The sequence below is a fragment of the Apteryx rowi genome, unplaced genomic scaffold (genome assembly GCF_003343035.1).
Source record: "Apteryx rowi isolate R43461 unplaced genomic scaffold, aptRow1 scaffold_12, whole genome shotgun sequence".
In the NCBI taxonomy this organism is placed as follows: Eukaryota; Metazoa; Chordata; class Aves; order Apterygiformes; family Apterygidae; genus Apteryx; species Apteryx rowi.
Genome location: NW_020447419.1, coordinates 862495 through 932896, shown reverse-complemented (window position 1 = coordinate 932896; position 70402 = coordinate 862495). Strand labels below are relative to the sequence as shown.

The window sequence follows — 70402 nt, the reverse complement described above, 5'->3', positions numbered from 1 at the left end:
AGACCGCGGCAGTGGCCCGGGAAAGATGCTTGCAAAGGACCGTGCAGGACTCGGGGACGCGAAAGCGCCACCCGGGCTTGCGCTGGGAAGGGGGCCCTCTCCTCCGCTTCCACTCCCGAGGCCGGGGGCATTGCAGCTCGCCTCTCCCGAGCCTTTTAAGGAAGCGCGTTACGCCCCTGGCCCCCGTTCAGCGGCCGCGCTCGGGGTTACACATGGAAGCAATCTGCAGCTGGGAGCGCATCTGCCAACGTGGCCGCGGGACCGGACCAAAAGTAAAAATAACTCAGCCCGTCAGAGCCCTGTGCAGCAGCGCTCCAGGCCCGTCTGCAGCTAGTTAGCGGGAAATTCGGTGTGCAGGCGGTCCCGGCTGGTCCCGGAGCTGCCTCTGCCGTCTCCAGCCTTCATTTATTAGCCCCCCCRTGCTGTTTTTCCGGCTGCTGCCCCCCTGATTGCTGAGTCCCCTGTGTTAGGGGAGGGGGATTTTTGCCAGTATTTGGGTCCCGCATCTCTGTTACGAGGCTTTTACGATTCCTGCTCTTCTGGTCAGCTGTACCCATGAGCACGGGACCGAACAACGCGGGAATGTAAAATCTAGCCTAAAAATCAAGATCCTAAAGGAGCGACTAAAAAGAAATTCTGAAGTGGAAAAGTTCCCGGAAAGAAATTGTTCTCTAGGATTCAAAATCAGGTGTGATCTGGGGAGAAAGTAAAGTTTTTATGATTTTTTTTCATGACTGGAGAAACATGAATTTTGCACGGAACGGCTGATCAGCCTCATCRAGACACCCCTCACCCCAGAAGGCAGGAGAGCCCCTCCAGCCTGCAGCCAGCCCAGGGGAGGCGCACGGGGGAAAAGCTGGGGTGAGAGCGGTGCTGCTGCCCCAAATCATCTACCCGGCAGGAACGGCCTCGTCTCGGGACTAACTCGCTGGCATTTCCTCTGTCCCGTGTTGCTGTCTGGCTGGTTTCTTGTCACACGCTTCCTGCTCACAGCCACTCCATAAAAACACACCCTTCGCTTCTCTCCTTTTATTGTCTTTCCAGGAAAAAATAAAACACTTCTCTAAAATCTGCATTCGCTGGTTCCCTACTTGCAAATTCGATCCCAGTTAAATGTTCCCATTCCCTCATTGGCYGGACACCACGTTTACATCATCCCTGTTCACCAGTAAAGTGGTGGCTTGCACGACTTGCCTGATCCCCTCTTGGTCCTTATGAGATCTAGGTCCTGTGTTTCACCAAGTAATTCCCAAATCAGGTCAACATTTGATGGAGAACCTAGAAGAATATGTCTTGGGAAGAAAAACCAGCCTTGCTTCAGGGGCTTCGAGCAAAGGACAAGGTCCGCCCCACCTCTGGTGAAACAGTTCCTGTTCCTTCATGAAACTACTGCTTTGCAGCATCTTAAAAAAAAAAAAAGTAGACGCTGTGTTGGTGAACTCAACACAGAAGTGATGGATATAGGAAACAGAAGGTGCTGTACTCCAGAGGAGACAGTACTTTAAGCTGAACTTCATTAGCAGATGGCCTATCTAAACCACCACCATCAAAAATTTATATCCTGAGCAGCTATTAATTTCCTAATTTTTTGATTCCTGGGTTCAAAGGGCAGCCTTCTACCTTCAATCTCAAAAGCTGCAGGCATTATCAGATGACGCACTGCTTTGCTGTGAAAAGCACCCCTGCTTTGATAATGAGACAACGAAAGTAAATATCAAGCTGAGCTCCAACCCAGCGTTTCCCAAAAGCTGAGGCCACGTTGTGAAGTAAAAAGAGCTTCACTGGAAGCAAAGTCTCTTGGTGAAGAGCTGTTCTGTGATCTCAAAACCATTTGGAAAGTCTCTTGGCAAGTGTCAGAAGCTCTGCGGTGAYGCGGAGCCCTGAGCGAGCTGCTGGAGGACGTGCCCGAAGGTTGGGCTGCTGAGCTCAGACCCCCGCTTGGCTCGAAGACGGACTTGCATGCCCGAAAGCCGTGCTTTCTGGAGGTATGGCAGGCTCATAAAAGGTATTATCACTCCCTGTAAACTGTCTCTCTCCCATTGTCAGACCATAACAGCTACATCACTTCTTCTACTAATTGCTGAAGCATCTTGTAAAAAAGTTCAGTTTCAGCAGAGAATGTGTCCTGGTAACCTTGTCCTACTCCGACCTGCTCACATCTTTTGGACAGGCTATTAACACGGGACATTTGGCCGCTTAAGCAAAATCCTCCAACTCCCACTGTGGACAAATGGACCCCTCCTATGGAGCAGGGACTTGTCATAAGTAATTTAGCCCCGTCCAGACAGACTGGTTTGTGAAGGCGAAGCTACAGCTTTGAGGCATAAAGACTGGTAACATTCGCCATGAGTTCTCCCAGACAAACTCAAAAAACAACAACAACAACAAAAAATTATCTGCTGTACTTCCCAGGAACAATTCATTTTCTGATTTGGACACTGAAATACTTCCATGACAGGAGGAAGCTGTTTGAATTGCTTTTCTGATTTGGTCCAGTAGATCTTTTCCACAGCTTTTCAGTTTTAACCTAACTAGCCTGTGGGACTCATGCCATGAGACAGGCCCAAAGCAATGCTAGGAAGGTCTGAGCATTTGTATAGACTATATGGGTGAGATCCAGTTGCCTACGCATAGGTGTCGTGTGCCGTTTCAGAAACCCTACAGCAGCAGTTATGCAGTGTGTGTGTCCTCCATAACCCACATCACATCTTCCAACCCCCCCACAGGTATTTCTGACCACCCTTGGTGTCCTGACTCACGCTCAGGACACTTGGATCCTGTTCCTGCATGGAGGGGCGGACACAGGAGCGCTTCTGTCTGGGACAGAATTAGCATTAGCACTTGAAAACAAGGCATGAAATCCAAGACTTGCTTAGACTCTTCATGCTGGTCTCCAAGGCAGGGTCATCCTATATGAATCCTGGCAAAAGTTTGTCCAGCCTGTTTGCAGGAAACTCAAAAGACACCAGTTCTACAACTGCCCTGAACAGTAAAAGCAGACAGTCCTTGGGACAAACTACTACCTGGCATTTGTAAGAGCCAATCTCAAATCTCCTTTGCTGTAATTTAACCCCAGAAGGATGTGGATGAAGGCCCTACCCTCAGAAGGAAATGAGCTGCGAGTCTGCTGGTGAGAATCACAAGGCTCAACACCAGAACAGACAATCTTTGGTGATACTGGTGGTATCATAAAAACGGAGAGTAGCATGTAGCAGAGTTAACCACTGAGGCCATACCCTTAACTTTGTGAAGACACCAACTTTCAAATGCTTGGTTAAGTTTTCTTAATGCTGTAGTTGTGCATTTAATTCTATCCATCTTGGGAAATCTTTACGAGGAGAAGCAAAGTGCCTCTGAAATATTTTATCAGCCAGTATTAAGTTTATTACATTAGTAAAAGAGGCCAGTCTAAGCATATAAACACRTGTGTTTATATATAAGCATGTGTATAGGTATGCATGTTTGTATATACAACATATGTATGCATATACACCCATACACATACATAATCCCTTTCAATTAAAGCGGGTTTTCCAGCARTATGCCATATACTGTAAATGTTGACATCCGAAGGTCAAGAGTTTGAGAAAACGGGTGCCTTCCATGCAGAGCGTTACTGCAAATCAGGGCTGTATCTAGGACATTCACTATAGATGCAGATAACCGTGAAGCTGCTGATCTTGGAGAAAAGGATGTTCAGATAATTAAGACATCAACCTGGGGGTTTCCTCTGCCACTGATTTTCCACATGGTCCCTGCCCTATCCCTTGTCCCCCTTGCCTCAGTTTCCTGCCTGTGCAATGGAAATAATGCATCTCCTGACCACTTGCAAAACGGCAGGAGGCAGCTCCCTTGGAAGCACTTTCTCAAAAGCGAAATACCCGGCTCAGTTGGACGTAGTGCGGTAAACAACCCCAGCAATTAGCCAGGACTGCGCTCCAGCTGCGGGGTGATTTATGCGGCGGCAGGAGCGGGTCTTTCCTTCGGTTAAACAGAGCAGATCCAAAACAGATGTCTAACCTTTATCTCGATCGCTGCAGAGACGGAGGAGCAGACAGGGGAGAGAGAGAAAGACGTTGGAGTTTCCATTAGCTGCCGCTTCGCTGTCTTCCAAAGTCAGCTCATAAAGAAAAATGAACGCCATCGGCCAGGAAACTTTGCTTGGGTGAACTATATGTTTTGTTTTGACAATTGCCACTATAGCAACCACGCCGAAATAAAAGCGCAGCCGGCTGCGATGACCTCACTGTATGACTCTATTAAAATCCGATATTAAAAGGATATCGCTCGGGAAGATCATTGCCTGAAGATTTGCACACAGGCACGTCTTTCGCTGTGGTCTCCTGGAAAGGGTGGCTGGGGAAGGGCAGGTGAAGGGGAGCTCGGGGCAGGAAGGCAAGGCTGCGAGAACGGGCAGTGGGACGGATGCACATGAGCAGGTTGCAACCAAGTTGAGGGCCAAAGCCATAGAGGAGAGCAAGACGCTACATAGGTGCCCATATGAGGAAACCGTCCCCCCGCCACCCACCTCTGAGACCCCAGGCCACGGGTAGCAGAGTAGAGAGGACCGGCGACTGCAAGGATTCAGATCAGCATAACGATGGGCACATCACAACGGAGAGCCCACGAGGGCTCAACGTGCAGCAAGAGCTTCGTTGGATGCTGAGTCAACCCGGGCGGCTCCGCGAGCCTGAATCAGACCCCCCAAATCCACACTTCCTATTTTTAGAAGCTTGAATCACAGCAGGGATTTACATCTTTTTGGAAATTCCCATACCACCCATGGAGAGAGGGGCCGTGGGAGAGAGACATGTGTTACCTATTGCCAGCTCCTCCCTAATTTCCCAGGAAGAGCTGATTTCTGGCCACCGGTATGAAATGCTTTCAAGAAGGCCTTGCCAAGAGGTGACCCGCACTTATCTCGAGTGGTTTCACAGCCCAGGGCGAGTAGTGGGGAGTTTCCGAAATGAAAACCCAAAGCACACATCCTCCAAGCTCAGACAGGCAGCAAAATATGCTGGAGGTGTGATCCCGCTCCTTCAGTCACTGATTATATTAGCCGGAACAGCTAAGCGCAACCCATCGCCGCCAACTGTCTCCTCTCCATCCCTTGATTTCCTTGGAACACACAATTTGCCATTTTAGAAATCTTATCTGAGACATAGGTGACTCCATTTTAGGATATCCCAGCTGGCAAAGCCCAAACAAATTGTCACTCTTGAAAAAAGCACAAAATCATGTAAGTGTGTATGTATTCAATACAGATCATACAGTCAAGAAACGGGATCTGCAAAACTGGGCGCACGGTTAATGAACTGAAGTGGAAGGAGAAGCCTGAAAGGCCTGAAATAAAAGCAAGTTGCTAGAGAGGAAGGCAGTAGTTTGCTATTTCTAAAATATCCGTCTACTTTTCCAGCAGTGATTAATTCTGCAGATGGCGAGGTTGTGTTGGAGGTTAACGAAAAAAATGAGCACTGCATTAGATCGACTGGAATATCGCAGAGGGCACGACACAGTCTGCTTTTGAAACAGCCCGGTTGCTGCTGCCTTCCTCCCGCGCGCGCTTTTCAGCCTCGCTTTGCAACGCAGCAGCTTGCCCTGCTTACTGCCGCTTCCAGCCACGAACCCCGATAGGGATCTGAAGCCTCCCTACGCTTCCTGACGGTTTTACTGCGGCGCGTGTAAATCTTGGCTGATGGTATTATCGCTTCCCATATATCAACAAAAAGTTTAAGCAAGGGGCATTTGAAAAGCAAAGTCAAAAAATAAAACGCTTGCTCACACCTTTTTCCCCGCAAATCTGGTGATTTTTTGCAGCGAGAACAGCTTCTAAGGAAAAGATGATGAATGTTTGAAAAGAGAGGTTTAGCTGCATGAAGATGCAACGCAAGATGCTGCAAATTTAAGCAGAGGGAGCCTGACATTTCCCGGTACCCGGCAGCTCTGCTAGTCTCAGGGCATTACGCTCCGGTTTGCCCCAGTTCATTTGCAAAGGCAGCAAGAGGGCCGTTCCGCAGCGCCTCTTCCTTGCAAAGGGTCGCGCAGTTATTACGCCCAAACATTCATGCCAAAAGCTGTCAGGAGAAACGTGAAGGCCAGCTGAGCTGGTGAGGAGATCCAGGTCGCGATTAGTCCTGCACGAGCTTCGGCAGCGCTCGGTCCCACCCCAGCAATGACCGTGGGCATCTCCCCCGGGGAGGGGCTCCGAAGCGGCACCTTTTCTTTGCACCCACGAAGGGCTAAACCACCGGCTTCCTAATTAACTGGGACGCAGAGCAGCGAGCTGTTGGCAGGTGTGCGCCTAGACCTAGAAGTAGCAAACTGTCCAAAAACTAGCAAACTGCCTAAAAATGCAAGCGTTGCCCAGGGCCATCCTTCTGTGGACAAGCACGGAAGGTCTCTGAGGACAGTTGCAGCTCGTTACACACTGAAATAACATGAACGAAGTGTAGAGAGGGAAGCTTGAAGCTCACGGTAGCTTTCTGCATTAGGTGCTATTGCGTATGGACCATAATCTTTGGAAAAATGATACAAGAACATAAGCATCAAAGCCAACTTCATCCTGAAAAGGGGAGGCAAGCGAGAAAGTCGCGCGCCACATCCACCTGGACATGGAGATGGCGTTTTTCCCTTAGCAGCCTTTTTTGCTTGCAACCGGGAGGCTGAGCGGCTAGACTCGGAAAAGCTGGTTTCTCCTGTTGGTTTTAAACCTGCCACTCGACCGTTTTGGTTGATATCCTGAAGTCTTGCACGGCAAGAAATTGTGGCTGATTCGTCCCTCCTAAACCACCTCCCTATTGCTCACAACTTTGTCCTCCATGGTCATCTCTCTTTTCCGGGCTGAAAAGTCCTGGTCCGTTTAACCCCTCCATTTGAAGCCCCCATTTGGAGACCTCAGCGTTGCTCAAAGGCATTTCAACACCGCTGGGTTTGGAAGTGGCCTTCTGAAAACGGCGGCGGGTTTCTATGCGTCTCCTCCTCCTCCTGCTGCTCCCACAGCCAGCCACTGGAATGGCCCCGTTTTTTAGAAGGAAAATAGGAAAAAAAGACATTTTTGTTTGGAGTCCAGATCCAAAGCGGTTGCGAAAGCGCAAGCTGCACGCTGGTCAGGTCTGCACATCGGCAGCACAGCTGTGTTCCATTTCGGGACTGTCTGAGGTTGGCAATCACGTAAAAATTGGGACGAGAACATCCCCCTTCCGAGTTTCCTTTGACAGCTCGTCCCCGTAAAGGGTGCTCAGCACTGTAAGCTGGGCTGTGGCTGGAAATCACGGCTCCCGTCTAACAGCCAGGCTCTACAAACAACACCTCGGTGCCAATAAGCTACATAATACAATGTCTACATTTTTCAATCTCTCTAATCTGCGGTGTGAAGCCCGAAACCTGGAGGAAGAGGTCTCCAGCGTGGGACCCCGGCGCCACCTCGGCCTCCCACCTCTCCGGCAGGTAGAGGCAAAGCACCTCCAGTCGCGCCAGACCGTGGCGCGGGGGCAAGGGAGGTGACGTCCCGCCAGCCACAGCAGATATTTTGGCTCTGGACTAAAACATCCCTTTGGACCGTTACTCAGTGGAGAGAGCTCAGCCCTTCCTCCAAGGCTCAAAAAGAAATGGGAGTCAAAGCAAAACCCCTTTGCAAAGCAACCTTTCTGTTGGGGTGCTGCATCAAAAAACGCCCGTTTTTTGCCCGATTGCATTGCTCGTGCCACATCCCCGGCAGCTACAAAACTGCCCCGCTCCGCAGAAGAACATGGAGCTGTGCTGTGGACGAGGGCAAAAAAACCCGGAGAACAGAGGGAGATACCAAGCATGCATAAAAACTCAAAGTCTCACATATTCAGAGAGCTGTAATCATTCCGAGCATGGAAATATCCCTTAATGCCTTTTCCTCATGAAGCCGTGATTCAGGTGAGCTCCGTCACGTGGCCCCAATGGCTGAAGAAAGTGCCATGTTATGGGCAATCGCTTTAGGACAGCAGCAGGTGAGCTCTGGGAAAGCGATATCGGAGCTGGTGTCCCGTCCCTCGGGGCACTGCAGAATGCAGCGCGTTTCCAACATACAAAAATTAAAACCGAGTCCAATCACATGCACAGAAAATCCAGATCGGGAATGGTATTTCCCAGCCAATTCGGTGGCGGGGAGAGGGGGGAGAAGCATGAAACAAAAAAAAACCCAAAGCTTTCGCGCAACTGTGTTTGAGAAACAGCCATTTCTGGGAAGGCTCCTTCCCATGGAAAGGGACTTTTTCCAGCAGATGGATAACGCCAGGGTGAGACCCGCAAGCATCTAGGGACGGACTCAACTTCGTATTATCTGTTGCCAGACTGAAGCCTCCCGTGGCCGTTCCTGCCGGCATTTCTTGCTTTCTGGGGGAAATTACTCATAGATAAGGACAACTGCCCATGCAGCAACACGCACACCAGAGGCCACAGCCTCTGCCACCAGTCCGGTCCCTCCTTCTCCACTGGCAGAACATCTGCTAGGACATCTGCATCACTCAAACGACTTGTTGCTCAAAACTATGCGGAAACGCAGAGTTTTGACCTTTATTTCTTGGCTAGCTTGGCAGACCCGAGGTGTTCCCGTGTGCGAGCGGATCTGTCGCGGCTGCCTGCGACGGGTTGTCAAAAGCACAGCACGGCTTTCCAGCCTCAGCCGGGCAGGTGCAGAATGCCCTCGGCACTGCCAAAATCCGCTATTTATGCCCTTGAGCTCAAAACAAGCTTTCTTCGTGCATTTGCCGGCAGGGAGATGGCCGAGACCCATTCGCAAGCGAGCCCGCGGCGCGTCAGAGACACAAAAGCGGTTACGAAAACCCAGGGTAGGGGCAAGCGCTTGAACGCATCTGAGAAACAGGGACACGCGCTGCCAGCTTTGTTCTAGCCACGTTTCGCAGCCCAAGTGGGAAGCACGTTGCTTCCACGGCTGCAGACTGTAGCGGATGAGCAGAAAGCACTTATTTTTGACAAAAACCTGTCTTCCAAACAGCTCCTTCCTCCTCCCTCTGCCCAAGCTCAGGACGTGTCTGTCTGGACCAGAGATCCCAAGAATTTCCACTGCACCGCTCTCAGGAAACCGCTGCATTTTTCGCAGCTGCGAAGGGACACCCATTGCACAAGCAGCAGCTCTGCAAGACGGTCTGCACGCTGGGGAGGGGAGAGACCTAAAAAAACCCCAAAAGCAAAAAAACCCAAAAAACCCCTCGCCCCAAGCAACTGCGGTTGGAAAAAGCCATCGGAAGCTGGAGGCAGCTCCAGACCGCAGCTCTGGAAATCAGGCTGACAAATCTGGTGACATCAGGCTCCCTCGGCAGAAGGCTGCGATTTCCCAGCTGCGGAGCCCTGCGAAAGCCGCCGGCGGCCCCCGGGGGACTTCGGCAGCGCGGGCAAGACCCCGCCGAGGTGCCCGAATTGCCTCGCGCCGCGAGATTTGCGTTGAACACCCAGGTAGGGCTCTGGCAGTCCAGCCTGGAGAGCGCAAAACACAAGTGACGTGACACCATTTGTTAATGTGCAGGGTTAAAACCTGGAAGTTTAGCATACGCAGGGCTGCACAGAGAAGAAAGGGGTCTTTTTTATTTAGGCATTTTTGTGCATCGCTAAATCGACACCGGCGGAAACCCCCCTCTTGCTCGGAGGAGCACAGCGGGGACCTATGTTGCAAGGAAACGCTCCGGCACGGAGACCGGCTGTCCGGCTCCTGTCTGTGCCGGTGACGAGCGCAGGCCACCAGCTGCCCCCTTGCACCACAAATTCACCCCGATTTGGCCCCAGCCGAGAGCCCTGGCAGGAGCCTTTGACCCGGGGGAATAACAGGGACAACTCCGGGCACCTGACTGGCAGGCAAGGCATAAGAAGATTTGTTTAAGAAGATAAATGTTTGGACACGCTTATTCTAAGAGACAAAAGTTTACTTTTTTGGTTTTCATCACCGGATTCAAACCCCTTCTCTCCTCAAAGCCTGCCATCGCACAAGCTCTGCTTGGCAGATTAATCTCGAGTTGCAATTTATGGTACGTGCCAGTGGGTTATTCGCTGGAACAAATACCTGCGCCGGGTCTCCCTAGCTCACCAGGGAAGACTGCCCACCTGAACGAAAGCCTTTCTTGCCTTTCCTCCCTCGAGGGATGCTGCTCCTGCAAGAAAGGGCTGCTAACGAGACGAAGCGGCTGCTATTTTAAAATAGCAGCAAGCAGGAAAAGATGCAGAGAGCGCGACTGGGTGATTATAGGAACAAGTGATGAAAAAAAATCAAAGCCCCCCACTTTTCTCTCTGGTGACTGAAAGCCACTTGCAGATGCGTTTTGATGCTCAGCCCAAAGGGAGACAGTGCGATCCCCAAAAACGCCCTTGACGGCATCCTCGAGGAATAACACTGAAGCACGGTCTGCCGGCTCTGGCACGGAGACCAAGGTCGGAAGCAGAGATGGAAACCGGAGCACGGGCTGGCAGCAGCGGGCCCTGCAGCCCGCTGGATATGACACGGATCCGAACGATGGGTATGACACGGGTGTGAATGATAGGATGGATATGGAGGAAAGAGCAATATGCTTTTTTTTTCCGCTGAGCTTGATTTTTCAATTTTTGGTGAGGCTAGGGCTGTTTGCTCGCAAAATTAAAGGAGAGACCCAACGTTCAGATCCAAACCTGGATTTTGCAACCCGTTCCCAGCCCCGCAAGGAAAACGAGCGCTTCCCTGCCTGCGTTCGCCCCTAGACAACGGCAGGCGATAGCCGGGGCTCGCCGGGGCCGGAGCCCGCTAGCAGCCGGCCCCGGCCCTCGGCAGAGCCCTCGTCTTCGCTGCCTCCCACGCAGATCCGGCAGCCAGACACAGCCGCGTTAGGTAATCGCTGGTGAGCGGCCAGCGCTGCAGAGGAGGGCCGAGAAAGAGAGAAAAGGCAACGCGAGGAGAAGGAGGACCAAAGGAAAAAAAAAGAAAGAAAAAAGAAAAACCAACCTCCCCGGCACAGCTTGAGGCCAGGTCTGGATGGGTTCTCCACCATSCCCAGCGAAACACCCTAACTGTCAAAACCAGAGGCAGGGGGGGAAAAAAAAGAAAAAAAGAATCACATTTGCTTCCGTTCAAACACCTTTTGAGTCAATATAAAAAGTCTGCAGTATATATCTAACGTTATATCCACACAAAACGGGCTCTTGCGCTCAGGGCAGGGCGGCGCATGGGCTGCTGCTCCCCGAGGCCACYGGGAACGCGGAGCTGCTCTGGGTGCTCAGAGAGGGGCCCGCGGGGCGGCCAGGGCCACGGCCCCCTCCACGATTTTGGGGATCTCTTTCCTAATCAGAAAGCTTGTGGGAGGGGGGAAACATTGCAGTACACGGTCAGGGAGCAAGGGATCCCTATAAGTAACACGCCTTTTGGAAAAGAAAGCGCTTTTAAAGGCCCTGCGTGGCCGGTGTCTCCTCTAAACCAGCTCAGGCAGCAGGACGATTTGTGGCCGCGAAGCTCCGCGCGGTATTCGGAGGACGTCCCCGGTTTACGCTACGGCTGCCGTCTGCCCAAAGAGGCCCACGCGGCCCCCTCCGTCGCCCGCCGCGGCACCAGCATCCGAGGCACCGGCGGTTCTTCCTGCGCCGCGGGTGCCTGTCCCGGAGCCTCGCTCCCGGCACGTTATTTATGAATATTTGCTTAAGCCGTCTGCAGACGCACTCGCTCGCCTTTAAGTTATAGCTCCGAGGCGAAGGGCCGGCCGCCCCCCCGCTACGGTGCCGCTGGGATTTCTGCGCGCGAAGCCTCTTTGGGAAGAGGCGGGGGGAGAGGGAACGCGGGCGGCGGGGGCCGATCCAACCCTTCCCGCGCGGGAAAGCCGCCCGTGCGAGCGCCGCGGCTCTCGCGCGACCCCGCAGACGCGCTCGGGCCGCGCTGGAGCCAGCGGTGCGGCTGCAAAGCCAAGGTCTAGCGTTCACCCTAGCAAAATTTTATAGCCTCCCTGCTTTTAAACAGCGAGATGCCTCCGACTGTGCGATCGCTCCTCGGCGTGAGCTTTGCTGGGCGAGCGATTTAAAACGGGCTTATCCGGAGCAGCCCTGCGGGAGGACAATTTGGCTCAGCGCGGGCTTCACTTCCAAAATACCCCGCGCTCCTTGCTGCCTTATTCGTGCACAACAGCTCTTCCTCTCCTTCTGCCTTACTACGACAAGTTTTACGCCTTGCCCTCGTCCCGCGGCGACCCGCTGCGGCGAGCGCCGGTTATTCCAGCCCGGCGTGCGGCAGCCGTGCCGCGGCTTAGGCCACCGTTCCTCCTCGCCGCGGGCGACGGAGCGCTCCTCGGTCTCTTAACCGCCCCCGGGGGACCGTGCAAATAACACCGGCGCAGCCAGGCCGCGGAAGTCAAGCTACCGTACAGCCGCAGGCAGCTCACTGGCACCGCGCTGTTTTTGGAAGGGGTTTTATTAAGGAAGCAAAGCCAGGCACCTCGTCACCGCCACCCGAAGCCCCTCCGGTTTATCAGCATTTGGGCCAGGAGGAGCCAAACTGGGTGCGTGGAGAAGGGTCAAGGCAGGACACCCCCAAGAACAGACAGGAGAGGGCAAGCACAAAAGAGGGAGTGGAGTTAATATATTCTGGAAGAGCTAGAGGAGGAATTAAGAGGCAAAATATTAAGAACGTGAGCCAGCTATCAAGGAAGGGAGACGTACAACCAGATCTACAGGCCTGTTTGCAATCAGCACGGACATGGTAGCAGCCCAGCYGCCTGGGAGGCGTAAAACTATTTGGAAATCCAGTAGAAATGGGCTGCGGGGGAAATCTCGCCCTGACACAGAAAAGCGCTCGATGACCTCACGGAGCTTTTCCAGCTCTAGGTTTTATGGCTCCAGCGCACGTTTCCTATTAAAAACCTAACCTTAATCCTCGCAACGATGAGCACCAGGTATTGCGACCCGGGGAAGTATCACGTTTACTGCTCCGCTCGCCCCCACCCTGGCTTGCAGGAGTTCAAACAACAACAAAAAAGTTCTCACGYCTCAAAAGCGAGGACAAAAAGCCCAAAGAGCGGGGAAACGCCTTTCCTCCCGCGTATTCCCTGTCCGTACGTAAAACCACAGGATTACTCTCAGCATAGCAGCAGGCACATCCCCCACTTCCCAACGAGCATAAGCCTAACGCCTTCCTCGAAACACAAATGGTGGGGTGGCAATGTCTCCAGCCTCATAGCTACACCCACCGACACCGGCAGGGTAAACRAGGAAAGCTCCAGTGACCTCTCCTCCAGGACAGGATGGTCACAAACTGCTGTCTAGCTTTCGCTGGTAAGGAAAAATAATGAGGTTAATTAAATTGCRATGGGGAGTCTTCAGGAAAGGAGAGGCACTGGAGAAGATGAGGAGCCCCATYGCTGGAAGGCTTTAAGAAGAGGTTAGACAGAAGTAGGCTTGATCCTGCTGTAGGGACGAATGCATGAGCCTTCCCCACCATGGCTCAGCGATGGGTGTCCCCAACCAGCTTGCTGGCTGGGTTTTTCCAGAGTTTGCCATCATACAAGCAGTCCCACATTATATGATCCCTTTCACCAAGGGATCGCACTCCGTCTTTGCTGGATTGTCCTCGTTGGGATCCCACCCTACCCCACCATCGGGCTCCACAGATGCCGCGCTTCCCTCTTGGGGTTCAAACGCAGTGCAAAGGGCCGCCACACGCTGTACGTACGGATATATGAGAGCGCCCTATGGCTCATCTTTCATTTGAGCCACAGGACATTTCTCATAGATCCGGGCTAGGCCTTTTATGAACTTGCTTTCCATGCAGGAAAAGCAAGGAGAGCCAAACCACATATTTAGGATAACAAGTTGACGAGGGCTGGATTAGCATCTCTTAAATCTTTCACAGCACCGAGCAGGAGGAACTTCTAACGCAGGCAAATCCCTCAGGCTCAGACTACAATGAAGGTCGTGTGAACTGGCCAAGGTTTTATGCTGCACTTGAGTTTTGGAGCCCATCAGAACAAAATAAGCCTGCGAACTTAAAACAATTTCTTTCTCTGTTTGGTAGTGAGTGGCGGGAGGAGGGCGAGCTCGTGTTTCTTGAAGCAAACCCCGAGGGACCACGCCGGACAGGGAATCCCCTTTTCCTTGGTGAGGAATCCTTCCCATGACAGATTAGCAGTAATGCAATGCAATTAGCAGCAATTAGCTGTTTTTTCCTTCCAAGCCATGGCCATTCCCAGTCAGTTGTGCTTTGGGGAGCTATTCTGCTTGCCCAAATACTCGGAGCAGGATGTTTGTACTGCGAGTCTCCATGCCAGCTGCAACACTTCCTTTGCTGATGGGATTCACTTCCCTTTTTGAACTCCCTTCTGCTGCTAGCTTATTTGTGCGCTCAGATGTCCTGGGGTTGGAGAACTAATAAAAGAAGAAAAAAAAAGGAAAGAAAAAAAGGAAAAAAAGGCTATTCTACTACAGAGATGAAACCAGAACCTGAGAGCAAAACTGATCTGATCCCAACTGATGCTGACCGTTATATCATCTTTGGCCAACACCTTTCAGAACACAAGCCCAAGATGAATGATGCCTTTTTTGTCCCATTTTCACCATTTTCAGGGAGAGAATTGCACTGCAGTTCAGCTCATTTCCAGCATAGTGGCTTTAGGTTTTGAGACCTTTCTATCCCTAAACTCCTGTATTGACTAGAGGCCAAATTCTTCCAAAGCAGCAGGTTTGGGCCTCACTGAATCCCCTATGTGTGGATATCTAGTAGTAGGAGTGCCACCTGCTGACGCTGGGGATTATATAGCATTGCCTATATATTAATCCCTTCCTCTGCTGAGGCCACCTCAGCCATCCAGAGGCGTTAGCGGTGCCCGTGCCCGGCCGGGGATGGAGACACTCACATCCCCGGCGCTTCAATCCCAAAGACAAGTCAAAACGCACTTCAGCTGGAGCTGGATGGTTTTGAGCACGTGCCAGTCACCATCTGCTGGATCAGAGTCAAAAAGCAGAGGGGGGACGAGTTAAGTGCTGGGGATGGGGGGTGGGAAGGGAATAAGAGAAGGAAGTCTCCGTTTAAAATGGAAAATATTTCATGAACCCGTCTTCCAAGGCCAGCATCCTCTTGCATGCTCACTGCACAAACCCTTGTTGTCTTCTTATAGCTTTTATAGATTGACCTTCTGAAGGGAAAAGGGCAGCAATAAAACTCCAGCCCGTTTCGGCCGAGACCTCAATCTGGACTTCGCAGCGCTCTTGGCAGCCGGGGCCATTCCTTGGTGTTCAAATGCTGGGAAAGGGCCAAGCGACGGGGAGGGAGCGCTGGCCGGGGGAGGAAACCTCCCTGCAGCCCAGCGAGCGGCCGACACGCAGCAACCGAAGAAGCCCGGCGCTGATTTATCCTCCTATAAATCACCAGACGCGAGACCCTCCCTGTCCGGCACGCTACGAACACCCGGCAGATGCACCTTTTCCACAAAATCTACTCTTTGAGAAGAGAAAAATACATGACATTTTTTTCCTCCCCCTGAGTGACTCAGACGAGAACTACTTATTTTATCCAGTAGTCTTCTTTTCCTGGCTACAAACAGCTTTCAGGAAGCTGTTTGTAAAAATGACAGTTTCTTTCTTTTTTTTTTTTTTTTTTTTACTGCTTTTACTCGCAGTACATTCGTACCATCTGAATCATTAACCAAGCCAACTAACTAGGTTTGATACAGTTACAAAGCGACGTCTGTCCCAGCCCTACCAACGTGGCCAATTCATAGGAAACGATAAAAATAAGCCAATAAATAATCCAGCACTCGGAGCTCTTCGGCCGTGTCATTTCCCAGAAACTCAAGGATTGTTAACGGCTGATCCAAGCCTTGTCCTAGGCAGAATTTCGAGTAATTTCCACCGATTATTACCTTTTTCCTTCACTTCATTTACAACATTTTCTGCAGAAAAGCCCTACCGCAGCAGGCAGGTTTTCACGTTTTGCAGAGCGTGCAGGGGGATGTTCATGCACGCGCCGCTCCAAGGATGGCCACTCAAAGGGTCGGATTTAACCATTTCGGTCCCAATTCAGAGCATCTTCCAGATGGTGGTTGTAGCAAGGCAGGGATGTATTTTCAGTCCGAGCACTGCAGATACAGGTTATTTAAGTTCTGTTAAAATTATCGCTTCTACTAAAGACTTTGAACTAGCTAGAGAACATTCCCCGAATACCCAGCACAGCCACTGTCTCCTCAAAATCACTTATTAAAACCCTCCGGCTCTGCTCTCACACCTCCTTCCAACCTTCTTTCCATTTGCTAAAGTTACAATCGGTTGCATTTCCAGATTAAAAAAAAAACATTTTTCAAACATGAAGAAAGTTAAATTAAAAAAAAAAAATCGGCGATATCTATTCAAAACCACAGCCCAGGCTGCATGTCTAATCGTTTGCAAACAGCATGTACAGAGCATCTGTAGCCAGGCTAAGTGCACAGAGCTATTTCAGATTATACTTCTGGTGCACAGAAGGGAAAAGCTGAGCTTTGCTTCGCCCTCYTTGAATTCCCGGGAACTCTGGCTGGGGACTTCGCCTTTAGCTGAGATACAGCAGAGGCCTCGGCTCCTCCGAAATCCCCTTCCCACCTCTCTGCAGCCTGGGTTTCACTGCTGCCCAAAAAACCTGCCTGCTCAAATAACGCTCTTTTGCTTAAAAACGCCAGGCCTGAAGGCTCCCCGAGCCGGCAGCTCTGCCCTGCTCTCTGCCTCTAACGCCGGCTTCCTCGCTGCGGGGATTTTTGCTGAAATACTGCCATTTTCTTAGCTGCCACCTAGCAGTGTTGCTGTTGAAGGGTGGAGCGATACGGGTGCCTGGCTCGTACCTAATGGGCAGGCAAATTAACGTTTTTCACCCCCATACGCTCAACAGCTGCTCCACCGTCCCCAGCGCCTTCTCTCGCAGGTTTTATTACCACCATGGATCTCGGAGCCTAGAAGAGCCCCAAAACCCTCCGCAAAGTGCCACAAGGAGACTTTGCCGAGAGCCGCAGTTGCGCTTCGTTAGGGAAGGGCTAACGGAGAAACACGGCGCCCCACGCAGAGGCTGGGTTCAGGCTGCACTGCCAGCCAAGGCCAGGTTGCTGAGCAGAGGAGTCACGTCCCAAGAAGCTACTGTTTTCCTAACTTTTGCAAAATTCAGGCGCACATTAAAAAAAACCGCCCACACTGGGGCATCCATCGCCTCGGTACGACTCACTGAATCCATGTGTTTTTTTTTTTATACAGGGCAYGGCTACACCCTTGCTGGACTGACTCATGGCTTTCAGCAGCGCCGGCATCAGCAAAGGCACCGTGGAGCCGTGCCTGCTGGAGCRCGGGGGCATCGCCCCAAAGCGGCCTTCGTCCCCCGGTGCAGGGGTCCGTGACACCTGGTGCCAGCTTGGCGTGACCACCACGTGTTGGCAATGCATTGCGGGAACGGGGGGAAGAACCCCAAATGCACCCGGCTCTCCCTTGTGCTCCCCAGGCATGGGAGAGGCTAGAGCGGTGCACATTGCTCAGCGGTGTGGGACCACGGGTGGCCCTGGCCACCCAGCCTTTTTGCAAGATTTTGCAAAATCTGCAAGTCTTATTAATCCCTACAGAGCAAAACTCGACTGCAGGCTGAATCCACCACGGGGGAGATACCACAGGGGGAGAAGAGCCATTTAACCAGAGAGCTGGCACATGAGCAAAAGGCAATAAAACGAATGTGGTTGGGAAGTTGAGAGATTCACAAGCGTGAGAGCAGCCAGCTTGCTGAGAGCTCCTGCAGCATGCAAACAYGCGCGGCAGCTTGGAGACGCAGCTTGTTTAGGAAAGAGCATGTCCAATAACCAGGGCTGTGCCGGGGGACTGCAAGGGCGCTTCAAAAGGCATGGCTGGAAATCCTCCCCTGTAGGCATGTTGCCTTGGGGATTAAACATGACCCTAAAGACCCAGCTCCCTTCCCACCCATACAGAAGAGCCCACAAAGCTCACTTTGCGTTCCCTGGTCTCGGTAGAGGCTTACGCTCCCTGAGCCCCAGGGACTTTCCCATCCAAGAAGCTTCAGGGCTTCAAATTAACAGCAGAAGCAGTGAGCGCTTTCCAGGCATGGCAGCGAGAGGCGTGGACATGGCCAAGGTTTCCTGCAGGGACACGGCCTACTGCAGGGAGAGGGGACAGATTAGGCGACCTCTCATTTTCTGCAACTCTGTTGGGTTTGGTGCCTCCATTTCTGGGGTCCCATGTGAGATATCATCAGCGGTGGGTTCTCGGGAGGCGATAAATGTCAGTGGCCCTTGAGAAGAGCAACGTCACTTTGGATAACCACCCCAGCTGTTCAGGCTACGTCAGCTACATGTGATGGCCCACGGAGGCCAGTGAGAAAGGAGCACAAGGGTATTTCTCCGGGCAGGACTATGAAGCCAACACCGAAACCTTCATCTCCCCCACAGTACAGCCTTTCAATAGCCAAACACTCGCCAGCTTCACTATCGTATCTGCATATGACAGAGTCCAACACAGTCCTGCAAAGTTCTTTAAAATTCATTATTTATAAGCGGCAATTCCCAATGGGTATTTTTGCTCTCCTGGATTAGTGCAGCTGCTAAAATCTCACCTGGACCTGCCTCTTCATCTCCTCAGTTTTGCACCTCTGGGGAGCCCCGTGGATGCTGCTCTGCTGGGTGCTTTGCTGTGCATGTACCAAGCGRTAGCTAACAAACATCACTGAAATGCTTCGAGCTTTGACCCAAAACCCCAACAAGAGCAGTAGAAGTCCTTCTCCCAACTCCTCTGCCTGGTCCCCTTTTTATCATCCCCATTTCCTGTACATCCAGCAGCAGCTCCTTCATCTTCACTTACATTATCATCAAATGGCAGCAATGATAAGTTCTTTACAGAGCCTGAATGTATTCTGGCAAGGGGGAAAGCACTAGGAAAATTAAAAAAGAGATACCATTCACAACTGCAATTGCTTGCGGAGGCAGTCAGGTAAAGCAGGCACCCAGACACTCTGGAAAAAAATCACTCCTTGCCCTTGTGTCCCACTAAAACGTGTAGCCAGGCAGATCACCGAAAAACCAGCTGACTGTTTGCTGCGTGTTTGTGTTACTTAAAGAAGTAGCTGGTCCCCGGCCCAGCGAGAAGCTGGCAATAGGCCAAGGAGCGAAGCCTGCAGAGGAAAAGGTCTAATTCTTTAACGCAGTTCTTTAAGGCTCTGCAAATCAGCAAGGGCTGCCAAATAAAACAGGAGACGTAAAACACTGGCACAAACGGGAGGGAAAAAATTAGGTGAACTTTTGATTTATGTGCTGGATGAGAACTTCTCCCTCGAGATGCCTTTCATCTAAGGCTTTTAACAATTTGTCTCATCAAGTGAAGACAATAAAAATGGCGCTTGCAATTTTTTTTTTTTTTTTTTTTGGTTTCTCTTTGCCTTCCTGCTGGCAGACAACTCTGCAAACTTTGCTCATGCCAGCTGGCCAAGACGCCGCCAGCTACACTTTGTATCTGGAGCTCGAAGTGTCCCCGTGTCCCTCTCCCAGTGATTCTGTTCCTCCGTGAAACCCGCACACCTTACTGAAAGAGAACAAAATCAAACAGGCAACAACTTGGTCGTGGCGAGGACCCAGCATCACCAGGCCATATTAGTCGACTACACAAATCCTGATGCAACTAACAGCTGAAGCACAACCTAACTTGGTGCATCCTTGGGGGCTGGAGCCATTGCTCCAGGTGCGATAAGGACAGGATACTGCGCCATGACAGCCACAGAGGAGGACRAGGGATGGATAGGTGAGAAGAAAGGACAGCAAGCAGTTTGCCCTGGGAAAGCTATAGGAATTTTGAACAAAAAACAGGTATATATCTGAAGAAAAACCGAAGCATACGAAACGGATGGAGAGGTGGACCACCTGCACACTGATGTCTGGGGAAGGAGCAGGACTGTTTTGCTCATRGCAGAGGTTGGAGGTTGCAAACTCACAGTCACCAATGCCCAAATCGCACCCTCCATGCAAGCTCCTGCGCTACCCCCTTTCCCGCAGGGCCCCTGACCCTCTGCAAGAACACGTTGCGCTCTGCCTCCACTGCCAGGATAAGCACCTCACAGGCTCYCTGCTCTTGTGCAGACCCAGACAGGCTTGCTTTAATACCTAACCACAACCGATGGCATGACAACCATTGAAGCAAGGCAAGAAACCTCCCCCATTTCAGGGTCTGTGATTTAGGGGGCTGGTAGCAGAAAGCAAGCGGCTCAGTAACGCAGGGCACAAGCCTGGAGTTGGGCAACATGGATTTTCTTGGTCCCTTGTTGGGACTCGCTTACCAGACCAAGATGCAAGGCAGAGACGCTTGGCCCCTTGCAAGCCGCTTTTGCCTCTTCTTTCAGCAAAGCTGGGGAGCTTTCTGCAGTGTTTCAGCGGTGGCTGTTTGCTGCGGCCTGAGTTTGGAGCTGAGCTCAGCTGGAGCCAAACCACTGGAAGAAGGGGAGATATGAACTGGTTTAAAAAAAAGCCCCGAGATGGCATTTTTACAAGCATTTCATCAGGAGATTTTGTAGGAAAACATGAAGAGAAGGCAGAGAGGACTGACAACACGCCCTGGGCCAGAGTCAGGGATTGCTAGCATGTACCACACGTTCTGCTAGCCATTTCCAACAGGATTTTGGAAAAGCTCAGGAGACTGCTGTCCTAAGGCGGCCAAAGGAGTGTTGCATGCAAGTGAGGACACGCTTGCCTCAGTGCCTTGACATTTTCTAATGTCCTTTCTCAGGGCACAGGGAGAGAGGACTGTTTCTCCAGGATATCCTAACTCACCAGGGTACATCACCAGGGAGAAAGGACTGGAGGGCCTTTTTTCCCCCCCCCCCCTCTTTTTTTTCTTCAAAGCTGAGCTAGTCCATCACAAGGGTACAAGCACTGATTTAAACCAAAGGTTTTTTGGAGCAGAACTGTCTTTTTGCCCTTCCAGTATTTAACACATGGGTTTCTGCACTGGGTCTGAGGTGCTCCAGTACTGCCGCCCAAACAGCAGCTCTCCGTTCCTTTCCTGGGACAGAGCCACGTGCAATGACTGAAGTTACACCCAAGGCCAAATACAGCTCCATTAAGAAAAGCACAAAGCAGAAATCAGCTTTGCTGACAGCTTTCAGACACTTTCCTTTGCTAATTACAGTACAGGGGAGCAACTAGTGCCTCTAGAACAGTTTGGTTTCCGAGAACAGCGTGTGGAAGTGCCACATTTAAGATACATATAGCAGCCTGGCCAGTTATTTTTGCATTAGTGACTCTAGAGATAAGGGACCTCAGTTTTTTTATCTCTATGATTGCACTATCAGTAGCAGTCTTATCTTAGTTTTGAGGAAGTTGCTTAGGTCTCCCAAGCCTGCACTGTCTTAGAAAGCAGCTGGAACTTTCTGGGCTAGGCAGAGGCTTTTGGACACAGCTTGCAGAGCTCGTTAGGAAGCTCTGAGCTAACACCCAACCCACCTAAGCAATTTAGAAATAACAGGCATTTTGCTGAGCCCAGGCAGCCCTGCAGAGCCTGCCCATCACTGTCTCAAAGAGGAAACCTTGCACCTGCATTGCATGGGGTGCTGCCACATGAAGGGCCCCGACCTCCTGGCAGCAGCTCAGCGTAAAGCTTTGCTTTTGGCTGAAGCCGCTTGCCCATGCGGCCCACGAGGCTGGTGGGTTACAGCAGAGGTTTCTGCGCCAGCACAGGAGAAAGGCTTGCAAAGGGCAGGCATCGCTGCCATCTGAAAGGAGCCCCCAGCCCAGAGAAAAAGCCTGGCTTTAGAAAGCAATGGTTAAGTTAAAGACAGCCTGTACAGCCAACCCAAGGTCATAGCAAAGATATCACTTCTCCCCTTGATCAAGAGCAAGTTTCTCCCTTTCTTCCTGAACTGAGCTAGCTCTGCCTAGAAGAAAGTTTCTCTGATGACAGCAGCCTCCCAGCTGCCCTACCAAAAGAGAGAGAAAGAGCCCTCTCTAGTTCAAATCATCCTCAAAAAGGCCCCCAGAGCAGCAGAGAAAACCCTCTCCATACCTTCACAGCAGAAGCCTAAGCCCACCACCTTCCTGCCCTTACATACCCCAGCACCCAGACGCGAGCAGGCAAGCCAGGCCACCCCCATCACCTCGTTACCCCCGGGTAACGACCCAGAGGGCTTGCAGCTGCGGGAGGGCAGATTTCAATGCCCAGCCATGTTGCTGAGATACATCCCCCTAAGCCCTTCTATGCTTTGGTCCCACCTGCTTATCTGCAAGTCTGACAGCCGCTGCGAGCGCGTCCCAGGTTTATCTGGTTTTTTTGGCAACACATGACTGCCGTGGGGTTTTGGGGGGGTTGTTTCATTTTTCTCCTTAGCAAGATGCCCTAAACCTTCAAAGCTACCAGTGAGCAGCAATTCTATGTTGTCCGGCGTGGGGCTCTTTGCAGCACGTCTGCTCTCCCCTGTACTGGCAGGCAGGCAAACACGGAAACGAGCTTTTGAGTGCTCAGAGACGCATCAAGCTAAGGGGTTTCCTACAGATCAAATACTCAACCCAGATTTTGCAGACGTCCCAGGACAAATCTCTTTTTCGTCTTAGCAGTTTGGCCTTGAATGTCGCACTGCTATTTCTGAACCATGCTGGAAGACACTGGATGTTTTTTGGCTTGCTTACAAGAAAGAGCCTTTGTCTGAATTTCACCTAAATTTGCCCGTTCTCCTCTGCAGCCTGATGTGCAAAAAGCTGGAGATCTCCTTTTTCAGATGTGATTCTTCAGCATTTTCTTTCGCCTCTGAACCTCTCACATGATTGTGCTGGCACGGCAGCCAGAAAAGTTTAGTCACGGCGTGGGTCCCTCCTGCGCCAAGGAGGACAGCAATGAAAACAACCAAATCCAGAGCTAGGCGACGGAGTAAACCCTGGCCCAGAGCTAACGAGCTAGAGAGGCATGGCAGAAGGGGGAATTTAGGCAAAGGGTCCAGGCAAGCAGGAATTAGCTGCAGGGCTGTCTCCTCAGTTAAACAAAAAGAACCTCCATTTCCAAAAAAACTTCAGTTTTCTGGCCAGCAAGCAAATCGGAAAAATCCCACCCAGTGAGCGCGCATCCACTGAAGCTGGGGCTCGGCCTTTGGAAAGAAGTGTGGGCCTTATCGAGTGTTTTCCCAAAACACGTGAAAGCTGAGCTCTGCCTCAAGGAAATGGAAACGAGCCTTCCCTTCCCACACCGGCCGCCTGTGCCCACGCTGGACACCTCGTCCCTCGCCGCGCGCCCTCCCCAGCCTTGCCACCGCCCCTCGGGAAGCCGTGCTTCAGCCCCTGGCCCTTCCAAAAAGATGAGTCAAGCCTCAGGAAAATCCTGCTGTTACCGTAAAAAGGCACATTTTTTAAAAGAAAAATGGGTATTGCCTTTTTCTCACTCATTCCTGTGGTTTTTAGAGGGTTTGTGTTCAAGCTTTCCTGTGAAACCAGGCGGACCGGAGACTTCCCGAGCCTCAGTGAGCTGGGATTTCAGGGCAGACCTCGGGACTGCCAGCTGTATGCTAAAACTGGGCAGTTCTGCAATCCTAGTGACTTCTAAGGCTTTCACTCCCTTTTTTCCTGTTCTTGAAAGAAAAGAAAGAAAAAGAAAAGCAAAAGAAAAACTATGCGATGCTTCCCTTGGATTTAAAGCAGAAATTCTGGTTAGACTGATGATGCCATTTGAGCCATTTTCTCCAAGGAGCTACAGTTAGGGCTCATGAAAGGTGCTGGAGCGAAGCCCGCTGTCGAGCAAAGGCAGCCGAAATTCAGGCCTCCCGACACTAAACCTCACTCCTCCACCCTTGCAGAGGAAGGGGGATCTGCAAACACCCTGGCAGTGACGTAGGACCCCCCCATCTGGCTGGGATAGCCCCCCAAGTCCCTACGTTGCAATCTTAACGGCCCCCCTCTATTAGGACCTCACCCAATGACCTGAGAAATCAGTGGAAAAGCTCTCATTGATTTTTAATGGATAACGTCTATCAGAGTTCATGGGAAGGCTCCTCAGCAACTCAGACGAGCTTTTGGGGCAGGCCCATCCTTCAGCCAGTGGCATGCACAACCCCGTAGCGCAGTGCTGTCCTTGGCCGGGGCGCTGTGCTGGAGGACACGGCTGCAAATGCCCATTGCGTGGCTCAGGGCAAGATTTCATCCCTTCCTTCTGCTGAAGAGAAACCCTGTATCTATACATACTCGCATATATATGCGTTCATCCATAGACTCCAGTAATCAGGGTCAGATATGAATGGATGACTGCATTCACTATTTTGGGAACAAACGTCCCCGTTCATGATCCTTAGTACTAAAACAAAGAAGTGTCACAATAATGTCAAAGCAGCCGTGTTCTTCCTATTTCTCCTGACATCTCCTGACACTGCCACAGCTCCTTCTCTTTTCCCCTCCTAGCAGCAGCCTGACCTGGAAGTGAGCAGAGAACAGGCGTTTCACCAAAAACCACCAAGACGTGGCGAGAGCTGTATATTGCTCATCCTCATTCATTCTCCAGCTCATTTTCATGCATGCCTTCTTCATGGCAGCTAGGCAAGGCTTTCCATGTGAGCTTTCCAAGGTTTTCTCAAAACAGGCACAGAATAAGACAGAGATACCCAGGGCTTGAGCGAACATTTTCATTTAGCACAAAAAAGGCTGAAGTAATAGGTAAGAAACTCTTCCCTGGCTTGTGTGTGTGTGTGCTGGTGTACCTGGAGGCATGCGGATGTGGGGGGCGGAAGTGGGGTCTTATGTCAGCTCCTGAATATAGGGGCTTTGGCTTGTTTTTCTTTTCCAAAGATGCCTGTCCCTCCAGGCCCAGTGCTACCAGTTAGTGCATGGTGCTGGCACACCATCCCAGGTCCTACACAGTGTTTGAGTTACGCTGGTGTTAAGACACAGCCACGCGCTCCATCTGCAGTGATAGCTGCAGACAACGCTCCACCAAAAGCCTCTGCGGTCGCTTGCGTTAGCTTGGACCAATCACCCAAATCAAGGTTGGATCAGTTCACTGTGTCACTGCCTTGAGTTACAATGATACACTTGAGCTTATTGATTTTATGCTCCTGCCACTCCCAGGCTCATGAGAGAAGCTGGAGGACACCCACAGCTGTAGCTACACGTTTTTCTTAGCCAAGCTTCCCATACCACGGTTGTAAGTCCAAGGGGTGAAATCTATTGCTCTTAAAAGGAGTCACTATTCTGCCTTGTAGTATCAGGTATCTGGTTCACAGCAGCAGAGAAGCATGGTAGGGCTCAGACGAAATGCAGGACACACAAATGGCAGGCAATGGAGAAGCGCTCATAAGAAACAGGAACCCTGTGGCAAGGCACATAAGGAACAATATAAACCATGTGAGCAAAGAAGAGGGAATAAATCCACTCCAGCGAACTACGATCCAAAATGATGGGCAGCAAGACACAACAGCTCTGCAGACACAGTGCAGAGCAAGAGGTGGAGAGTGGTGGCAGCATGAATAAAATCTGGTCTCCACAGGCCTTGGCTGTTGCCAGTAATAAGATTGCAGTGAGCTGCTTCTTTTGAAGATCTCCACTGAGCCGTGGACCACAGAGGGTGAAATTCCAGAAGAAGTAAGAGGTGGCTGAGACAAAGCAAGCCTTGGCAAGGCTGAGAGCTGGTGTGGTGAACAAATATAAAACACCGTGCTGAGCTAGACAGCAGGAACAAACAGTAAAACTCCACATGATGCATCACCTAAGAGAAGAGTTCTGTGGAAGGCCCTGTGAAGGCCAAGACAACAGGTTGGCACATACTGTCAAGGAGGTTTGGGGAAGAAAATGTGTGGGAGAAAGAAACGTCTGGAGAGGTGAGGGCAAAGTCTTAATGGTGGAATGAATGTGGAGATAAGACAACAAAATAAGAGCTTGGATAGGTCAAATGGTTAAACTGTGGGGAATTTCATAAGGAAGGACAAGGAATTCAAGTCCCTACTCCTTAAATGGATAAAAATGCTCAGATTCATTGGAATCAACACTGGGACAAATGTCCCCCATGGGCTCTGGCAAGGCAGACAGCAGCATGACTGATAGATGGCTGTGGACAAGATGCTCCGCCAACTTCAAGGATATCTGCAAGGAACTAGCCTCTAGAGCTACTGCTAACCAAACACAGTATCTAGCTCAACATCATATCTGTAAACACCCTCATAACATCCTGCCTCAATCAGCTAAGGAAAAAATAAGAGATCAAAATTGTGGTAGCAGAACATGACAGGCACCTCAGGCTTCAGGTAGGTAAGGCTGCCCAAAAACCTCAGAGAAAAGGTAAAAATGGCCAGAGTGGTTAAAGCAAAACATAAAAACATCTGCAATCTCGGCACCCCGAGGAGAGAGGAAAGTCAGCTTCTCTGAGCTGCTGCTCTGGCCTTGATGGACTACTTGCAGGGTGAGAAGTCCCACGGTACATTTAGTTTTCCTCCACTGTCACCCATCAACCATTTTCCCCACATAGCAGAGATGGCTCCTCGTCTGTTCTCCATGATTTAAGAAGAGATGTTATCTAGGGCACGCTGTTAAATTGCGCAAATAAGCTCCCAGTACGTGACTTTCCAAGTTCCCACTTCAAATGTCTCCTCACGAGTGCGAGAGGCCGCAGCTCACAAGCTGCGCAGTTGCATCCTCCGGAGGGTTTAGACAGGCCTGAAGGTGAGGATCTAAGCACAGGAGTGCTAAAAACACGACAGATACATTTGTTAAGCCCTAGGGAGTACCAGAGCAACGTGAGCAGCGGCTGTCTAATGGGCTGAGGTCGGATGCTAGAGAACAGTAGCTTCTTTTCAAGAAAGATACACTATTTAGGTTGAGGTCTATTTACTGGCAGTTAGAGTTAAATCAAGGGAATTTTATAGGGTGTAAGGTCCCTGGTTATTTGCCATGAGATCATGAGGTCATGGGATCTACGGCAAATAGCGTTCCTCTCCTTCCCTCGAGCATTACGGAGGCCTGCAGTGGTGAGGGGCACACTGCAGATGCTACTGTCTGCTTCTTGATTTTTCCCCTGAGATAGTCCTGTGCTGGGAACAATGTTTTGGGATATTTCCACTTTCAGAAATGAGCTGGCATTTTGCTTTTCTGCAACGCCTTCTGCTGTCCACGGTACTTTTAATCTTCAGCAGATCTTGCTGTCTCCTTTGCAGTCAGTGATGGTTGCTCAGAGGACAGCCTGTTGAAACATTTTAAATGGGGGTCAAATTCCAGCGAGTGTCTATGTATCATGATGGGGCTTTTTCAACAGAAAATTCTGGGGTATGACTCCACAGCCTCCTCCTCCACACCAGACACTATGCAATCACATCCTGTAGACTTGTAATCAGTGCTAGAGGAGTAGCCAGGCTGGGTTCCATTATGTGGCAAATACTGTTTATTTGAACAATAAGAGACAGCCTTTGCCTTTGCCTTCAACCTAAATAGAGAAAAGACATTAGTGAAGCACGATTCTTCCCACTTGGAATATGTAAAGCAGGCATGGGAAGAGGAGAGAAGAAAAGCAAGGCCATGCAGATCCTTAGAATTAGCTTTATAATCATGCCTACTCAGCACCTACCCTGTAGCAACCATCCACCTCATGCCTAAAAAACATTAGCTGAGCTCCCGGGTATGAATTCAGCTCTCCCCACCCAGTCCTTGATTCTCTCTGCTCTGTGTTCGGAGCTTAGCAGAGCATGTTCGTCACAACACCACCGCAACTCTCCATTCCCAAATTAGGTGCTCTCACGCTCACCTTTTTCTTTCTATTGCCTGTAAGTAGAGGCAAGCCTGGAATGTGGCATAAACCCTTTGGAGAAAGGCTGCACTTTGGATGAGGAACTTGAGCTACGTTTCAGTCCTGTTCCAGACAAATGAAATCCTGCGCTGGACTGCTTTGGTCCAAGTCATCTCAAGGTCTCTCTTAACCCTCCGTGTTGATATACACCAAAAAGTCCCTGGCAAAACCAGGGATCAAATTTGCACTGTTGCTCTCCTCAACCAGTTTTTCTTCCCTCGGAGTTGGCTGGTTTCAATGTTAATGTTTCTGCAGTTTTTGGCTTTCAATTATCTCCACTGAATTCAAATATTTTCAAAAGAGAATCATCAAGCAATAAAGCGAATGCTGACAATCTTGTAACTGAACCTAAAAATCACTTGAATTCCATGAAATGGAATCCTATACGCATGAGTAATGCTGCATTTTATCACTTTTCACTTCAGTATTTTTTTCCAAACTGCTTTGTTTCTTTGCCTCAAATCAAGTTCTTGCCACTGAAGTCAATGGAAAGAACGGTTCAAAGCTGTTGGAGGAAAAACTGTATGAGGACAAGGTATCTGAGTACTCACAGAAATGCAGAATACATATGCTTCCAAAAACATCATCTTACTTTTTCTGCCTGACATTCCATTTTCCCTTCTTTGCTGGAGATCAAAGCTGGCAGGAACAGTCTCCAGGCAAAAGCTGCTTTTAGAGTGTTCCTGCATCAGTCCTTACACCTGCCATTCTGTTTATAATTATTTTCTTCATAGTTAGGGTGAGCAATTATTGCCAATGTGTGTGAAATACTGCTTTGCATCACTTATTAGCTATTCAGTTACATGGCTTTGTTTTTAGCTGGATAACAGATATCATTTAAGTGATCAATCGCAGAACACAGGGTTTATACAGACAGAACTGGTCTGCAGACAAGGACACAGACAAAAACCCATCCCACTGAAGTCTGAGGGACAGCAAATAACACAAGAGTGGGGATGTGTTTGATTGACTACTGCAGCAACTCACAGTGCAAACAGAGATGTATGAACCAGGTAAACCACATGCGCAAAGCCACCAGTCCAGGCCAGCGCAGCCCAGCCCCTTACAGCTTTACTTCACCTAGGACACAGCCAGATCATTTTTGCTAGCTGTTCAGTTCATTACTCTTCTGCTTTGCTTTAAAATACTTCTGCAGTGATGCTACTGCAGGGCTGAGACAGAAGCGCCCAACCTTGCAGAGCCCCCAGCCGGCTATCAAGACCGAAGGCGCTGCAGCAGAAGGTCCCACTCATCTCTGCAGTCCCAACCCCGTGCAGAGTTTCATCACGAAAAGGAGGAAAGGGGGTCTGTGGCAAGGGTTTCCATCTACAGACGTGACTCACCACAACCTGGCTTCGATGCTAACGGCAGGGCCCAGCTAGTGTTAGACCAATAAACCAACCCCAAGGAGCATTATGTCTGGCAGTCCTTTCCTCTTGCATTGGATTAATTGCCACCCAGGGCTGCCCCAATGCCGTTGGCACTTGGCCACCTGCTGACATAGGCCTCCAAAGGACACACTTCCACGGAGAGCAGGAAAGCCTCAGAGAAGTGCTGCTTTTCTTCCTCTCAATAGGGAAGGAAAAATCACTGCATCACCGGAAACTGTCCAGCAGAGGATGTGGCTTCCAGGCCAGTGGGACTGTAAAGCATCTGAAGACTTGTCCATCAGTTGACTTGCTGACGGGCAGATAGCCATAATGAGCTCCGGAAAGCTAGCATTCAGCCCCACACCCATAAGGAAGAAAGATTAAAGGACTGTAAGCTTAGGGATCAGGGCTGTTTTGAGGTAGGACATGCACACTTGGACCAAAACACGCTCAAGACAGTCGCTTTGATTTCTCCTTGAATGCATTAATAGGCAGAGCGGAAATATCTGGCGTTCAGCTGGGACAACATACAGTACAGCTGGGGACCCGAGAGGAATCTAAGGTTTTCTAAACTTCTTCGAACACTTCCTCTTTTTTTTTTTTTTTTGTTTCCTAAAAAGTGTTTCTTTTCCCATGGAGAGATATTAACTTCATGATGTAATGACTGTGGTGAGGGCTGTACTTTAAGTAAACAGGGATGTGCAGTCACAGAACTATGAAAAACTATGGGAAAAATATCTTTGTTCATTAAAAGTAGCCCATTCTCACTCAGCATCGTAGAGAATTGATCTTTAAAGCCAAACTTTGCCTTCAGACACACACATCACTCACCAAAATTTGCAAGCATCATTCATATGCACCCAAATAAAGCATTTTGCACGGCTTAAAACCTTAAGAAGTTCTACATGGCTTTTTCTATTCTTGTACTTAATTAAAGTACAAGCCAGCTGCTCAGAGGCTCCCAGCCCACAGAAGTACCAGGGAAAAAGAGTCACTTTAACCTGCCTTGATAGTGAAAAGACCCACAGGAGGTGAATATATTTGCAATTTTGGGGCTTGATTCATAACTCACAGATAAAACTGGGAATTTTTGTAGTGTACTTAAAGAATTCCAGGTCTGGAGGTTCACAGACTAGGGAAGCCTATATCTGTGCTTCCACCAGAGTGGGACTAGGGATGTCCAGTGTCCACCAGTAGTTGCTCATTCCCCATGCACCCACCTCAGCACTGGCTCTTTCCCAGTAAGATCAGGAGCCTAAAAAAGCTCCTAATGCTCTTTACTTCCCTGTGCGTCGTGCTGGACCAAACCTTTACCGTGACAAATGACTGTTCAGAAATACAGTCTAATGACAGGCTAAGTGAATGCACCAAGCTTTTGGAAAGAGAAATTAAGGTGATACAGCAACCTGCAGGGATCCCAGAAGCTAAATACCCACCTACGCTAGGCATGAGGACTCCATCTCCAGCCTACAGAGAGAGAGAAGCAGCTGCACAGGGTGAGTCAGCCTGCCTGAGGATAGGTGGGAGGGATGTATATTTGAACCAGCTGTTCCCATGGGAATGCAAACCCCACTTTGCTATTTTTTACATTTTAGCTGAAGATTACAGCATTTTCTGGATGACTTTTGCCCTCTTTTGCAACATGTTCGGTTTCTTTGGGAGCCTTCTGGAAGAAAAGGCCCCTATCACTGCAAGCCATGAGTCACATGGAGGACTTGGAGGCCCCTTGGAGCTGGGGAGGTCACAGTGCTGCTCATGAGTCTGAAAGAGCTGCAGGCGTCCACGGGCGCATAAGTCTATGCAGCAGTTGGGGGAAGATTGGGAATGGTGACCAGTTAGGCCCCGAGCCAAACCAGGATGAGGTTTTTGCTCTGTGAGTCTGAGGACCATGTCCAATAGCTGAGGGAGGAACGAGACAGTAACATCACCAGGATGACAGCACTGGAAATTGCTAGTAAAAGGCACAGGGCCAATGGCGAGAAAAGAAGGGAGAGACTCCCCAGAGAGTACATCCCATGTACTGTCTTCCTGTCCGCGAATATTTATTGGACATTCAACAGGCTGGTGCCAGTTCAGGTTTCCCAATATGCTCCTTTTTATTCCTGAAGAACGCCGCAGACTTCTCTTCATTAAATCTCTCTTGACAAAAATTACAAGTTCAATTTACATGGAAATAGTGGGTTAGAGGCTTCAGGGCACACCGAAGCCTGCACACAGCATGTATTTTGCAAGGGTCCTAAGGCTCAAGGACCACACAGTTGACCCAGTGCCCATGTTCGCTCTTGAAGTATTTCAATTAGATCCAAGACTTTGAGACAAAGCCAAATCCTCCAGCTTTTATCTGGTGAGGCAAGCTTTTCTGCTAGAGTTCTCTCATTTCTGGATAACCTTGCTGGAGGCCTGAAAAACCTGCAAGCAGCTTCTGCTGCCCACAAGGTCACGTCCAGACATTGGGACCGGGCAGCACCACAGCTGTAGAGTAGGATGCAGAAGGGAACAGTGAGCATTACAGGAGAGCTCTGGGTTTGGGGCTGCGCAAAAAATGTCATTGCCAAGAGCTGAGCAGGTCTCTCCATCATTGCTGGCAGGCCTCGCACCAACAAGCGGCTCAGGACTATTGAATGACAAGAGAGAACAAACCACAGCCTTGGGTGGGCCGTGTGAAATGAAACTGTTGGCCATGATCAGCTTCCTTGCCTCTGGTTTCCCACCCTAGCGTAAACAAGTAAACACAGCAGCAGTAAATGGCTCCGCACAACGTATTGCCTTGAGGGGACTATGACAGGTCACTGCTGTTGAGCAGAGATGACCTCCTTTGTGTGCAGCTCTCCGCATCAGATAAGGCAGATATGCAACTTGGTGGCACAGATCTGAACAGAGATTACAGCTGGTGACAGCCTCACAGAAGAGGGGAACCCAGCCCAGAGGGTCAAGTCCTACCCACTGCCAAATATAATGGGCAGGCTTCCCAGACCTCTGACAATAAAAACGCTAACAATAAAAATTATTTTGGTTGGAGAATACAAGGACTGGAGTCTCAGTTGTTCTCCAGAACCTCACTGATTATTTAAACTGCCACTATTCACCATTTAATAAAGCGGGGATGTGGAAAAAGAACCAGATCTAAAGATGTATAGAAGGGCTTTTCTGTGTCTTGCAGGGAAAGATGAAGGGAACCCTTCATCTCACTTGCAGCCACGTGTCTAAAAGTCTGGCATTTGTTCGGAGCTGCACATCTGACCTCCCTGGATGGAGAGAGACAGGCACTTCAACAGGACCGCCCCATGCAGCCTGAGGCAGGACACACCTCCTGAAGGTACCATCTCCTCCACCGGCTGTAGCAGGGTGCACAAGCTTAGACTACATGACTGATTTCTAGATGTCTATGGCTAAGCGAGACAAATCCTGCCCCAACTATGGAGAATGTGGAAAATAAATATACATTAAGTTAGGAAGGCCTTCAACACATTCCAGGGAGATTCATGTAACTTCATTTTCCTGAGGAAGGCTGAGACTTCAAAGCCTAGAGGACACTCAAAGAAACTTTTCTATGCCAATTAACATGCATGGAGCAGGGAAGAAATGTTTCTCCTAGGACATATGCAGCTGGGACTGGGGTTAAGATTAAGATCTCTTTCCCTGGAATGGCTCCTGCCCACTCAAATTATTTCAGGGTCACTGAACAGCGATCAGCACTGTTCTATCTGTTTTTCAGCATAAGTTATGTCTCTCCTGAGACACAATAAAGGTATATTAAAAACGCAGAGTCTAAATTTCAAAAGTTCAGAAACAGAGTGACTTTGGGGACCAAACTAAGACTTTGAAAATAAAAAGGTTGTGAGTAAATACAAATTCAATTTTTTGTTCAATTTCCTTCCTTGCCTCAGGGAATAGTATGGGTTGAAGCAACCATATTCTGCCATTTTCCCAACCGTAGCTGCCATTTCTCACAGCCCATATTTTCCCTCTGTGCCACCAGCAGCTACTTTGGCCAGACAACCAGGTCATAGTCATTTTGACTGGTTCCACAATCTGCTGCCCCAGGCAATGGCTTACTTGGCTTATACCAACAACCAGCTCTGGCACGATGCCTCATTCCTGTGAGGCTTTGCCCTCAAAATCTAGGCAGTATTAATCTTCCTGGCATGTAAATGCACAGCTATCTTTTTTCCCTTTCCTAGGGAAAAAAAAAAAAAAATCAAATACCATATGAAACACATTAGGATTGTAGTCTGGTTGACTTCTAGCCAAAGGCAAATGAAATATTGAACATTATTGTTACTTGAGTATTTTAGTTATGTGAGAACAGTATAAAGAACAGCAAGATGAGGTCAATTCAGCATTGCTGTGGCATTGCAAGAACTGCTTGACAAAAGCTTGGTCTAGTTATTTCAACGGCATCGTCGCAGACAATCGATCAGAAGCGCCATTTGCAAAATGGTAGCGGGCTAACTCTCACGCTGCACCCCCAAGAGCTACCATGCAGGGAGACCTTACCTCACCGATTTTGTCAAATCCCTCAGCTGGGTCCCCTGAAATTTCGTGCTACTCCTGGAGGTGAAGCTATCACTGACTGGTTCCAGGCCATGGAAAGCATCTCCCTTCGTTGAGGGCCCACATGGAGGATTAATTACCTTGGACTCCATTCAGAAGTGACATATGAACCTCAGAAAAACAAAAAAAAGTCTAAGACTTTTGTATTGACTAACAAATTCACCTCTGCTATGAAGCCATGGGTACCAGACAAGATATCTGTATTCTCTCTCAAAAGGCTGTCAGGTGAAACTGGACACACTTCAGGAAGAAGTAATTTTCACCAGTTTAAATTCTTCTAAATTCACTGAATTTTCCTGCTGCCTGAATACGAAGGTTGATATTACTGCAGCCTTCTATGACACTGTCCAATTTTAGCCCTTATTACTTGATAAATATAAACAATACCAAGTTCTTCTCATGTTACAAATGATTCTGCTACTGACATGTCAAAATGCTGTCACAAATCTAAAAAAGGACACCAAACATTTAAATACAATGGTTCTGGTTTTCTTTTCTTTTGATGGAAAGTATATCAAACACAATAATTGTCCCTGGATACATCTGGGAGCACGGGAAAGATGCAGAGAAGTGTTTTCCTGCAATCCACAAGCATAACATAATTCTTTCCAGTTCAAAGCACAAACTGCAAAGTTAATACTAGGGTTCTCATCAGGATAAATTAGGTTCTTTTTCCTCTTTTCTTTTCCTTGGCTTTGAACAGCAGCTCTGAAGAGACCAGAAGTTTTATTTCAATTTTTATTTACTTATTCTTTTAGTTTTATTAACAGCATCCTGCTTCTATAGATTTGCTCTGACCAACATATCAATGGTGTTGTCAGTGCAGGAGTTATAACTATATCTGGATGCAGGACCTTCTCATGGGAAACTTTATTTTCCTAGAAAGCTCACCAAACGCTGCAAAATACATGAAGGAAGGAGCTGACTCTGGCCCGAACATTTGGCAGGTGAGGACTGAACGAAGCAGACCATTGCAAAGCTGTATGCTACCCAGTTATCTTAACAGCCTGTTTATTTTAAGCCTGGGTGACTGCAACATGATGAAAGGCTGCAGACTGGACCATATTGTTCATCTTGTAAACAGAATTAAAGGCAAACCTTTTCCTAAGATCTTTTACTCTCTCAGCATTTAACACTCCCGGACAAAGCCAAGCCGTCGCAATGCATAACTGTCAGCCTGCAACGTCCCCAGCCTCCTGGATCCCCAGCACATGGGAACCTGGAATTGACACCAGGAAAGCCTGAGGCACATTTCCTGGAATAAGGAATAGCTGTTTAAGAGGCTATTAAAACCCTTTGAAATGCGCAGCCCCAAACAAATCACGTCACAGAGCAGTCCGCCTGCAACCACCATCGGCGTAAATCTGTTCTACAGTAGGGGCGACGCTGTGCGCCTATGGAGTAGCACGCCCTCCGGGTCCTCGCTTGGGACCGTGGGCACGTCTCCAGAGCGGGCAGGAGCTGCAGTCTGTGTTTCAAGCCAGACTCCGCTGCACCAGATTCCTGCTTGGGCATACGGCACACGTCGCGAGCCCTGCCCTTCTGTCGCAATCCGACTGCACAGTCCTCGCTGTTTCACCCAGTTTCACGCAGACCGAGTAGAAACATTTGCTGGCAGTGAAATGAGGCTATCCTGCGGCGAACCGGAGTAGAGGCCAGACATGTGGTACGAAGATGCTCTTATCCACCTGAGGAGGACCATCAAACTGTAATTGTCTGATTAAATATTTTATTACTCCCCAGGTTGGCTTTTAAATTTGGAATAATTGTGGTGGACCACTAACTCTGAGCAAATCCAAAAGATGCACGTATTAATCATCACTCTTGGGATAACCCTCAGATAACAAAAATTCGGGATGGGACAAAGCTGTTGAGAAAACAATTTTAAGCAGGAACATATTGATTGATCTGTGGTGTTAGAGCCAAATATACTACAAGTTTCAAGAGAGGGAGGAAAAGTTCTGCTTCCTCAAGGACACAGCCAAGCTTTAAACAAAGGGACAGAGCGGTTGCTCCTGATGGGACTTGACAAGGCCTCTCGTTACAAACGGCTGGGATCTGGAGAAACTATCAGCCAGAAAAAAATGGGAAATGCAGGCAGCACCCCATAATGCCATCAGGGAGCTGCCATGGGTCCTGTTGCCAAGGCGTGGGAGTGCTGGGATCAGCGTTCGTGGTTTGGTCTCTCTCCGATTCCCTGCACAGTCTTTGGAAAATAATTCTGCTCTCCATTCCTAAATTCCCCAGATGTAAAATAGGAAAATTAATAATATCTCTCCTGATTGTTTTATACTATTACATTGGGCAGGGCTCTTTTCAACTTTGTGTAGCGTCCAGCCTCAGAGTCAGTTAAGGTCCCTGGATGCTACTGAAATTCAGATATATTTAATAACTCATACAAAAGTGGCAATATTAAATTACTACAGGTTCTTGCGTGCCAGGCTACATGGATTCATGAAATAATGATGGTTTATAAATTCTATAAAGGGACTCTCACACTACTGGAGTGAGTGACAGAATAAGGAAAATTAAATAGAAATTGCACATTGTTGAACTGTATCACTGAATTGCTTAAAAAACATTCAGAATTATCAAAATAGTTTTCTTTCATAATGCTGATTTTTTTTTTATCTGACAACATAAAAGCTCTCCTCTTCTATGATGTGAAAATGGTTTGTTTCAATAACAACGAAAAATGAGATCAGACTAAGGCATGATTAGGTCCAAAGGACCCCACGTGCTCCACAGCTTACCAGGGCCCTGCTTCCTGTCCGGAGGCCATCTCTTGCTAATCTCCAAGACCATCCTCAAAGGGACAGCGTAAGCATCCCAAAACAGAGTCATTCCACTGGCTTGGGGTCAGATTTGCAGAGAGCACATGAAATCCAAGGCAAGCCCTAGAGCATTTCATGGAAAGGTTCCCACTGGCTTTAGCAGGCCTTCATTTGGTGTTTTGGGCGGTTCTCCAGATCAGAGGTGGGTCTGAGCGACACGATAACGTTCCCTGCACCTCTGCGGCGCGTGGCTGCAGGCGGGCACAGGCGGTCCTGTCCCCGATCTGAGACAGGGAGCTGGAAGGCACTCCAGCATGGCATACAAAGACAGGGGTAATGCAGAGGCTATGTTGTTTTTGCCTTTGTCATGCAAATACAGATCATCTCCCCAAAGGCTTAGCAGCTTGAAACAGCTGTGCAGCTTCCTAAGACAAAACCTCCGGAAGCTACAGCACTGCAAAATTTCATAAATACTACACCCTGGTCTGTTGTCTTGCATGTGTATATATATATATATATATAATTTGTTTGCCCTATACATTCTACACTGCAGAAATATTTTCTATTTCCTGGCAAGTGGAAATCATTAATGACTTCAGAGCCAAAGAAGTTCACAGACCAGATGGTCTTGCCTTGCTTGTAAAATAAATAAATAATCAACCAGCAAAATTCACAACACCTGTTCTGAGTCCTATGGCCAGCTCTGTTATTGAGAGCCCAGCGGTCCAGAGGGACCCAGCTGCTGAACGTACACACAGTGTCCCAAGACACGCTGTAGGCTGAAATACAACCTTCAGCAATCTCCCTCTCTGAGCAGAGACCGCCCCACGTTTTCTGCCTATGTGCCTGGCTAATTCGTGCTGCGCAGCAATGCTGTCCTTTCGCCGTATGTTGGAGCGTTTGCTGTATTCCCCTACAGCTCTGGCAATGGATTTGCATGCAGTTCAGGGATGCTTCATGCTCTGCTTGGTACAACACGCGCCAGGCTTTGCAGCTTGACAGCATGAACAATTCAGAGTCAAATCCTACCTTCTCGAGCCTGGTACAACTGTTCTGACTGAAAATCCAAAGGAGGAGGAACCGGCTGACCCTGAGCGGAGACTGGAGGACACGCACCCGCTCTCTCTCCTTAAAAGGGATAGCACTGGAGCAGACGCAGCAAGGTCAGGTGTGTTAGGTGTTGTACAAGAGCACAAGGAGAAACAGCTTCTGCACAAAAAGCTTACAATCCAAACAGCTAAAGAGAAAAGTATTATTCCACTTAACTGCTGGAAAACTGAGGCAGATGGGGGTATAAAAGACAAGCCTAAGGTCACACGGAAAAACCTCTGGCTGAGTAACGACCTGAACTCACTGTACTGAAAGAAAGCCCAGCGTCCCGTCCCAGCCCATAACACTATCTCTCTGCCTGACCCCCAGCACAACTCCCCCACCGGATCTGTCCTGCTAAGGATGCCAGCAGCGCTGGGGAAACATTTTCCTCCTGGAGAAGAAAATAAAGGGTGGGGTGAGATGAGACTGACTATGAGGGAATTGGGGATTATCATCATCATCATCATTGTGGGGTTTCAGACTTTTTTTTTTAAGCCGTTGGTCTCTCTCCATTTTTGGCTTTGCAGATGGAGAACTGCAGCTATCACCAGGAAAAGTTTTCCCTGGCAGTTTGATTGCTGCCCTGACTCTGACCTCTCTGTGATACAGAACTGGGAAGAGAGAGGAGCCAGCAGCTGTGAGTAACATGGCCAGCTTAGCTGTGGCCTGATAGCGCACACCTGAAAACAGGAGTTTCCACAACAGCTAAAAGTTTTACAAACCAACAATCTCTGGGCTCTCATCCTTAGTTCTTTAATTCCAGATCTTGGGAGGTAGCTAAAACAATAATAGAAAGGACGCTGTGTCTTTTAGATATTCTTTCCTACACACCTCTTAGATTGGAGGTCTGAATGTTCTCACTGGGTCTCAAGCCCAAAGACATACCCGGTTTGGCTTTAAAACCTGCCTCTGTGCCCCTGGTTCCAATAGAGAAGAGAGGTACCTCCAGTGGCAGCTTGGACCCCTGTGGGAGGCTACGTGCCTCTCCTTCTCTGAATGACCAATAGAGGACCTGGCTGACCAGGACTGGGTGATTCTGGGTCCTACCTTCTGAAGATGATGAGCTCCTGCTCATCTCATTAAAACCCTCCTTAGAGAACTGGCCCCTTTTAAGAAGGCACCTAAAGGTGGCTAGAAGAGCCTGCCCTTTGGCACCCACAATTGACCTACCCTCCTGTGCCTTCGAGGATTTGACTCAAGCCACAAAAGGCGGCAGGAAACTCTCCGTTGACTTGGGCTCAGGTCCACGTACTGTGAAAGCTTTCAGGGTTCGAGCTTTGAGCACTGGCAAGGAGCCCAACCTGGCTGTAACCAAGGAGCACAACTTCTGCCCAAGGCAGAGACGCAGAGACTCTTCCCCTGCTCTGTGCTTCACCTGCCCTGCCGCGTTGCCAGCACCAGAAGCCACATGGAAACCGTGCTCTAGGAAGTGGGACCCCAAAGCCATTCTGCTCTTCCACCCACTGCTAGCCTTCTCCTCAAGCTTGAAAAAGACCTCTTATTTCTATTTCTTGTTTATTTTGTAATCAGTGTGCTCTTTGAGGGCAACGGACTGTCTCTTTGGCCTTGCTTGTACAACACCGAGGGCAGTGGGGGCCTGGCCTCGGCAGAGACCGGTGGGTGCTATCATTACACGACAAATAACCCGAGGAATCCTTCAACAGAGCCAGTATATAGTATTTGCTCCCCAAGTCCTGCAATACAGTAATGCCTGTTAGGGCTGCTAGCTGTTCAGACTGTTTTAACAGGCCTGGCCGCAGAGATCTTTTACCTCAGGGATGCCACATGTGTTCAATCATCTCCCAGTAGCCACCCCCAGTTCTCCCAACAGCTGCACACACAGGAAAATACCCACAGCCATGAGTCAAGCAGCAATAACAGTTCAAAGATCCCAAAGTCTAATTTCCTCTGTCATTTGGGGCTTTTTCCTAAGCCTGCTGACTCCCTGGGACTCTTCCCACTGACCGAAAAGGTCGGGATTGGGTAAGTGCAGTTAGTCAGGGAGTCCATCCCCACTAGCTGCAGAGACGCTAGCTGTATGCGGTGCAGCAACGTGGCTCTTTGAAATGGCTTTGCTGAGTCCCAAAGTTAAGAGAGACTAAGAAGGGGAGAGACCTGTTTTTTCAGAAGAGACAGGTGTCTTCAGAGAGGTTTGCTCCACTCCTTCCCAGAGAGTTGCTCCCCATCGTCCTTTCTGCACCTAACCCAGCTGCCCTAACAGTCCTTTTACTGGAAGTCCTACCCGCCAGCCCATAAACAGCCGTCTTTCCCCAGAAATGAAGAGTCACACATGCCCTAAATCTGCCATCTCCCTGCACCAGTGCATTTGTTAAAGAACAAATTCATCATCCCTCCAGGCTTCCTTTTTCCCCCGCTGCCGCATCAAGCCTCTTAAGCCTTGCCCTCTCCATCTGAGACCCCTTCTCTACAGCAGTGAGAGCCTGTCCACCCTCTCCCCCCCTTTCTGGGTAACCCTGCCCCATCCTAGGCTCCCCTACCTCCCACAAACACCGAACAGCTGTGCCCTGCCTGGGAGAGGAAGCAGGAGAGGGCACAATGTGGTACTGCCTTAGTGAGCAACACTTGAGGGCTTTGGCTCATGTCTCCTCAATGCCTCCTCCTCCACTGCAAAGCTGTTTTTATGGGAAGAGAGTTCCTCTAACGCAATACAAGTCACTTCTCCCTTCCCAGCGTGTTTCTTGAGACAGTGCACATCTAAGGCACTCGTCTGCAGGACAAACATCTTGGGGAAGGGCAGGTCTGGACTAGCTCCTCTGAAAATGTTCCCTTTTAAATTAGGCCCTCTCACACACGCTGCTCCTTCTGCCCCTTGCTCTCGCCCATCAGCCTGTGAATGGGGCCACTACTGTCACCAAGCCCCTTACAAACCTAATGAAACCTGCTTGCTTGTACAGGGGGCAGAGCAGCACCTGCTTGAACGTGGCTGAGCTGTCACCAAACAAGCTCATTTTGGCTTGCCCACGTGGGTTGTCTCTGCTGCTGCTCAGCATGCTTCCCGCGCCTGCCGCTGACGTGCTTCTTGCCCCTGCCAAATACAACAGGTCCCTGTTCACTCACCCCCTCCATCTCCTTTGCGCCGTGGAGCAGCCTCCGCCTCCTGCGCGCGGCTTTCGGCAGGCAGGCAGTCTGTCCTAGCGTCCCCTCTAACTCGTAGACTGGCTCCTTTCTCCAAGACTGAGGATTTCCTCTAAGAGAGGTGCTGAGGAACAGAGAAAAAGGTGAAACTCTTCCCTGGTTAACTCTATTCCTCCTGTCTGGAGTCAGAGCTGAGCTTTTATCCGGCTGATCCTGGCAGTCCCCGAAGGCTGTCTTGCCCTGTGCTGGGGGGTCTGCTCACTATACCCCGTATGGTTAATTCCTGCTCTCCCTCTCCTCCCCACCTTTAAGACCCCGCTGCACACCCCACAACCTCAGGTCCCCCGTTACAGCATTAAACTTTTGGGAAAGTTTGGGTTAAAAAGAACCTCAGAGAGGTTTTTTTGCTTTCAATAGGAAAGGCGCTCTCATGCTTATCCACCCACAGGCCTTTCCCTGGTGATGCTTTCTGCATCAAGGCCCACTCAGAAAATGGACCAAGGGCAGAAGAGCAAGGAAGATAAAAATAAGAAGCTGGATCCAAATGGCAGGGCCTGTCGAGCAGAGGGATCTTGCACAACAGGAGCCATGGGGAGGTCAGCTCTTGACTAGAGAAGAGCCTGTCTTTGGCAATGACATTAAAGACAGTCCTCAGGAGAGGTGATTTCAGCTCCTGGCTCTGACATGGGCCTCCTGCCTGACTTGGCCAGCTCGCTTTATCTTTCCCCCTTTGTTCAATGGCAGCAATATTCCTTTTGCTCTGTCTTGTCTATATATATCACAAGTTTTTTGGAGGAAGGGTTGGATTAGGCATGTGCTTTCCGGGCTTTGCTGAACCATGGGTGTGATTTCCCAGATTTGTTGGGTCTGATCCTATTGTGAGCTCTGTCTGCCTTGCTGGCAAACTGTAAATGCCACCTTGGCCCAAAGAGCATCCTGGATCTGCTTAGGATCTTTGCAACCAATTAATTCTTACAGATATTTCTCAGCTATTAGCACGTCATTAATCAACATATCACAAATACAGAAGCTTTTTTGCTGTTTCAGGCCCCTCTCCAAGAGGCTACTCCGATGTTGATGGCTACTTCGCCTGTCTTCTCATGATGCGCTTTCTTGCTGTGTGCTTTTGGATGCAGTTCTCCCTCCCTCGCCTCATGAAAAATCTTGTTTTGTCAGAAAAAGAAAATGTTTTTTCATTAAAAAGAAATTTATCTACATTAGGGAAGGCTTTTCAGGCCCAGGGTAAATTTCCTAGTTAGAAAGAGTCCAGCCCAATATTTGCAGTGCTAACACGGGGAGCAGCACACTAAATTCTGTATTACACATCTAAGGAGACAGAGCAACACTTTAAAGAAGGCTTTCCAGACTTTCCCAAGGTCAGGATCAGCTAGGGTATTGGCTATTATGAGTGCCAGTCTCTCTGCCACCATTCTTATTTGGGATAAAACCAAAATCCTTCCAGGAATATTTCTGAGATGACCATTACTTTCATGGTACAGAAAAACTGTTTGCCACCCAGGCCTGTGCTACAGGCAAAATGTCAATTAGTGTTGATTAGCCTTGATTATAACAGTCCAATCAAGGAACTGGTGGCCTCAGTCACTATTATCATGTTGAAAGGAACAAAAGGAGAAGTCTCCAAAGGCAATAGAGCTGCCGTTTTTCATGGCTGGAGAGAAGAGCCAGCACACGGGTCCCACCAAAACATCCCCTTCTGTAATACCATTACTACTAGTCCGAGCCAAGGGGTGCATTAACTCTGCGAGCAGCTATTAGTATTCCTTAAAATGGAGATCACAGCCATCACACTGGGACTTGGGCAGCAGGAGAAAATCAAGCAGCTGTGGGGATGAGTTCAGCTTTACCTCCTCTTTCTCTTGCCTATGGCTGCTGCTCTGGTTTCAAAGAGTCCCCCCGGCCTAGAGGTGGAAACGGTGCAAGGTATATATGGGAGGCCTGTTTCACACCCATTTTAACCTCATGTTACACTTCTGCAGGATGCCTGGAGCCTGCGCCTCAGTTTCTTTATCCCAGCTGAGGATCTTGTTCCTAAATTGTGACCCTACACCAAGCAAATCCTGCAGGTTTGTCTTCAGGAAGAGACATTTGGTGCATCAGTTTTCAAGCATTTAGATCCTTCTCTTGTGCTTCACAGCATTAAATATCTCACGGTTAACCTCAGCTGTGACCTAAAAAAGAATAAGAACTGCATTCCTTCTGCTTGCATTTCTTTCCCTTCTGAGCCAGAAGGCAAAGCTTTAGGAGTTAATATTTTCCGTCCCTCACCTCCCACGCGCCCCAAGGTTTGCAGTAAGCATTTGCCTCAGGATTTCATTCACTCAGCCCACAAGAAGTGCTTGCTCTCTTACACTACGTGCATGACACTGTCCAGGTCTGCACACTGTGATTCCCAAGAAGAGCAGAGCCAAGAACTGCATCTCAGCTGCTGATAGGCAATCGGTTCCCATCAGCTTTCCAGCGCGCGTCCCCGAAGAGTGATTCAGGGCTTGTAAGTTGATGCCAAAAGCCAACGGCTCAAGACAGACAGGAAACAGCGTGCTATTTCTATTTAAAAAAAAAAAAAAAATACTCCCAAGACAGGCTGGGATGAGCAGGAGGGAAGACCTTTTCCAAGACTCTACTGTGGAAAAGCAGGAACCATTGGTGTTAACAGGGCTGCCTTTTGTCTCCTTCCCTCTGATTTCTGCAGATCCTTTTAATAGAGACCAAAGGTATGTGACACACAACAGAGTTGAAGGTTCTCTGCTGGCTTTGTCCTCCTCATATTGCAGTTTACATCGCCATAATCCCTAGGAAATCCAGATTAACATCTTTCTGGCAATGTATACATCTACATCTGGACCCTTGAGACACAACGCTTCTCGCGCCAAAAAAACAGATGACTTGTTCTTTGAAGAACAGCTAACTTTGTTGACTAGAAGGGAGCGACAGCACTTATTTTTGTTCACTGGCAATATCTAACCCTTTAAATGGTATCAGATGGGCATGAGTCAACATCCCAGTCCTGAATAATGTGTCGCTCAGACTGCCTATAAATAGGTTTTACTTTCCCTCTCATATAAAGCCAGCTCCAACAAAAGCTATGCAGAGCTAAGGGGTCTGCTGGGGAAAGAAAGGAGCATGCCTGAAACAAGGGGATATTGAAGTAACTTCATTCCCTCTCACCTCTTGCTGCCAGAAGGGCCCCTAAAAATACAGTAGCCACAGAGTTGTTCTAGCTCTCACCACGGCTGGGTGGTGCAGGAGCAGAGAATAGCAGCCAAATTCTTAATATCTCCTCAGTCTCGGCTAAAAGGAGCTCAGAAGCAGACGATAATTAAATCCTTAATATTTCTAACAAATATAAAGCATGGCTATTTTTTACCACGCAGACAGGCAGAGCCAGGAACACAGGCTGTGCACAGGGAGCTGCAGCTCTGTTCCACCCGCTCAGAGTGCTGCAATCTTTACAGTGGTACATCTGGGAGAGATATCTTAAATAAAAGATAGCTCTAATGGAATTTAAGCTCAAGCTTCAGTGATTTGCTGAACCAGCTGATGTCAAAGGCACTAGACTTTTTTAACCAGCTAGAAGAAAAAGCATCATTACCTTTCTCTGAGGGGTACACTAGAACACAGCGTGTTCTAGTTGGGACTCAAGGAATGGGTCCCAGAAGCAGCGAAATGGCAGTTCTCCCTTTTTCCAGGAGTTGGGCACAGTCAAACATCCTTCCCATGCCTAACGGCCCACTGGGCTAGCAAGTAGCAAAGGAAGTGATACAGCTTCATACCAGCCCTCATTCCTCAGGCCAAAGGAGAAGCTATGCAGATGCCACCAAGTCAGCCTGGGGTGAATTTCAGTGGGAGTCTCGACTAGAGCTTGCGGATGCTATACCCGCTGTCCCCCTGCCAGCCACAGAGTCAACTGCAGAGCAGAAAGGTCCTACTAACAGAGTTCTGGTTCCCCTTGCACCATGCTCTGATCTTGCCCATTCCAAGCTCTACATTCGTGTAGATTTGGCCCTTTCAGAGGCACAAAACCAACGCTGAGGGAAGGGTACGAGAATAAGGCAAGAGCATAGTGCTGCCTTTCTCCCACCCTCCCCCAGCCTTCAACTATCCGCAGTTCAGGGACTTCTTTAGTCGCAGGGAGTGCTTTTGTATTTAATACAGCCAGTGAACAGCATGACCCAGCACACATTATCTACGTGCTCTAAATAACCCTCTGGACAACTTCTACCTCACTCCATTGGCTTTAGAGGGCTCCTAGGCTCCCGATTAAGGCGAGGTTAAATAGTGAATTTACCCTCTTACCTTGCAAAAACTGCACATCCTCTGCTCACAGGAAGTGTACTGGTCTAATGACCTGAATTCTGCATCAAACCCAGTTACCGTTTGCAGTCTGTTTTCTAAAAGGATCGCATATTTTTCATGCCCTTACCCCGCCATCTGCCTGATTTACTTACTACACTGCAAACTCTCTGGGCAAGAATTATCCCCTTTATCTGCCTGTTCAGTGCTTAGTAGAGTCTCAATCTCACATGCCGTCATCATGTAGAACAGAATTTGAAAAGCCTGATCTCTTGATTAAAAGAAATAAAAGAAACAAACTACCCATTTTGTTTCAGTCAGGTGTTAACTCTACAGCCTAATGACACAGATTTCAGGGTCAGGACTGTTACTGGTGGTAATTTTAGCAGAAATCCATCTCCCCTAGGATTGATGTCAGTAGAAATATTCTATTTTAAGCAGAGGCCATTCACAAAAAGTCCTGATACTTCAAGGTCAAGTCCTTTCATTTCACTCAAGATTACATATTTACACATCTGGAAGTTCATCGTCTTTTGTTCAAGTTATTTCTATTACATCTGTTTTACAGCATAAACCAAAGTAGGAATATTAAGGCAAGTTCACAAGAGTTCTCTGCTCCCATGTTGTGCACTGAAATGGAGAAGACTTTATGTTCACTTAGGCTCTTCTGTTGGGATTTTCTTTCTCGTCTTTAAAGAGAATTCATGATCATTAATACTGAAACCTTGGCTGCATCCACGGGATTTTATGAAATTCCCCTTGTTGTTCTAACTTTGACACATGGAAATCAAGATCATTTACCACTAATTTCAAGAGAAGTAGAGCTCACCACAGGGTAAGCGCTTTGGAAATATCCCATCCTACATGTCACATCTGTTTAAGTCTTGTTCCTCATTAAGGACATGCATAAGATAAGAGATGTTTTGAAAAATGTCCCAAAGAACCTGGGAATGACAATGTGGAGGAGACAGAGACCATGTAATTAAGTTTAGAGACTGCCCATTCATTGTCACGCAGTGAGGGTAATGAAGGTCTAGCTTGCACTGTGGAGCACGGGGGAGAATAGTATAATCAGGGGATTAACAGGACATGATTTTGCAGCATGCAACAAACAATTCCCACCAAGTAAGCCAGCAGAAATGAATCTTTGTGTCAAATACTGTATGTACTGGGGCAGGGTGACCGACTCAGCTGGGAGTCTAAATTTGGTGACTGAATCATTTCTCTCTCAACCTGCTGAATGGGACCCAAAGGCTTTCCCAGTTGCCTTGACAGAAATAAGTACGAACATAACAGCTCTGTGATTGTGAGGCAAATTTCCTTCTATTGCAGCTCAGGCAGGGCCAGGTTACACCACAGGATGTAAATCAGCTGCAACCTATACTCTGTGAGATATAAAGAGGTAGGGTCATATTTCTTTGCATGTCTGTTTTTTTCCTGTCCAGAGACTGAGTCTGAAAGGCGTTCATGATGTTCTCCATTAGCCAAAGATCCGAGGAAGTATCTGACAGACCTGTGCAATGCTGAACAGCAGCTCAGTGAAATCCATCTCTCTCAGAAGGCTGCGCATGTGCCATACAATGGATTTGTGCACCTACAATAGATCTGAGCTTTCCATGCAAGCAGTAGGCTCATCGCAGCCAGCCTAGATACACTGGGAAATCCCAGAGCAAACAGCCGCCACCCTAGGAAGGAGAGGCTCCACACTGCTAGAGATCGCCTGGTCCAGTAAAACAAGGGATTACACGAGGAGCCAAGAAATCCCCAGAGAGGTGTGGTCGGCATGAAACTTCTCCACGTTATCAGCCCTAAGAGCGGAGCTGGCAAAAATGAGCCTTGTCCAGCTCTTGCAATAATTTCATGTAATAACGCTGCTCTGAGACACAGCAGATAGTGCATGTTCTCCCTCCTGGGCCGGTGGTCCCACCCCGCTATAGGACAGTTTCTTTCCTGCAATTTGGGGCTGCATTCCTGTTGTCCTCCGCACTCAGCTACTTTCCTTAGCTGCCACAGATTTGAGACTAAGCACTACATGTCCTTCAATTATAAACTCAGAGACTTTAAGGCACCATCAGATTATCTCACCGACCGCTATTTTTAACCGAGTTATCCTTTATCACGACTGTCTTTTGATCTTATTTTCAAGTCCACAAGGGGTGACAAATCGACCACGTAGAGAAAAGAAAAGGAACTATACGCATTTTGAAGAGACAAATACAGAAAGGCCAATAGAAATGTCTTCTTGTTGTTTTATTCCTGTGCTAAATCTCCATCCTTCCCTGTTACTATAAACACACCTTTACTTTGGATGGCGGTAAAAACTGACTCTGAGATCCGCAGACACTCACAGGCCTAGGTAAAGACAAGGCAACCTGCCTTTTGAGTACCTAAGGGAAGGAGAAAACCTAAAGGAATAAATGGGAGGCATGCCTCTGTAAGGAGGAAGAAGGACAGAGCTTTGGGGGCATGGAGCTCGCTGAAGAGCGTTGGAGACTTCTGACCAAGGCAGTGTTTTTTGTTTCTTCTGAGATCATAGCAACAGGACTCCATGTACATGGTTTGTAAGTAACTCATGATTTTTCCAAGGAATACCTCTCTCCAAATAATATAATCAATTTCTCCTCTTAATGGAAAAAAAAAAACACCACACAAACCTGCCAGGCCAGAGGGACGACACTATCCTCATCCAGCACATTCTCTTGTTTTTTCCAAAAGCGTTTCCCAGCTTTAATTCCAAGGCAGTGAGTCCCCTCGTCCAGATAGATGAGCAGCCTATTTGCAAGATACATAAATCACAGATAAGGAGGCGATTTAGCCAGTTCTGGGAAACAATGCAAAACCCGTGTTTGTTTGCTTTCAGCTACTTCCTCCAGGCCATTCACATGGCTGCAGCTGGATGCTGATCAGCCGATTTCTGTCCTGCTTCCAGCTCAGATGAAAGCCATTCTCCCACAGCAGCTGTGCAGGTAATATTGACCAGAAGGCTCTTTGCTCTGTTCCCCCTTCCCTCTAACAGTCCAACAACCCCCAGGCCTAGGCTAAGGCGGGGGATTGCAAGAGACTGGGAACTCTCCTGCATTCGCTGGCTTCGGTTGCAGGCAGAGATCCCTGGAAGGCATCCCAGGTTACTTCCTGCCTTGTAGCAAGGAATGCGTTTCTTTGACCATCTCATCTCCCTGCAGAGCACAACTGAAGGCAGACAGTTATACCATAGTATATCTGGACTGCAAGAAACAGAAACACGCCAAACACGTGAGCTACTTGCACAACGCACGCAGGAAGCGCGGCCTTCAGCACTATCAGCAAAGGTTGAATCCAGCGAACGACTCTTGTGCGCAGGGAACGGGAGACGTTGCCAGCTATCCCAAAGGGGGCTGATAGCAGAAAACTTCCCCGTGTAAAGAACTAAGTCACTTCCTAACCAGAGTCACACTCCTTCAGTGTATTTCCATTTGCATTCCCTCTTTCTCTTCCAGCTTCTTTCGGCCTTGCAAACAGGAAGAGATAAATGTTATAGCTTTCACATTCTTTTTTCATTGCATCATTTCAAGTAGTTCCCTTCAAGGGCTTTCTTGGAAATACTTGCAGAGGGGGCATATCCCATTAAGGACTAAGCAACTGTGACCCTGCTAGCTGGGAAAACTGAGTGAAAGTCACACTAATCAGAAGCTTAACTGAACTTTTTTTTCCTAAGCCTGGAAGCACATACTCTTCCTGAGGTATCTGTAACACCTTGTAAAAATGTTAAGGCAGAACCATAGTAGTAAAAAAAGCAAGTGTGAAGGTACCTGGAGATAAATAGCCAACAGCACTGCTTTTTTGTCTCCATGAGACAGGTTCTCTCAAAACCCAGTGCTCTCCCACACAGGCAATACAGAATACACTTAACCTGAATGCAGTCACCATAGCTGTGTGTTTTTTAAATTTGCAAAGTGTCTCACTCTTCCCTAACATCATTTCAAATACATAGAAATCACATCTGGCTCAGGGAGTTCCTGGGCTGAAAACTGCTGGAGGCCAGAGGAGCCTAAGGGGGAAGCATCCCAAATCCCAACCACGATCTTCATCTTCCCCAGGCATCCACTCATGGGCACTGCTGGAGACATGATGCTGGGCAAGATGGACCCTTGGACCGATCTAATACAGCTATTCTTATCTCAGTGGGTATCACCACATCTGCCAGTAACAGCATTATAATATACCAGACTTCAAGAAGAAAAAAATATATAAAAATCTATCCACTACAACAGTTAAACAACAGTATCAATAATTTTATAGAAGACAAGGGCTGGGGAAAGGTAAATCATAATAAGGGCAGGGCACTGATACAGCACATCTTGCATTACTCTGCACCCTGCATTTTAGTAGCAACAGAGCTACACAGCAACAGAGCCAGCGTGACACTCTTCGTCCCGGAGCAATGCGTACTGGGTGGTGCCACAGGTTTTCTAACTATTATTTGATTCTTCCTTTTGCTACTTAGAAGCAGTTTAAAACACTGAAAAGTTAGCAGCAAATGAATCAATCAGGACTGTACAGACATGTCATTCGATATCTTTCCAAAGATTCTGATGTCTTTGAAAGGAGAGGAGGAGCTTTTCTTTAAGCTAAACTCTCAAGGGGCTGTAATATTTCCAAAATTGATGACTATAAAGAGATAAAGGAGGGTGTTAAAAAGGTGAGGGTATTTGGGAGACGCTAGAAAACATTTCTTGAAAGAATTCTGAAAAAAAATTCAGCTTTACATTTCATTTTGCAAACACGTTCTCCCTGGATACTCGAGGGACTGATGCTGATGAAGTTAAGCATGAGGGATGCAGTATAAACTCAGGGCCAAGCCCACAGTTCACTCCCTTGTATTGAGCAGCAAAAACAACAGGGGGCAGGAGGGACTCAAAGACCCAGAAAGTCGAACCTGTGTGCAAACCTCACCGCACAAGCACATGTTTTCAGATCCACTGCGAGTTTATGAAGGGCAAGAGTCAGGCCTCAGTACTCAGCTGCAGGGGTTCGCTGCCAAACCTTCGGTACAAGTGGTTTTGATGCCAAGCTAGAAAACGCACCGAGTTAAGGTTGTTTACCACACCTGACCCCTACACTTCACACTTTGCAGTATGAGACCTTGCTTACGTTTTCTTTGCTCCTGATACTTAAGTATTTCAGAGGAAAAAGGCAAGCCACAATGTTGTTTTAAGTTCATGTTGAACATACAGACCTATTACCATTAGGCAAAGATTTCTCTCCGGTTGATTCGTTTGATACGCATGACGGTTGCAAATCAATTGTAAAAGTAGCAACCAGGTACTAAAGGCTCCATGAAGTTAACATTTATGATTTACTGTCCCTAAAGGAATGCAGTCTGAGCAACACATTTAAAATCAACAGTATCAGTTGGATTGTTATCCCATCTTCCATCCCAATCCAATAAATACATGGTTCGGTGGAGTAAGTCCAGATGGTTATATTAAAACAAGAGACTTCAGAAAGTTTTTGGTTCAAGGTTCTCATGCTGCATCCAGACACTTTCATGACTTCATAAGCACAACATAAAATATATCCAGATTCATCTCTGAACATCCTGTTCTCATAGCACTTTTGAAACGGGACTAACCTGGAAGGCCAGAAGCAAAGTTTTCTGCTTTTCAGAAATTTTGACAAAACAAAAACTGAGGAAAGCGTCCACTTTGCAAAGGAAATTTTGACTGTTCTTGGAATATAAAATGAAGGCTTGTTTTGTTTTGTTTTGTTTGAAAATTCAAAATTTCAGGTTCTGGAAAAGCAGACTGGACATTTCTGACTGGGGAAACAAGTACTTTTCTGTCTATAAATGTACTGACAAGAGCATTTTCAGAAAAGCCAAAAACAATTAGAAGGACTTTTAATGGCTGCAGTTGTGCTTTGGGAAATCTAATTCCTTTGAGTCTGCTTGTTCATAAACACAGCAACTTGCCGCAAACTCTGAATTCTCACGCGCGTAACCAAATGATTTTGAAATGGATGATATATGAATTTATCTCAATTTGTGTGCTTTATTACATAGGAACTATCAGAGAAAAAAATGACACTATTTTGAGAGCACAGAAATAATTGCAGCAAACGCAAACATTACAGGAGCAGGGTAAAATAACCAACTCCATTGCTGTTCAAGATTTTAGAAGGGAGAAAGCAATGCTCAATTCGAAAGAAAAGAATTTAAGAAATCTAAGATGAAAATCACATCTCTGGGTGGCAAAGAGCTGGATTGGGAATATCTGCCTTTAACTCTCATCCAAAACGTTACTCCAGCAGGGTGCTCTAACTTAGGCCTGACCTTAAGAACACAAATAGTCTCACCGGGCCCAAGGCCTCACCTCTGTCCTGAGGTATGTGCTTAAATGTCTGGTTAAACTCAAAGACGGTCGGTCTCATGGTGGGAGCTTCTGCTATCGCTCTGCCACCCAGTTGACTCATTGCATTGTGCCCAAAGAGCAGGTCTCCTCCAGGCCTTTACAACACCTTCGCCCTGTTTTAGCTGTGGCCATCTAAAAGCTCGGTGTTAACACCAGGTATCACACCTAGCAATGGCAGACGTCTTTTTTGGGCTCACAAACCACCCTTGTTATTTGGTTTGCTCTTACTCCGCAATGCCATTGCATGTGAAAGTCTGGAAAAGATGGGCCTCAGCTCTTCCTGCAGCGGTGCTCACGGAGGTTAGCCGGAGCCTGAGTCATGGCGGGTTTGGGAGTAAGCAAGGTCTGCGTGTCATTAGTCACTGGAATTTGGTGGGAGGCTATATTTAATAACACCCTTCACTCCAGAGAACCAGGGAGCCAGAGAATCTTTAAGAACCACAAACTCATTATAAACCGTTTCCACAACCAAGGAAATATAGCCAACAAGAAAACAGTCAAATTAGCAAAAGAGCATATACGTAGGCAGGAGGGCCACAGTGCTTTACTCCTACGCTGTAACACGAGCAGAGCTTTAGCCAGGCACCACATCTCCAGGCCGGGATCTGCGGTCTCACCGTGGGAGCAATCACACAGTCCCAGCACGGGATGCCCTCCCTGCCTTTGGTGCTAGGCAGGCCTGGTCCTGGCACAGTACGAGACGTGGTCAGGGCAGCGCCTGAACTGATGTAGCATACGTGCCACATGGCTGAAGCTCTCTCCGCTCACCACTCTGTCTCCAGGACACAGTGCAAGTGTAGAGACTCCACCTCGGTGTCTGAGCTGCAGAAGAGAAGCTTTGGGGAATTAAAGGAAAGACAAAGAAACCAAGAACAAACAAAGAGCGTGTTGTCAGGACTAAGCACCGAAACAGAGAAAAGCCTACAAAATTCGCAAGCATGAAACTGCGGATTAGCGTGAAGGGGTAAAGTCATACACATAGGAAGGGTCTGCTTGTTCTCTCCCACCACTGCTGAAATCATAAGTATCTTTGCTTCCTTTTCTCCCTGGTCAGCAGCACTGTCCAGCAAACAGTTTTGTAAAGAAGCATGGGCCTTATGCTGATCTCACCTGACACCGAATCTCTGCTTTCCACTAATGCTCTGCCACCAGCTTCCCAGAAGTCATTCCAAGCTAAACAGATCATGACTATTGTCTGTCCACGATCCAGTTTCCCATCTGTATGAGAAGGATAATGGCTGTAATTTTTTGCTCCACAGGGGCCACTGTGAAGACATGTCTATTAATATTTGGAGATGCTCAGACACGACAGAGATTGGCCCCCAGCCAAGAGTAAGCGCAGTCAAAGAAAGATTTCAGTAGAGTTCGGTGGACTCGGAGCTTTCAGACCTAAACACACAGAAAAGAGTGACATTGGAAGCAACATGGCTAGCAGTAGTTTAACATCATAGAAAAGACATCTTACAGTGATGTAGCTTGCTTAACATTTTAAACAAGTTTAAATGTGTTTAGTCTGGAAATGATTATTCTGGTTATTCAGATGCATTTGATGTTCGGCCACACATTGCAAATATGGTCTGTTGACCCAATTCCAGCCAAGGAAGAGAGATCAAGCAGCATAACCAAAGTGCATTACATAGGACTGAATAATATATCCACACCACAATTAAAATCCCACAATTTAAATTGTGGAGCTGATGTTTTATGGTGGCTAAGATGAGCATGATACATGTTCTCCATTTTCAAATGCTACAATGATTCGTGATACACAGGAGAGCAGATGTTTTTAATAGTCTGAGCCCTCAAAGAAGCTTATTCTTCAAAACTAACATGAGGCAGTCAAGAGCGAAACATTGCTGCTAGAATTGGTCAAGAAATTCCATTAGTTTTTACTCCAGTGGAAAACAGTTTTTCTTGTGAAAATATCTGTTTTGGTGAGAAGATCTGTCTTCCCAAAAGCAGTCAGATTATCAAGTAGATGTAATTAAAACAATAAATTTACTTGCGCCTGTTTATACTTGTTAAATCTAAAGGTTTTCAAACAGTAGTTCTGGAAAAAAAAAAAAAAACATGCCTGGGAAAAAAATAATCTGTGCAAACCCTATGTTTCCATCGGTATTTTTTCCTCTTCCCCCATCTGATTACAATATGAAGCTCTATATCCCTACGGATATCTTTACGATATGGTCTTTAACGACTCAGTCACTTCCTACTACGCCTCCCTTCTGCCATCCTTATTCGCACAGAGTAAGCGAATCAATGCTGCCTAGCTTGGCACCCGCTGAAGACACCCAAGACCACCCAAGACAGCAGAACCAGGCCCTGGATGTAAGGAGATCCCAAAGATCTCCTGTGTACTAAGTCAGATCTGTTTGAGAGAGTACGTACCCACTAAAGCAGAGGGCTTTTCTTTGCATTTAAAGTGGGAAAATAGTGGCCACATTGAACCTGAGAAGCTAGGCTGACTGAACTGGAGTAAGAGGGAGAAGGAAGCTAGTAAAATATCTGTGTGTGATGTTTTCTCCATAGCCTTTAAATCAAGGTGTGCCTTTCTTATCTGGCCTGCTATGCTGCATAGTGGAATTAGAAGGAATCTAAATCACACAGTGCTGCAGACACATGGCTCTTGCTTGACTGCATGTCAAGGTCACACGTGAAAACATGTGCTGCTCAGACAGTATACAAACAGCTGGGAGAGATTCAAGCAACTCCAAGGCCACCAAAGATGGGGTTTCTAACAGCAGGGAGAGAGTGAAAGCAAACCCAGAAACTGGAGAATATTAACAACCAAAAGAAAGTGCAGAGGTCCATTACTAGCAACGGTTTCAGGAACCACGTGGTTGCAGGACTGCAAGCGTTTGACCCAGAAAAATTTTCAAAATAGATGTGGAATGGGGAAGCTCTAAAGCACAGCTTCCCTGGTCATCTTACATTATTAAGAAAGTCGTCTGCTGGAGTGTTGCTCCTTCTCGTAACCAGCAGATTGACTGCAAGAGCATGCAGCCAGCACTGATAGTCCTTCCACACCTCCCGCTCAATACAGAAGGCAGCCACCCGTCTAGTTAAGCCAACCAAGTCATCTCAAGAGCAAGCAACCAGGAGACCATTCCAAATGACCAACTAGCCACTCACTGTTCTCTCTGCCCCCATCTTCCTCTGTGCCAGCCCACCTGAGACACCTACCCTCACTCCCCACCCCAGTCAAAAGGCCTAACAGGTAACCAGCTTAGATGCTGCCTGCTCTGACATCTCCCCCAAAATCATCTGCTTTGCTGGAGGTGGTGTGCAGCAACTACCAGGCAACATGCTAGAAAGGGGACAGGCAAGGTGCCCTCAGTGTTTCTCATTCAAATGCATGGGTTTGGTATAAAATCCACAGGAGCAGGAGCTGGGACTGAGCCGTCCCTTCAGACCAGGCAGGTAATCGAGGCGCAGGGCTGAGGCATCCTTTTCTCTTGCACACACCTAACATCCGGCTAGAAGAGCTAGAGCTGATCTGCTGTCTGAATTTTTGGGCTTGCTCCTAGGAAAGGAAGGCCTCAAGCAGCGAAGGCAAAAGGCCAATTTCCACCTCCTAGTAAGCTAGCCAACCGGTAAAGGGAAGATACTGCTTTCTTACAGGGGTTTGGTGGGGGACCTAAGCCAGGAGGCAAATCCTGTGCTCAGGGCTTGTCTTAATGGGCCGAGCAAGTGACAGAGCGAGGTTGTGGGGAGGTGGGATCTCTTCTGCCTCAGCTGAGTCCAAGTCCATAAACACCGGTCTCCTTTCCCAACGTCAGCAGTTCTGGGCACATGCCACACCAGATATGAGAACTCTAACCTTGAGGTTAGAGGGGGAATTGAGAATCTCAGTTTTGTATTCAGCCACCTAAGCCCATTTGTAGTCCAAACATTGTCAGCTGCTTGCTAACGAACACGGCACCCTTACAAAGGCCAGCTCAGCAACACTCGGGCAGCAGCGCAAGCCCTTGGTTTCCCGAGAACGGAGGTTATCAGCTGCAGCGAATGGTGGCTGGATTGCATAGACAGAAAGCAGGATGCGGCCCTCAGGGGCATTCTGCATAGGATGCAAGCGAGACAGGCAACAGCAAGGCCTCTGCCTTCCAAACCTCAAGAAGGACGCAATCACATCACATGAAACCCCTTTAAGCACATTCCCTTTACAGTGACAGTGAGGAGGGAGGAACTGGCAGGTTCCTTGCTCCCAGCTGCACACTCCTACTCCAGCTGAATTCTTTTCCACCCTCATTCCCAGAAACATGTGCGATGGAAGAAGCCAAGCCTTTCACTGCCTCCAACCAAAATGATGCTTCTTCTGTGCCATTTTCTATCAGCTGTTTGAGCTCATGACCAGAGTCAGACCAGAAGCAAAACTGAGAGCTGTGGGACCCTGACTCCCTTTGCTGCGCAAGCAAGCCAGGTCCCTTGATGGAGCAACAGGCTGCCTCCTCCATCCCAGATACTTTGGCTTTGCCCTCCCTCTTCTCCTCTGCTCTGACCAAATCCTGACTCTATCCCCTGGAAACCTCCTCCAGTCCCTCCAGCATCTGCTAAATTGCTCCGAGTTTCCCTGGAAAGCCCCATCCAGCCTCCAATTCAGAGATGCACTTCCCCCCAGTTTGCCTACGGCAAGCCAGTACAGAGGAGAACATCACCTTGTCCTTAGACAGGCCGCACTGCAGAGCAAGGCCTGTCCTTTTCCTCAGCAACAGCATATACTATCCTAGGTAAATCGGGTGCTATCGAGGGCAAAAGTGGCTTTGAACTTGGCCCATCAGCCCTGCTTGGTTTCAAAATAATTGATACTCATCAGGAACTTGAAGACACAGGCCAAGATCTCTCGAGTCCTGCAGTAGGGACAAGGGGTCTAGAGAGACCTTGTAACTCAGACCAGGAGCAATTGGCCAAGCGGGGATAAAGGCAGATGGGCCCTTGGGAGACGTGGCCTCTGTTCATGTTGCCACTTGCCCCATGAAAGTGCTTGGGGAGAAGTCAGCTCCTTTCTCAAAAGCTTCTCTTTCCTCCTCTCATTTGTTGGCATTTCTCATCTGTTTAGTTTGATCACTCTTTAAAGAAGCAAGGTCTTCAGTGATTTTAGAGGTCTAACTGTCCTGACAGCTCCTTCTAAGACAAAGATGACAAAAAACAGAGCGTCTGCTCCTCAGGTGCCGTTCTGTGCAGTGTGAAGAGCTCACTTGGGCAAACAGACCAGGTGCTGCCAACCTGCCGATGTTACATTCGGTAGGAAATAACATCAATAGCTCTGGGGAAAAGACCTGGAGCTCTGGGGGAAGGACACTCCGCTGCTGACTCTGCCAGGGAGTGAGGACCTCCCAGAAGGAAAACAAAATGAGCAGCCACTGCTCTCACATTGTCAGCTCCGTGCTTAGCACAGTGAGGCCTTAATATCCAGCAAGGCAGGCAAAGATGACACGAAAAGCAAATTATTGTCTACCCAATCCAAAGACTGGGAAAACAGCACTGGCTTCCCAGTTTCCCTGTCTCCCAGCTACTCATTTCCATTTGTTAAATGAAACTCAAAATGCCAAGTCATATTTTCCACCTCTGTAAACATTTCCCCTAGCTAACCAAAACCAAATAATAAAAGCATAAATCATCTTTCCCCATCCCCTGCTCCTGAATTCCCATTCCCGAGCTCCTCACCAGGCCTGGTGCTAATAAGAGGATATTGCAAAGCAGAGTTCACTACATCTGTGTAAAATGGCAAGGATGGACAGACACATGAGCTATTGCCAAACCTCCAGGTCCCAAAGAACTGACCCATATGATGCTGATCGCTTCTTCAGTCATTTCCTGGTATTTATGTTCCCATGGAGCTTACTACAAAAAAAAGAAAGAAAGAAAAAAGGACAAAAAAATAACCTCAATCATTTTTGGGAGTTTGTTTTGTTTGCAGACCTTTCATTAATAATCCCCATTATAACGGGTTTTATTTGTTTGTAAATGTTCCCTTTCACACTGTTATTTGACTGCATCCTTGGCATGGACAGTCCATAATTCTTACAGCGTGTGTGCATGTGTCTGCTGTTTTGAAACAGACCTAATTAAAGCAGGGCTTGAGGTTGAGGCTCAAGCATTTAGTTTGGTGCACAAAAGGGGAAGGAGGGCATCAATTTGTAAAGTAACAGCATCCCTATTAGCATGGTAGCTCGCTTAGCTGTGGAAAAATCCCCAAGGATTAAAGTCACTCATTTTGCTAAGTACTTGTTCTAATCTTAGAACCAGCCTGGAAAATGTATGTCGCCCTACCGAGCACTGGACTCAAACTCTGACCCTAAGACCCTTCTATCCATTCAGATTTGCATCCTTATGGCCTCTCCCACCCAAGAATCTCGGAACACAACTGAACTATCGTCAGTTCATACTGGGAAGTAAATATTATGGTATTTCTTCCAGCAGCAGGTAAGTAGGAGAATTAATAGAGCTGATTTCCCACTGACTACACTGGAAAAGAGAGGTACGCAGCACTGCTGGGAATCATACCGCTGCATCGTATCACACTTTGGATAGAAAGGAAAAGCGTAGCTTTCTGCCTGGATCCTGCTGATATCACTGGGATGCATTGAACCGAGTGAACGTGTGCCGGTCGGTCTGGTGTTCAGACTCTCTCTGGTCTCGCAAAGCCACAGCAGAAATTTCATGGTGGAAAGTAAGAACACTGGAAGCTGTAGGACTTTGGATCAGATCCTGAAGTCCCTTCTGCTCTCTTGGCTTGGCTACCCAGGACACTTCTGGAAAACAGCATCAGGACCCTAGATTAATATTCTCAGGAAACATTTGAGTGGGAAGCCTGGAAAATATGTTTTAATTCTCCCAGTGATTCATGACAAAGCTAGACAAGGAACGTCTCCATATCAGACAAATGGTTAGGCTTAGTGGCATCTTTAACGGTAACATATTTCTTTACTCACTGTCAGTTAGCTATTGCAACGTCCTCAGTACACAAGTGTGACTTCTAGCGCAATCTGGGAATACGGCAAGAGCTATTTCTTGGCAGTATTCCTGTACGTGGTTGGCTTCATCAGCCTGCGACGCCTAACACAAATCAGACTTGATTTGCAGCAAAGTAGCTGCAGGAGTCCTAGGTGAGCTGTTGCCCTTGTCAAAGCAGAGGCCTGGCTGTGCTCCATCTCATGGATATGACACCAGGGCATCCAAGGTAACTTTATGAAGACAGCATACATATTGCTGCTTGTGGTGGCATGAAACTGGATTTCCTAACTCAAGAGGAAAAGTCCTCTCCACAGAAAGCAGTCTTTCCAATTATGGTGGGATACATGCCAAGCCTGAGTTTCCTCATTCACCAGTTTAAGAGCTTAGAGAGCTGCCCTCTTCCTGCTCAGTACTCCTGGATAAGGCTGGAGTAGCTCCTCTCCAACCCCCTGCTAACCTCTCAGATCTTCCAGGACCTGCACTGGCACCACAGGCAGGAACTCAAGGCACCCAGGCAGCTCCTGTGCCCTGCGATCACAGGCTACCCTCGCAGTCAGGCTGTCAGGCATATGATGGCCTCACAAGGAGGAAGAGTGGCTGGACCAGGCCAACCTGCATGCAGAACAGCTGCTTAGCTTAGCGGTCCTGCCCAGGAGATCATTTTACCCCCAGGAGGGCTAGCTACACCACCATTTCTACCTGCTTCCACCACTCATCACCCTTCGCAATTCCCTGTGCCAGAGGCCAGCGTGAACGTTTTCTGAAATGAAATGAGAATTACTGAATAAAAAGAAACCACCTCTGGCTCAAGAAGCTTCCAAGCCACAATTACTAGAGACGCAGAGAGCATCTGAGGGAAGCAATGCTACATATGGGGTTTATTCTTATGCCTTCTCCAGGACCTCTAACCCTGCACCATGGTAGGAAAAAGATACCAGGCTGGAGAGAACTGCGATCTAACCAGCACAGCCATTCTTAAACGCAGAAAAGTTTCTGCTCTCTCCTATTACACGTTCACACTAATTTTGCTTTGCCTTTTCTGAGCTCAACTGATGGAGTTCACAGATAGCTTTAGCAAGTTAATGCTTTAATCTAGCTGTGCCTAAGCTGTGATCAACAGAGCTTTGAGCACCATCCTGCTGCTGGTACCAGATAGTGGTGCACCCCTGGCTTCTAGGGAACCCACACAGCACCAGGTTCCCCCAGCTCATGGAGCACCACTCCCTCCCAGCAGCCGGGACACGCACAGGCCCTTCTGTGACAACAGAAGAAAATTATCAAGATTTTTACAGTTCTCATTAACTGTGTGACCAGACAGGTCTCATAGAATATGTCAAGTTTCACACCAGGTCCTGCTTCTACCTCTTGCCTGAGGGCGATCTGGAGGAAAGTCAGACAGATGATGACAGTCTGGTTGGTCTAAAAACATTAAAAGCCATAGTCCCATCATCCCTGGCACCATCCTCTACCTGTTTAAAGTGTCTTTTACTGTCTTCAACTAATGGCAAGCAAAAATAAACACTCAGTTTGATTCTATTCAAATTGTTCAACATAACAGTAGATAAGGAGAACAGAAGAGGGTAAACTTGAAAGATCATAGGAAAAAATGAAGGAACTAGTTAAAATAGTTCCTACTTGGTATTGCCTTTGTGTAATTGCGATGTCAGCTGAAAACTGCTGGCAAGTGAATCCCAGAGAGATGCAGCTCAGCTGAACAGAGTATTCGCCGGGAAGCAGAACACATAAGCTGACCAGAACAGCATACAACTGTCCTGTTTGTACAAGATCAAATTCTTTTTTGCGTGTGTAGCAGCTTTTTAAGACTCAGAATCCCTGACATTACCTAAGAGGCACAGTGCAAACCGCTTTCCTCATGGCTGTGCTTCTAAGAAACCAAGCACCAAAAAAAAAAAAAGGGGGGGGGGGAATGTCACACTTGGACACTGTCAGGCTGGAGGTGAAACCCTGGCCGCATGGATGTCAAGAGGAATGTTTTCATCCCTTTAACAAGCCGGGATTTCACAGGGACATTATCATATCATGCTGCTCTAGGGACCTAACACAAGCAGCCAGAATTTCTCTACAATCACTTAACAGAGAGAGACCCACTCTGGAAGGCAACGCACAGCCCAGGCTTACTCTAGATGCTCTGCATTGCCCCAGCAGAGGATCTTTGCCCACACTGGCCACAGGAAACTCATATACCTGAAGTGATGCAAAAGTCTTCCTAACTCAATTCCATCTTCCAACAAAAATGGAGCAACTCATCTTAGAACCAGATCCGTGCATCACCAAGGCAATTCAGATTCAGGATGTTATTTTTAACCCTCTGGTAAAACTGGGTCTCTGAGCTCAGCCCTAGTGGGAAATTCAATCAGGGTCAAATTTCAAAGAGCGTTCAAAGCATGACAGCAATTACTGCGATGCTGGTAGCCAGAAACCTAAAAATGGAGCAAAAAACACAAAGCACAGAGCATTCAGCACACTGGTCTCTTCTGTCTCAAGTGTAGTATCACTCAGCTGATTAGAATGACTGAATGGGGCTTTGGGCTTTAGGTGGCCCCTCATACGGACATCCCTCAACATATCTTCTCCCCCCATCCAAAACATTCCTTGAATAACCCTTGCTTTGACTGCAGTGAAGAGATGCTTTTTGAAGAGCTGGGAGGTAAAACATTTGAGTAAATGGAGAGCTCATTAAAAAAGAAAACATTTGTAGGAAAGGGTTATTTGAGATGGGTCTTAAGTTTCAATTTACTCAAGATGTACCATTACAATATTTTTCAAAGGAAAAGTTCTAAGTTTGGAGCTGGAAATGGCTTTATTTAAAACAATGCATCTTTTGTCATTTTTTTTCCCTCCAAGCTCAGCTGTTCAAGTTGAACTGAAACACTAGAAATTCTTCATGTCCTCAACAGATCCAATAACATATTTCTCTCCTTCTTTAGAAGAGGTGTGATTTCTACCCCCTCAGATTCCAAATGGAAAAAGAATGACACCTAATCTTTTTTCATTCCTATTAAAAAACACCCTTCTCCACCCAGACATAGTGAAGGAAAAAAAAACGGTTTGTGCTAGATGTTTGTATCTTCATTTCCCAGATTAAAAAACAGAGTGTGTCTCCGGCTTTCTAATTCAAGTGCCCAAGCTGCATGACTCTGCCTGTGAGCAGCAGAGCGCGTTCAGTTTGAGGAGCGTAGCAGGTTTAGAGATTTAGGACAATAGATAATGAGCGGCTGGTTTGGTTTAGCAAAATCCCACAGCATTCCCCCACGGCCTTCTCGAGTTCACTGCTCCCAGGAAGCCTCCAGCAGTGATCACGACAAGACATACAGATTCAAAGCTTTTACTTCGGTGGTAGGCAGTAAGCAATGGCATTACATCCCACACCCGACATAAATACTTGCTGTATGTTCCAGGCCATTGCCAAGGCCGTGAGTCAGTTTTTCCTGCCTCTCTAATGCTTGGGCAGAGTGACATTTCTGATCTGCACATAGTGTTCAGCTTCGTCTCTGGCAATTTAGCACTGTACTGTAGCACAGAGGCTATTCTCATTCCCACTGGAAGGAGTGAACCTCCCCTCGTTCCCTCCAAAAGGAAAAGCTCTGCCAAGGGAGACGCTCTATTCTAGCCTCCTTTTCACTCAAGGGGTAATAAAGCATGCTGCGAAGAACCATCTCACAGCCACAAAGACCTGGTCTCTGGAGACGCAGGTTTTATTTCCACCTCTGAGAGAGGTATCCTGTGTGAAATCCTGCAGGTTCTTAAAGGCCCGATTCCAGCCGAATCGATTCTTAAACCCTAGGCAGCCCATCACTTTTAATAAAGCTGTGAGTAAAATAAAATGCTGGTCTGTGGTCAAGAGGAAGTCAGAACCACATCCTGAAGTTCTCTGTGTCTCTGTCCCTCACAAGAGCATATCTCTTTCCAGAAACCTTTGTCTTCCTTGTCTATTTAGGTTAGCATCCTGAATCTTGTTTCCTAATGCCAAGTTTGTTTTTAAAATTATTGTGGCTCCTAATCCTTACTGCCAGGCAAACTTGTTCACCAGTGGTTTAGGGAGAAGAGGCTGCTTCTCACCATGGCCACAGTTCACCTACCTAACCTTATGCATTGAGCTCTGCACCTAGTTTCCTTTAGCTCTTCATATCACAACTGCAGAGACGGGCACATCTGTAGGGGAATTCAGATGTTGATACAGCTGAGCTGCACCTTTTCTGTAACCTGTTCAACCTCGAGACTGCTAGGCCTGGCCATAAAGGAAATAATAACCATCATCTATCTTGAGTGCTGAGGCCGACTTTTTAATCCATCAGTCACTGGAAGGCCACATTAACCAGACTGTAAGCTGACAGGGGTTAGCTCACTGCTGTGTTTTATTAAAGACCTGTATGCGAACAGAAGTGCAAGGATGTTTCTAAGTTTTCCATAAATAGCCTGAAGTCTCAGCCAGAGACAACACAGCTAAAATTTCCATGGAAAGCTTTAGCATAAGGGAGGGGAGCAGGGTGGAGGGAACAGTATCAGTCACTTATTTAGTGACAAACTCCTGCCTGGCAGTGCCCCCTCAAAGCATGAGCCAGTGGCAGTCATTCCTACCAGTCTTCAGTGTCATCACCCCAACTGAAGTGGTCCTATTCATATTTCAGCAATGTTATTTTAGCAATCAGATTAAGCCCTGTGAATCTCTGCGAGGATGAGAACTGCCGAGTGGGATCTGGCCAGTTAATGCCCGTTCATTTCACACGGTATCCAAATATGCAACTCAAAGCACAGGACAAATATCTTTCTATTACATCCAGGAAGATTAACAAACAAGTAGACCATCCCTTTTTCATTGATACAAAAAAAGAAAGAGGGAAAGGACTGTGGAAAGAACACTGCTCTTATCTCTACATGTGGCAGAAAGGGCTATCAAGATCAACAGCCTCATGATTAATATCGTAACAATTAGTTCCTTCTTCTTTGCTTCTCACACCAGCAAGAAAATACCACCTTTTCTTTTCCAGGCTCTGCCAATGACATAAGATCACAAAAGCCTTGCATGTTGCCTGACTCTCCCATGCAGGTCCTTTGAACACTGTGCTGGTAGACACCATTACCTGCCTTTTCTTCACAAAGGGAGCTCATAAATAGTTATAGAGAGAGAGTGCGTGTTTGACATGATACTCCCTATTTTCCAAGGTTGAGCTTCCATCCTGTGACAGCTCACGGATTCAGACTGGTGCCGTGCTCTGACACTAACCCTGGGCAAGAATATGCTCCTCATCTGGCCCAGCAGCAGGGTTCAGCTCCATCTTTGTAGCTTCAGGCTGCGTGTCTCCAAGCAGTTGTGCTGCCTCCAATTTGAATATTACACTGCTGCCTCAGGTTGTAGTGATCCAAACAATATCCACCTCACCCCCTTCGCTTCAGAGGGAGCTGCAGAAGAAACTATTTGCTCACTGCACGCTACACAACCTGACTTCTGATGGTCTGCTCTGCACAGACCCAGACACCTTCCATCTCAGACCTGCACTAGCTAGAAGAAACCTAGAGTTTAACCACCCACAGCACTAGCACAAACACAAAACAGTGTTCTGCTGAGTATGATTTTCCTAGTCTCTTATCGAAGAGTTCTGACAATGACCGGATGGTTTCTGTCTGGCATCAACATACATGAATCTATTAAAATCAAGCCAGTTTAGCATGTCTTATGCCAATCAACTCAAACTTAAGGTGCTTAAAATAAGCCATACTACAACAAATCCACTAGCTGCCTGCTACTCCATAGCTACAGATCCAGAGGAAATATCCTTTCTGGCTTACTATTAAATATACATGTGATGAAGGACTAACACAGTCCCACTGAAAGCTAGCTGAGCTGAGAAAACTTCTCAAAGTACCTACTTAAAAAACAGATACTGCTTCTTGTTAAACTGGAAGATATTCCTACAGCTGAATAGAGAGGTGACTGTGTCCTCCTTCCGCTGTGTCCCCTGTGTTGGTGATGGCAACTGACAGTAGGAACAGACAAGAACAGAAGTCAACAAGGTAACCTGAATGTCTGATGTAGGCACACATGTATTTCTTGCTTCATGTCAACCACTACGTCTTTTCAGAGAAGTCCAACAGTCTTTGGCCTCCTTTCTGCTCTACAGTCTACAGGATAGATGGAACGGATTCTGGAGTAAAGGTGGTAGCTGGTGCGAGTAAGGGCGGAAGTATTTTGGCTGGGAATTAGTGGGTATGCAAGGGCGTGGAGTTGTGATTCACTAAATGTTTCCCTTCCCCAGTGATTACTAACAGCTAACAGTCTGCAGCAGTTCCCACCTCACAAAGAAGCAGTAGTTGGAGCTTGGGAGCAGTAACTTGGTGACTAGGCATTTGGCAGAAGCGTTTCTGGAGTAAGCGCCACAGCCTGAGTTAGGTGCCAGCCAGAGCCTCTCCTCAGAGCAATCCTGATGGAATATCACCAGCAAACAGCTTTTCCTGAAATTATTGCAAAGGAAGACAGAGAATCCATGCAGCCCTTGATCCAAGCAGGAGCTAAATGCAGTATGATTGGGCCCTCCCTCCAACATCAAATAACCCCCCCCAAATTTAGATCTGCCAAATGGCCCTGAAAAAACAAATTCAGTAGCGGTTGTGCCTGACAGCAGGTCCCAACCATTAGAAACCTAGAGTGCAAACTGACTTACAGTGGCTATAGATTTATTTCTCCCAGACACCATGGGCTACCATAGCAGTACATGCCCTCAGCATAAGGCCAAAACAGTCTTTTCCAAGTGTGTTTGTCCAAACCTCAGTTTCCCTGCTTGGAACGCACATTCAATGGGACACTCCTTGGGTTCCAGCCATGCTGAACCCAGAATTTAAAGGCTGGAAAGCTCATAGCAGGGCCATCTGATCCGCCTGAACTTCAGCCTGGGTACTTCTCTCTTGCATACACAACTTGAGGACGAACAATTCAGTATCTTAATCTCTGAGCAGTATCCCACATCACCAGACATTTGGAACTGGCACAAAGAACAACAAGCCAACAGTATGCCACACAATCAACGTTGTCAACTTTTGCAATACCTAATATTTTTACTCAAGACCCTTCCCCTGGAGTCATGCTATTTTGTGTGAAAAATTTAGTAGTTCTAGTTCAGTAAAGCCTAGGGAATAGGAACTGATAAGCCCTAAAAGATTTAAAAATGGAAAATGCAGAAAGAGAAATTGTGTTAATTTTTCAGCTCTTTGAGGTTCTGACCCTGGGTTTCTAAGCCACTAGGGACTAACAACATCTACTTAAGATCTTGTCTTGGTAGGAAAGTATCAAAGGCAGTGTCAAAGTAAAAACTTGAGAAACCAGCTTTAATTGTTCCTTAGGTGAAACTTTAAGAGTAGGAAGAAAAACTAGGGTCTCTTATTAACTGAAAGAATTATCCCATTAAACAGCAAGAACTGGGTGCAAGCAGATCATGAAGCAGTGAAGCCAAGCGATTTGAATCAGGAATGATATGTGATATGCACTACTCGAAGCAATTTGAGATGCAGTTGGTCCTCAAAATCTAGTCAAAACCAAACAACTTGTAAGTGCTATGTTCTTTGGCTTGCCTTTGGAAGGAAGTATGTATCCACTGCCCTACAAAAAGAGATTCTTGGCAAAACAAGAGTTCACACTGATGCATAATACTAAGCTCCATTCTCCCAAGCCACTGGCAAAAGGACTGTAATCTGCCATGCCCTCGTTAACATTGCCCCTAACATGTACTCTTGCAGACCAGTACACATATGGGAAAGCCATGAACTCCTGGTCAAAAACATAACCCACAAATTTTTCTTTGGGCTTTTTGGTTCCCATATCCTGGGATTATCTGAGAGCCACTTTATTTTGGGCATATTTTACTCCTGGAAAGCTCTGTTGCACAGGTGAGAAATGAGGCTCTGCAATTTTTACTGCACAAAAGGCCAGCTGGAGAACAGGGAATGGTACCTCTGCCTCCCAAGCCATGAAACTACAAACCATCAAGGCAATCTTGCTTCCTAATATTCTGTTAAAGCAAGCACAAGAGCAATCACAGACGTGTCCTGAGCAGGGGGCACTCCTCTGACTGGCACTAGTCTTAGCCAAAATATTACTGATGCAAGCATGCTGAGCAACCACAAGCCTTTTACGATGTTGATTTATGGCTGGGCAGATTCTGGAGGAAACATTCCTCTACATATATGTAGGGTGGAAAGAGCAATAGAAATGTATGCCATAAGAGCAGGGAAGATCAAAAAGGAGTAAAAGTACTCAGATTATTCAGTCTTTTTGGGCTGAACTGCTAAAGACAGAAAAAAGCTCTCAAAGAGAGAACCTACAGATTTTATATTAGTCCTCTTTCCCCTCAGCCACAAACAAAAAGCTTTTCCTGAATATTTATTTATAAAATAAAGTGCCATTATGACCATTGAGGGGGGAAAAAAAAGCAAAACAGCATACAGATCCGAATGAAGAGTCCTAGGGAACTGAGGCCTGGCTGCGAGACAAGAGAGGGTACAGAGGTGCAACCCTCCCTCCCCCTCCTGTGGTTAGAAAGCCCGTGTGACAAGTGGGACCCCTAAAAGGCACCCCCCCCCCCCTTCTCAACTTGATTCAAAACAAAGCTTTGAGTTGGATCTTGTCGGTCCTAGAAGAGCTGCTCACCCATGTGATACTCTGGCCTGGGTGTCTTCCACAGCTTCTGGTCCTATACAGTATAAACATCTATAATTAGCTATCAGAACAAGATTCAGAAGCCCCCATACTCCAGGATTACTTTAACTAAAAAGGTACCACTGCTCCTTTTAACTTACTACTTCTCTTCCTCACGAATTAAGTGATTTTTCTTTCCAGGTGAAAATACTTTCAAAGTGGCTAACCAATACATTTTAGCTGTTCCAAGCAGAACAATTTATTTTGGTCCAGCCACCATACCTCTCCACCAGTCACTTACACCATCCTCTCCTCATGACTAACAGCTTTGCTCACAGACACAGCCAGTTGATGGTTTATTGGTCCCAATATGAACACAAATCACACCATTAAAATAAATCCAGATGCCCTGCCCTGTTCTCTACGCTGTTCTTACCCCAAAGAAAGGGCTAGAAGAAAGCAAGCCGGTCAACGAACTCATCATATTCTCAGCCAAACTGCCAGCAAACAGGTCTAATGATACTGCCCCAGTAACTGGCAACCAGCTTCACGGGCAGAAGTTTCATCCTCTCTCTTCTGAAGCCACTAGTTAGTCACTTCATACTGGATGGCTGTTGCCAGGTTATCAATTGCTTTTCAAGCGGAGGGGTAAGTTTCTCCTCGGCCTCCCACTGCTCCAGAAGCAAAGCAGAAGATGCATATAGAGCCAAACAGCACGTGCTAATGGACTTGCCACATACTGAAACCCAATGGGCCGAAGGAGTTGTTAGGGCTTGTTAAGCCAGTAGAAAGCTTCATTACCTGCCTTGGAAACTTTACTCTGTGCTCTACAGTAAAGTCCTGCCCGTGCTTGTGAGGACACTTGAGGCCACGAAAGAAAAACGTCTGGGCACATTTTTGTTCATGTCTGAGGAGGGAAACAGATGTTTGTTTGATAACATCATTACTAGATCCCTGTGACAATCCTCGCAGGGCAGAGTGCTTCCCACAGAGTAAAGGTGTATGGAATTTATTCAGCGTACAAACAGCATGACTGAAAGATTGCCACAACTCAGCAATCGCAAAACAGCTCCTCTGCGCGTATCTCCAAGCTAGGACGGCTCATGTTAGAAGCGGGTTGAAGTTCTAAGTGGTAGCAGATGTTGGCAGCGTGCTCTAGATCTTTGCGTTTCACAGATTTCCAGATAAATTGCTACTTCTGTGCTAGTCCTTCTCTAGTAATAACAATAATTAAGTGCTGTTTATGTAAGGTCTTTCATCCAACAATCCCAAAGCACTCAGTAAATTTAAAAAAATAGTAATACTCCACAGCTGTATCACTTTACATTTTTAAAGAGACTGCCTACATATCAAGTAATCCTCCACATCCCCCCAAATGGTAGGTACCATCGTTACCCTCAATTTGCAGATAGAGACGTAGAATTAGAGAACAGCACTGCTATGCCAGAGGCCACAGTGCACGCTGGTAATGACAAAGGGATTTTAACTTGGAGTTCCTGCCTCTTAGCTTTGTTGCATTGTGGGCAGTAAACCACCCTGCTCCAAAAATTTACACGCACTATCTTCAGCACTGTTTCATGCAGAAGGATGTACTCGGAGCACACAAAAAACACAGCAGTTAAAATAAGCCAAGTCCAACCGAAGCAACAAGAAAATTTTTCATTAGCACAACTTAAGCTGGCTGGTAGGGAATTCACTAGCCCAGGCAGGAAACCTAATCGCCACAGGTAACGAATCTTGCTCATATATCCCACTTGGAGGACAAAACAGCAGAACTCCTCTGAGCGCACCCATCAGAGGAGATGCTGCTTGGCAGAACCAGCCTTGCCAAGTTTGCAATGCCGTCCTAATTTCACCTAGACTTCATTCCCGTTAGCTTGCAATACATCCAGAATGCATGCAGATAATCATTACTGATGAGGACCAGCAGCATAAAAACGCGGCAAGCACTTGATTGCCTCTAATCCTTTGGATTCAGTGGGACAAGGAAATAAGCACTTTCCTATGCCTAATGTCCACATCATCTGGTTCATACAGAGTGCAAATGCAAGAAGATGATACCTATCTACGAGCCCATGGCTGGAGTACAGCACTACCACCCAGGCTCTCCAGAATATCTTCTCAGCTTTGCAGCTGGCTTTTCTGACTTTCCCCACATGCCAAGGTGACAGGATCTGTGAAGCAGGCATTTTTGCTCACCCATACATTTCATCAGTCCCTCCAGCTTGGACTTAGCTTAAGGAATTGCTGCTAGTCATGAACCTCATAATAGTTGGTAATTGTGGGAGTTGTTGGGCTGTGACTTAGCTGAAACCTGTTTTTTGTGTTTTGTGCAGGTTGAGCACAGATGCTCTGTTACTGTGGTTCTGCTGATGGGAGGTAAGCTGTTGAGCGAGGGTAACTTGAGTGTTTGGACACTAAATAGTAAGATCTCCCACGTGATGCACAGACCTGACACCACATTGCAACTGGTCATGCAATAAAGCCTGTTAGAGCACCTTACACTGGACACAAAAATAAATATTCATGTCCTCTCCTATGCTTCCTTGCCTCCAATTACCTGATACTCCCTCTCCTTTCAATACTCCTGCTCTGCACCTCAAACAGGAATTAGAAGTGGGTACTGTGGCCACCAGCAGCACTTCTTTCCCTACTTTCTACCAAACATACCTTGGACAACTGACCAGGAACACATCCAGCTGACAACACAACCAAACAGGGAGACATTGCCAAGCTGTTCGCAGCTGAATTAGACTAACAGCAAATAAATAACATGCATTTAGAGAGTCACAAGACTAGTGTTTGGCCCTGACTGGGGGCGAGGGAGAAGGCGGCCCGTCCGAGGTGACGCCCGATTCTTTTCAGCTGAAATAAATTGAATTTCTACCAAGGGGAGCCAGGTTTCATAACCTATAATAGGGAAAGTGTTCATTGGACAGATTGTGTGCGAGTGCATAGGAGAAGCTAGACTGGGGCCCGTTTTTTTTCATCATGCAGAAATGTAACAGCTTTTATTTCCTTTTATGACTCAGTGCTCCCAATGGAAAGCACACACATCATGGGTTTGGCACTGCACACCACTCCATTTCCCACCAGCCCTCTCCCGCAACGAGTTGAATACAGCCATTTGTTTAACCTCTTCAAGGAGAGGGGGTTTGTTCCTGGAGCCTTCTCCAGCAGCAGAAAGGGAGCAAAGCAGAGGGACGTCAGAGGAAGATGGCTCTCTACTTGCAGGCCATAAAGCATGAACTGCCGTTGCAAGAAAAACAAACAAGCCTAAGGGAAAACCAGAGCAAACTAGAGAGAAGGGTCTTCCCTGGCATGAGTCAGTATAGCTCCAAAATAGCCAAAGGAACTATGCTATTTTACACTGAGTAAAAATTGTTCACCATGAGAAAGGTGTTGCTCACCTAATTCAGAAAAAGTCAACAAGCCAGCTGTCATCCCTACCTCAAACCTAATGCAGGCCTTTGATTTAATAACCTTGCCAAG

The 70402-nt window shown here is 47.7% G+C and overlaps 1 long non-coding RNA gene across 1 annotated transcript; it reads right to left on the bottom strand.

Moving 5' to 3' along the window:
• Positions 1-15682: 15682 nt before the first annotated feature.
• On the bottom strand, positions 15683-49093 carry LOC112976512. The gene is made up of 3 exons (XR_003257049.1): positions 47575-49093; positions 20264-20413; positions 15683-16061 (listed from the first exon to the last, which is right to left on the bottom strand). It is a non-coding gene; the product is annotated as an uncharacterized LOC112976512 (long non-coding RNA).
• Between the last annotated feature and the right edge of the window lie 21309 nt (positions 49094-70402).